The 72,089-nt window shown below is 44.7% G+C and overlaps 1 protein-coding gene and 1 long non-coding RNA gene across 3 annotated transcripts in view; both read right to left on the bottom strand.

The window, feature by feature from the left end:
- The window catches only part of LOC119400981 (uncharacterized), a 21,531-nt gene extending 17,982 nt beyond the window's left edge, over positions 1 to 3,549 (bottom strand). The window contains exon 1 of one of the 2 annotated variants that reach the window (XR_005185337.2): positions 3,215 to 3,544. Coding sequence is in view for 1 of the 2 variants with exons in the window: in XM_049418057.1 (XP_049274014.1) it covers positions 3,215 to 3,470 (256 nt within the window). In the remaining variant the exon portion in view is untranslated. Of the gene's footprint in view, positions 1 to 3,214 lie in introns of both variants that reach the window. The other variant, XM_049418057.1, reaches the window with a different exon arrangement.
- A 32,288-nt stretch (positions 3,550 to 35,837) lies between these two features.
- Positions 35,838 to 42,827, bottom strand: LOC119400980 (uncharacterized). Its single transcript, XR_005185336.1, has 2 exons — positions 42,262 to 42,827; positions 35,838 to 36,236 (listed from the first exon to the last, which is right to left on the bottom strand). It is a non-coding gene; the product is annotated as an uncharacterized LOC119400980 (long non-coding RNA).
- Positions 42,828 to 72,089: the final 29,262 nt, after the last annotated feature.

The following is a 72,089-nucleotide window of genomic DNA, read 5'->3' as shown; positions in this document are numbered from 1 at the left end:
TATTGTGGAAAGACCTATGTTTTTACAGAACTCCGTGTTTGTTTAACTCAGGCGTAGTTTTTGGAGCAATCCGTAATGTTACATCCTGAAAATATGACTAGAAGAGCAACTCTTCCTTAAGTTTGAAAAATGATTAAGGATTGGGGATTGGTGCTATCTTAACGCTCGTGAATTTCTTCAAATTGTGAGTTTTGATAGATGCATAGCATCGATGTGCAAAAGTTCCTTAAGTAATGAAGGCAAAGAAGCGTTTCGAATTCGACCTCAGCTGTACGTCAACTGAAACTGCCTTCAAATCGTCATTCTTCCTTAGACGGCACAAATAATCGAGCGCAATAGCAATCCAATCATTTTCATTGTATTCAATATAGTATTGTGTAGACGCGGAGACTGGCGTTCTGATTTACATAAATCGAAGTAAGCTATAATGGTACTTGCGCTTTTCATTGTACTTCAAAGCACAATTGAGAACAAGTACAGATATGGTGAGTTCTACAGGTGCTTTCAGAGAAGGTTGCTTAATCTTGAAATGTGCGAGAAATAACGCACTTGTGCTGGTGAATCGTAGTGCTGTGCTTTCGCTGCAGTGCTTCCAGCGCTTCTCAGTGTGGTTAGGCTACCTGCGCACTCTAAGGTGACAATGGTGCAGCTGTTTATTAAATTTGTGGAGACAATGACGACTGTTACGTTGGCATTTCTGTTTTGCTACTTTTATGCGTTGCATTAACTACATATGTATGGAAGTAGAACAAGGCCAAGCAGCTGCCCTTCTGCGTGGCCACTCTCTCACCACATTTTTAAAGCGACAGGTGTTTAGGAGTCACCTTCAGATATCCTATCACACACTTGCGAAGTGCCCAATGTGTACATTGTGTGCAAAGTGCTTGAAAAAAGCTATAGTTGAAGGCGCAGTGCTTCAGAACAAGGCACTGCAGCCGTAATGTCAAAATCGTGCTAAGAGTTCCTGTTACCTACACCGCCATGAGGATTCACGGGAAGACAAAGACGATGAAACACCGTTACAATACTGCTTTGCATAGGTGACAGTATGGGCAAGGTCCGCTGCGGCGGTACAGTGGTTAAGGAGCTCAGCTGCAGACCCGAAGGTCATGGGTTCAATCAGTCCGCAGCAGTCCGACCGCAGCAATCGCATTTCAATGAAGACTAAATGCTAGAAGCCATTGTAATGTGCGATGTCATTGCACGTTAAATAAAACCAGGTGGTCGACAATTCCAGCACTCTCCACTAGGGCGTGTCTCAATCATACTGTGGGACTACGCGTAAAATACAACAAATTTTAGCATGCTGAAGGCACGAGTTCATGACGCTTCCTTATTCAACATTGTCACTTCCACATAATGACATGTTTTTCTTTTTTTTCAGTATCCACGCCCTTCATATTCATCGCCTTTCGGCTGCTTTCAAGATCAACGCATTTTATGTTTATAAATGTTAATGATATATCAAAGTTGAATGATTAATGAATATTTCTTTCAGATGGTCAAACAATACATGCAAGCAAGGCAATGGCATAAGAAGGTGGTTAAGTTGCTGTTACTGAGGCTGTATTGGCAACAGCTTAGACGCCTTTGACAGTCGTGTTCTAGATGATGTCTTGTTGGTTAGTACTGCGCTATTTCCAAACGTTCTACATTTGTAAATACCATAGTATTAACTAACAATATATTGTGGTTTTACGCTATTTACGAACCCCACAGAAATCTCTGTGGTATACTTTCAGGTGTGTGCTCGTGCACTGGCTGTTTCCAAGACGGCTTCCAAAAAAACTGATGCAGGAACTACCATGATAATTACCAATGCACCCAGCTTATAGCCGTAGGATTCATGAAAAATGTTTGCTAAATTAATTTATTCGTGCTCATTACTGTTTATGCCTGTTGGAGTGAATGTATTTATTTAAATGGAATTTTGCTGCTTAGTAGCGTAATATCTTCCAGAAAACAGATTCGTTAGCAGCACATTCGTAACAGCACCAAAGGCGGACGGAATGAGGGTTATAGAAAGCGATAACACGTCAGTGCGTTCGTTCGCATCGTATCAAGAGGTGTTGTCGAGAGGAGCAAGACAAATTCGCACAAAAATGTTCCAAAGTGTTCATTCAGGCCAACAGACCACAACGTAGACGAGCCAGACAACCATGAAAGATGCAGACGCTAACATGTACTGTAGCAACACACAACTAACTCTAAGGGTCGGAATATAGAATTTCTGAGGGCAGATTTTTTTTGCGCTTTCTAAAGAAGGTGAATATACAAGACCAGAATTCAGGTGGAAAGTTGGGTTCTCTGTTATGGTTTCGAAACAAAAGAACAGCGCTTCAAAAACCGATAAAGGAAGAAGAAAATACAGGCTGAGCGGAGACTGCCACATTAAATGTTAACGCTGAAAACCTTAATATAGGTGACACCCCACACACACGACGTGCTCAACGATGGGCGATGCGTTGATCACTTCTTCTGTTCTCCACTTTTATTTCTCCATTTAGACACATGTAGGTGTGTGTGTTTATTTGTTTGTTTAATATTTACCGATTTTACGGCGGCGTTTCTGGAGTACGTCATGCGCGTCGCACAATTTTGGGAGTTGGCAGTCAAAACTCGTCCTGTGTTTTCTGGTTCTCCGTGTGCAGCCTTGTGTTTTTTCGCGCCGTCCTTTAATAAGACCAGAAGTAAAGTGGTTAACTGGTCTAACCTAAACAAATTCATATGGTCAGGTGGTCGTGACAGGGAAGAACGCAGATTTCGAACCACAAAATATTGGAATATCCAATGGCCGACCTTCTGCTCAATAAAACGACACACTTCACGTAAATAATAGCGTAAGAAGAGTCGTTTGTCGTCAACACGTTTGTCCTTCGCGAAAACGCATGTGCTTGTACACGCGGTGCTACTAGTAGTGGTCACGTGAGTTCTAAAGCGTTCTAAGCTATTTGCATCGTGCGTGCAATCTAATTATAGTATTGAAAACCACTTGCGAAAATTGCTGTACGGAAAAGCGCACCCTGTACCATGTGATAACACGTGTAACTATTTTATAACCGGTGAAAGATGATAACAATGACGAAGGATAATCAAGCGCGAACATGAATAATGAATTGCAGCAGAAAGAATACGGCACATAGAGAAGTAGACACAGTACAAGCTCTGACTTAATACTAAGGCGGCAGATTATAACAGAAAAGAGATTACACACCTACGTGAGTAACATTGGTTGAAAATCCACTGTCCCGGCGGGACCGCTGATGACGTGTGTCATTGTTTTTATGAAAGTGAGGACGATATCGTGGCACACCTTCCAGCGGACCACTACGTCTGGAACGAGGCCTACTTGCAGAAGACCCTGGAAGAGGCACAGCGAGCACAGTCTGTGGGCCTTGATTTTCTGTAGTCAAAAGAATAACGCCTACAACCACCATGACAGCCAGAACATTCGAGATGTAAAACTTCATTATTCTGAAGCATCGTACAAGTCTAAAATCAACGGTTCTCGCCTGCCGCTGCTTATATACTTGTTCAAACAATGCCCATATAACTCGTACCTCTTCTGTTATGTCCCTTTTTTGCTCTTGGCGTATAGGCTATTCGAGGCGTTCTACGAACACATGTAATTTGTTCTTATGTTTGTGAAGGACTCGTTTTGTTGTTATAGAGCGGCAACAGGGTGGCCGATTATTTTTACCCTGGAACTATAGCTGCAGTAAATTAATTGCAGATATAATATGATTCAAAGCACATAAATCATTAGATAATTAGTAGCTCCTTATGCTTGCATTTCTGCGACATAAATGCTACTCCATATTTTCACGGTTCTTACATTGTGATTCTTGTGATTTTGTAAAGGATTCATATGTTGATTCTCGTCAACGTACTCCATATCTTGTTTGAATCCAGTCAAGTTCATTTACGTTGAGTAATCAGAAATATGTAGCCTACGTCTCTCACTAAAGCGCCGCGTAAACGTTGGCTTGGTACAAAGGGAGTTCAACTGAATGTTTTTCTTCTTTTTTCATGTGAGCTAAAACTAGCCGAGTCTCCTGACTAGGCTTCCAAAGGAATGCAACGATCGTACATTGAAAAGAAAAGGTGCCCATAGCAGATGATATCTTCATTAGTTATCACTGCATGTGCAGTATTCGCAATGCCCACGGATTATAGAAGGCGCGCTGTGCGATTCAAGATGGACCCGAAGGAGGGTCAACCCATCTGCTAGCTTAGGGAAAGATAGGACGTGCGGACGCACGCCCTGTGCCAGTTTCACCTGATTAAGTCATGAGCTGTACTGAAATTAATACCAGGCCAAAAAACTTGCCCAAATCATGGAAAGCGCTAAATGCTCGCTACCTCATTATTTACCGTGGTGTGAGAGGTTATATTTCAGCTCCGCTACCAACGCAAATCAACGGCGCTTACGAAATCTTGTGCCTGCTACAGAACACGTATGAACTGAACGACACTATATATACGTAACGCGCCTGCATTACGGATATGCCGTAATAAAACACGTCAGTCTCTGAAGTTTCCAAGACGCGTGGCTCCACCTGTCGGAGAAGTATTGGGTAGTACAAAGACCGACTCCCTCGCACTGTCTGCTGTGGGACGAGGTGCAACTAGCGAGTTCGAAACAACGATTGAGCCTAATATCGCGTGTGTTTGCGCATTTAACACTCAGAATGAGAGCTGTGAACTTTGCACCGCTAGTCGGACGCGCCAATGAACCGTCATGAAGTGCTTGCTGGATCACTCGCCAGCGAAAACAACAGCAAAAACAACAGCAGACGAGACCGCTCCGCACGCTACGAAGAATCCGCAATCGACGCTACTGCTGCGTTGTGAGTTGCCACGGACGTAAAAGACTGAATAACAACCTTCAGTTTTACCAATTTCCATAGTTGTCGTACGAAGAAGGGTGAGTGTGCTGGATAACGGGCCGTTGCGAGCGTGTTGGGTAAGCAAAGTACCCGCGATCTCCACAGCCGGTCGCATGAGAAAGTGTGATAATGTGGCTCTGCTGTTGTTCTGCGTAGCCCTGACAGAGAACCGTGGTAACCTTGACTATGAAGCTCACCAGAGGCTCTGACCGCGGTGCGTGCCGTGTAACACGAAGTGAGCAGCTAGAGGCAGACTGAAGATATGCACATTGCGACAACCTATAATCGCAGTTGATCGTCACCACACAGCAACGCGGACGTACGTTCTGAAGGCTCAGCGTTCTGGTTCTAACTAGCTACCACATCATAGAAGTAAATCGCAAAATGCTGGTCGTGACCACCTTCAGGCTTGTTTTGCCCGTGGCCTCCGCGGTTGCCGCAGCTATCTCGGAGGCCATGGTTTTGTCTTTGGTTGTACCCCGCGAAAGTGGACTCGCACGTATCCCCATTTGCAGTATATACAAACGGAAGACGACCATCAAGAGAGCACTTGAGGATACGTAATAAAACAGCCCAATGCACAGGAATCGAGAGATGAATTAAGGGAGAATACAACTGAAAAGAGGAAAATCGCCGGTGCCATTCGTCCTTGATAAAGCGAGTTTTGTACCACTGATCGTAAGACATATAGCTAAGAAAATTGATCATGTATGTACTTCATCGCTTTGGCATTACGTATATACCCGACTTTAACGCATTTAGACGCTACAGAACGGATGTCGGAGGGCTTGCGTCGAACTCGATGTCGTGCGATGCTCGCTTTTACTTGCAAGTTGCAGCACGCCGGAATAACTAAAACTTCTTTTGCATTGTACTCGTAATTCGCTTTGATCAGCTTCCTTTGTTTCTGAAGCGTGGATTGGCTGAAAAGGCTTTCCAGGTCCTTGATTTTCAGGAAACTGCGCCTCGACACTAACAAAAGAGGGGGGTTATATTGTTGCCTATGCACATTGGCTTGCAGACTGCTCTCTTTGTACTACCCAGTAAGCATCAGGGCTGCTGCGATGAGGGCGCTGGTGGCGGTGTTTGTCGCAGCGCCGCCTGGGCAGAGTCTGACGTCTATAGGCCGTTAGCGAGTGAAGCCATCGTTGCTGCAAGGGTCCGCTTGTTTAGCGTGACGATGGTTTGTAAACATGCTGCGTCGTCATCATTACTTGCGTGGTAAGGTTTCATAAGCACCTCGAAACGATTGCACATGCGTGTTTTATTCAGTGTCGAAGAATTTCTCAATAACGACGCCGTTCGGTCGGATGAGGTTGAGTTAATTTGGCAACTCAGCGGCAAGGCTTGTGGCAGCTATCGTAGGTTCCGCTTGGATCGTGCAGCCTTGGTGGCGTGAGGCCACAAAAGTTGCACAACACGCGCCGCATCCGAAAAAGCTATTCTTTTATTTTGATCTCAACAATACTTTATATATCAAGTATACTCCAAGTTACTTACGAGTGTGAAAAGAACTCCGTACAGGTGGTCAAACAGCGAAGCAAGCGAAACAGACTCGCTCCTCATGATTTAGCAGAAGCATCTTCATCATCGCTGTCACTATCAGTGCTTTCACAGCCCTAAATATCCCGTGAAAAATCCTCGTCGTCAAGGTGGTCTCTATCCATCACTGTCAAAGCAATATAAGAAATTTTCTCACCTGAGAGCCGCCTCGCCTTCTCCTCATTCTGGGCTCAGAATTCTGGGCTCTCTCTCTCTCTCTCTCTGGGCTCATAGACCTTGACGCTGGCAGTGTGCTGCCAGCTATCCGCAATGTGCAAAAAAGTGGCGCAGCGCTGGCTATGTAAGCAAAACACGGGTGAAGGATGACGTTGAGAGCGGGACTTCCAATCATATTTGGCCAGCAGGGGTCCATTACCGTGAATATACAAAAGTTCTATCAATACGTCACGTTCAATCTCCTTCGAAATTCATTTGTTGAGTACACGATTGAGCCCGCAACGCGGTCTGTACTTGGTCGTGGTTCATGATAGCCACGGAGCAACCGCAGCCCCGAATGAATGGTCGCTCGCACGACTATTACACCACTTTTTTCACCAGGGTGTCCGAACGGAACGAAAACCAAAAATGAAAAACGACAAAAAAAAACATTTTTGACCGGAACGAAAACGCAACTGAAACTTCATCTATTATTTTGTTCCGGAGGGAAATCGAATTTTTTAAAATCGTTTTTCTGTTCACGAGAAAACTTGGTAATCCGGAACAACTGAGGTCATGCAACGTGAGCAATGACTCATACCTCAGGTATTAACGCGTACCTCAGGCAGAAATTTCGAAGCAAAGATATGTTGAAATTGTGCGAAAAACAAAAACAGGGGAACCAAACATGTTTGTATTAGAGTCTTTTAGCAAGTTACGCAAATGAGGTTCACAAATACGGTAAGGCCGTACGGTAGCGCTCATCCTTTCCCGCTCGTTGTGCTTTTGCCGGTGAAGGCACCCCAACACCACAAAAGCTTTTTCAAAAATTACTGTGGGATTGTCACGCCTGATCGTTGCCTGCCAGCCTACGCATTAACGAGGAGCCTGTCGTTCGGGGGGCGCACAGTAACTGAAACTGGGAGTGGGCTGAACACAACGAGCGGGGAAGGAAGAGCGTTACCGTACTGCATTACCGTATTTGCGTACCCTATTCCCATAACTTGCTAAAAGACTCTATTAAAGGGACACTAAAGAGAAACAATGCATCAGCTTAAATTAATAAATTGTACTCTGAGAACTCTGATGTCGTTAATGTCAATATCATAGCTTTATATATAAAGGAGAAAATCAAGGTCAAAGTTTCATTTTTAAATTTCCTGCCGAAATCTCCACGCGTGACGTCACGGATTTCAAAGAGCATTTATCGTATATTGGCGCCATTCGATCAATGAAATTTCCTCAAACTTGGTATGTTAAGTCTATGGCCCCCTCAGAGGACCATGTACTACATTTTTACCAATTAAGAACTACGTAGACCCTAGTAGGCGCCGTCAAAGTATGTGACGTCACGGCGAACGGTGCGGAAACTTCAAGGTGGCGTAGCCAAGCGTCTTCTTTTTATTTTTTATGATGCGGGGATCTTGCATATGTCATTGCACTACAAGTTTCCTCAAAGCAAGATAATATGCAACAGCTACGGTAGCATATTAGATGCCAGAACACCGAAGGCAACTTGAACCGATGCAAGGCAAATCTGCCGTCATTATACATTCACGGACTAACCACAGCAAGAAAACCAACAGAAACAAAGTCCCGAGTGAACTAAACCATCCCGGCCGCCCCCAGCCCATGAATCTCACGCAACCGCAGACACCGCGGCCACCAGAACCCCCTCAACACTCTCACCACTAAAGAAGACGCGCCTTCCATCCTTCTCCCCAGCTGGTTCGAGAGAGAAGTTAAAAGTTGCACCTCGACCCCTCCGCTGTCACTGCCCCTGAAGAAAGCATCGACTTGATTCCGAAACGTCGGGAAATAAGCCCATTTTTCGGTTGGAGCTTTTCGAGAGTCTAAATTAATTTACCCAACCAGACAGGCCCATCTGTCAAAATGCTCAGCTTTAAGTCCGTACATATTAACTTTGATATTTGAGCTCTCTTTTAAAATAATTTCTCGTGGTTTTGCAGTGCTCAATTTTACTTCAAAATTGGGCTGAAACGCAAAACGCCGAATTTTGAGGGTAGTTTTCTCCATAAGGCCATTTTACTCTTTTTTTTTTTTCTAAATCCCTCCGAAAGAAGTTAAGGACGTCATCATACGTTCTGTGTAAAAAAAAAGAAAAACAAAAAACGTATTATTTTGCTTGCCAACAAGTTGTAACGCGTCGCATGTGACCAAGTAAGCCTAGTGGCCGTGCCGTTTCTTATGTGCTGAAGATCGGCCGGATAGAAGTTGCTCCAAATAATTGTACGTGAGATACAAACAAAGCAGCAGCTCCACAACAACAAATTCACAGCCAGGTTGCATGATGCAGCAAGCTTTGTCGTTCGACCGGCCGCTTTCTTTTCGCAGCACGAAAACTAGAGCCAGCATTTAGAAAGTGATCCAGAACGTGAAAAATGTAATTTAAAGAAAACGCCAACATGTCTCCAGCCATACGCACGGTCTCATATTTCTCATTACACTGTGAATAAACAAAAGAAGGGTGCATTTCTCTCGCTATTTTAGTGGCCCTTACGTGCAGTTTTGCCAGTGATTTCTATACAAGAATGTGTTTTTTCTTTCTTTCAAAGGTACTATAGAAAGCTTCCAAATGGTAACTTATTTAATAATGAGCGCAATATAAAAAAGTGTAGGAAGAACCTTTGTTTCCTTTGGAATAATTATCTTGCCAACGCTGGCTGGAATATGGGACGCGCTATTGTGGACCCGAGTATTTTGCGTGGACAAACATATTGCATATATTGGAAACATATTGCAAACATTTGCACATGTAAGTAAAAAACAGTGACGCATGGAAAAATAAAGAGAATGCATTTTTGAATCACAATCTATACCTTATGTGATCACAGGTGGTCTTAGGTGATCCAGGTAAAGCTTTCGTCCATGAATAAAAAATTTGGGTATACCATCTATTCCATGTTGCCATCTATGAAAGGGGTGTTCTGGAGCCCTCTAGAAGAATGCACGCACGCACTGGAGGAGCTCTTCTGGTAATTGTTCTGCGCGTTGCGTGTAAACGCTGCAAAGACTCCGAAACACAATATGAAATTAAAAAGCAGAACGTTATTTAAACGCCAATATATAAGGAGGTGCACATGAACCAATGAATTTTGATAAGCCACAGTTTCGCCGCAAGGGCGAAGCAATTAACGCGATAGCAAGAAATTGCAATGTCACACGAAGAGCGAGAAGCAGCTCGATACTTGCAGGGCGCCGCTGAAGCACAAAGAAGGACGCCCGGAATGAACGCACAGGCATGCACAGGACAAGCGTGAACTGTCGCAGTTGTTACATCTTTGTGCTTGAGTAATGCGCTGCAAGCACGGTGTAAGAAAAATAATTTAGGTGTGGACACTCCGCCCGACGGCGCGTCCACATAATGTTCGCCTCTTTCCTCCTCTCGGCCCCCATGTCGCAGCGCCTCCCACGCAACCGCGGCCGGCGCATGTACTCTAGAAGACGAGCTGCGTGCGTAGCGTCCGTAACGGCGTTGCGCACGTGAGAAGTGAGCGAGCAGAAAGACTGCTCACCCGCTCTAAGCAAGACGCCGCGCTTTTACGTACGCAACGCTGTTAGGGACGCTATGTGCGTCGGGTGCGCCGTTTACACCGTGGCTGTATGAAAACTCGCCGTGAAAAAATGCAATGAGGTGAAAAAAAAATGAAGAAAAACGCGCGTTCGCCTCGTCGCAATAGGTTTCTTAAGCCCCCATGTCGCAGCGCCCCCCACGAAACTGCGGCCGGCGCATGTATTAAAGGCGAACATTATCTGGACGCGCTCTCCTTCGCGGCGGGCGGAGAGTGTCCACACCTAAATTATTTTTCTTACACCGTGGCTGCAAGTGTCGACAATGGATAATCAGATGCTCTTAGGTATTTCTTTTTCTTTTTAACTGCTGCGCGTGGAGTGACCCCCTGCGTTTCCTCCCACCGGGGGCGTCTGATGCAAGGTGCGTCCGGTGTTCTTTGTTTTCTTTTCCTTCCACATCACGAGTGGGTACAGAAAAGGGCCACTTTGTTGTGCGCGTCCCAATGGCAGTTTTCGAATTGAAAGAAAATTCGGAGCGTTGCGTGATAGAAAACACGCTCAAGCTCCTCCGAGGTTTGCTTACCACCAGCGGTAAATGGTGTATATAAATAGCTCGCCGTTATTTCGCCGGCGCATGCATGGGGAAAGGAGTCTAATAAGGACACTCTAAACCTCCTCCATTTGTAAAAGAACGTCTACACGGTCTAACCAATCGGGAACATCTTCAAGAACTTTTTGATCTGCAACAAAACGGGTTATGCTAAGTATTGACGCGCCGGAACGGCGCCCACATCAGCGTGCCGTATGGCCATCCTGCACTTCCATGTGCTGTGGAGTGTAATCAACATTATTAGATGAAACGCTGTCCCGTCATCGCTTTCAACATAGAGTTATCGAATACCAGGGGGTCTAAGGGGAAATCTTTTTTATGGTACGCTGCAGTACGTCCCATAAAAACACGGCGTCCCAGCAGTCGAGGAACATATGGTCTATCGTTTCCACTTTTCTGTATGGCCCGTCCCTTTTTTTTCCTGTCGATCTCTCTCCCTTTTACGCAACCAGTGCTTGTATTGTATATAGCGTTTCCTCTTGTGCTTGTTTTTTACATGTCAAAAGCAGGCAATAAAGAAAAAAAAATGGGGCATGGTTGAGTTGTGTAATGCAGCGGGCTGGTGAGCTAGGAGTCGATGGTTCGAGTCCCTGGTTGGGTGCCTCGGAATTTTTTTCTTCTGCTTTATTTTTCTCTGTGCCTTTTTTATATATATGCATTCATATACATATCCGGGACATGACGGCGACGGCAAAAATCAGGCGAGAGTGTCGATGTAATTGCTATCGCAATAAAATGACGAGAAAAATTACATGATGACGCAAGTGATGAAAAATTCTTCAGTAGGGAGTGTCGCTGGAGCCATTTCGACAAGTGGCCTTAGCATTTGTGTGACTATAATTTTTACACTCTCCCCCCCACAACAATGGTGAAGGAGGAGAAGGCAAGTGCGGAAAATGGCTGGGGGGCAGAATGAAAAAAAAATCACAGCATATCCACGGAGTGAATGATGATGAGTGGGCGAAGCTGCGGAGGTTCATCGGTAAACCGTGAATCTTCCGTGAATTCTGCCCAGTACATCATCACCGACGTGAGATAGGGCGCGTTTATATTAAAGGTTCGATGAGTTATCACGACTTGCAGCTCACTTTAATTTTACATGCACGCTGTGAATTTTCATTGTTTAGAAAACCATTGCTTTAGAAAACATCTGGCGTCTTTCGTTAAGCAGCTGGCGTCTTTTCCTCTTGCTTTAGAAACATCTGGCGTTCTTCCGTTTTGCTTTTACAAAACATCTGGCGTCTTTCGTTGGTTTATTTCATCAATCAACAGCGTTTTGAACAAAATTGTTATTGATTAATCACGCACAGGAGAAATCTCACCAGGCACTACCTTGGAGGTAAAGAATGGCTGCTAATGGGAATGAGAGACAGAAGAAGTGGGCTTTCAGCTACCGCTGCGAATTTTTTATTGTTCAACAACGCACAGGAAAAATCTCCCACCGGCACCACCTTGGAGGTAAAGACGTAAGACTGGTTACGGACTACGACTACGACTACGAGGGACGAACGGGTGCCGCCTTAAGGAGCTTCGCCCCTAAAAAACCAGGGGAATATTTTGATACGCTGTGTGCCGAATAGGGTCAGTAAATCGGAGATACATGAATAGAAGAAAGGAAACAGAGGGGGGAGGTTAGGGCACACGCTTTGTGTCTTTATTTTTCTGCGTCCGATGGTAGGTGGCGGGAGATCATGATTAATCAGCGTCCTTTTTTTGTTAACAGTCCCAGGCGATGTGTGATCACACAAGTTGTAGTCCATGTCTATATTGAAAACTGTGCCAAAAACATTTGCTTCTCCTCACTAATCGCGTACTTATCAGTCCGGGTAGCTTATAAATGACATTATAAAATTGTTCCCTTTCTCAAATAAAGCATGGTCTCAGTGCCGTATGGGTGTAAAAAATAAAGCAAGGAGGAGGAGGAGGAGGAAGGAAATGAATGAAATACAGGGAGGTCAACCAGACGCGCGTCCGGTTTGCTACCCTACACTGCAGGGAGGAAGGAAGGGATTAAAACAAGGTAACAAGAGGGACGAAAGCACTGTCAAGGTACATTTGCGCCTGTCCATTGCATGCCTACAAGCGGCCGCTTAAACTGGTCGATGTTAAAATCAGTAGCAATGCTCGCGTCGCTTTGTTGGACTGCGACGCGTAAGGCCAAGATCCGATGGTCTTCTCTTCGGAAAACGGTCTGTCGTCTAGCTTGTTGAGCGCATTGCACAGAACGTTTCCTTCGTTCACAAAACGTTCGCAGAAACACAGTAGATGTTCTATCGTTTCGTTGCTATTGCACGAGTCGCATCTTGAGGTGTCTGCCATTCCTATGCGAAAAGAGTACGCCTTCGTGAAAGCTACTCCTAACCACAGGCGGCACAGTAAAGTTGCATCACGGCGGGAGAAGTGCGATGGAACTTGGAGCTTCCTCGATGGGTCTAGTTTATGTAGGCGACGGTTCCAGACACTGGGGTCGCTCAACCAAGCTTGCGACATTGTGTCAGCGAACGAGCGAAGGCCCCTTTCAGCGTCTGTCCTCGACAAGGATGTTTGGGCTGTCTGGGCATCCTCGAAGCAAAAATTAATTACTTATAATTGCAAAAATCTGTTGAAAATTTCCATATGTATGTGTAAACCGAATTACACGGGAGTACAGTGCAAGAAAATAGCAAGTTGGGCGAGTTGGTGCGTACTCAAATTCTTAAAAAAAAAGCGCAGAAAAAAAGCCAGGACAATGAAGATTGTGTCTTCCCTCTTTTTCTAGTGTTAGTTTCTTTGTGCGCAGTTTTTCCTCAAAAAAATGAACACAGATATACGCACACAAGAAAAATAAAATAGAGGCGTCAAGTTAGACAGTGCTGGAAAAGTCACTCGAAGCTCAGCTTTTAAATGCTTACTGAACGAATTCAGCTTGGTGAAGCCATTCATGTTGGTGAACTCAGAACGAAAAAATTAAGAACATGATCAAAAGTGAGCACTAAACTTTATTAAATATGATCAGTTTGTCAGAGAAAGAGGTATATTTATTGCATGTTTCCATCCCACATTGAATTCTACTGGTACACGTCGTGAAACTGTTAACGTAGCTTTGACAGCCGTCTCTAACTTCCCTCAACTTGGCGTGTGGTAAATTTGGGTTAACGCCTGCAAAAAGTAGAAAAAGCAAGGGTTGTTTCTAGAAGCTTCTTTAGAAAAGAGTAGAATATTTGCGGATAGACTGGTAGAAAGATCGGGACCGACGGGTGATACACTAAGCCTCTATTAGGTACAGCGGTGAGCACTCTTAGGGTGAACACGCGAGCGCGTGGCCGACGGCTCTGTCGGCGCCGCGTAACGGTCATCGGTGGAAACATTGCGCATGCGCATCATGCGTTCTACGAAATACTCTTTCCACCGCGCGCACACAAGCGTATCCCCAACAAGCATATCTATGACGCAGTGCGCGTGGTGGAAAGTGTCTATCGCAAAGCACATGCTGCGCATGTGCAATGTTTCCAACGATGGCTGTTACGCTGCGCTGATAGTGCCGTCGGCCACGCGCTCGCGTGTTCACCCTAACAGTTCTCACCGCTGTACATCCACCAGGGTTAGCATGCCAGCTGGTTCTTCAAATTCCCGACGCCGTGAAATTATTGATGTCTCTTCATATGGATAATTGTTTATCTAATTGTATCATTGCATGTGCTATGTTAAGCAACACGGTTTCCTCATAATAACAATGGTAAGTGATTATCAGTTGTAACTTTTATCAGCCGCTCAAATATCGCATGTCATGAACTGATACAAAGGCACTTGGTGACTATTCCTTAAGAATTTTATGAAACTAGGTAATCTAAAGTTAGAGGGTGCTGTGAACTGCAAAAGAACATGAACAATGTATATTAAAAGGAAAAGGCTCTCAAGTGAATATGGATTTCGTCATATTAGACTCGTATACAGTGAAACGGCTCGCTTTCATCGGTTATAAAGCTTTCTCGATGTTCAGGGCAGTCATCTCCTTAGAATGCGCATTGCATCGCTGAGGCTTGTCAGCGTCGCATCACCTTTGTGCCGGTGTGTCCTGCTATGCTACGCCGATACAACCTAATCTACACGTGGAATGCTACCGCGGTGCGAGTGAAGTGCAAAAGATAGACCAACGGGTAACACTCATCTTTGAAAGCGAGACGAGAAGATATAATGAAATTCTACGGTGCGCGAAATTTGTAGAAAAAATGATCGCAGTGCCATATATTTATACACGGATAGCTCAATGCTATAGAACGATTACGAGGTAAGAGCGGCGGCATAAGGCACTAAGGGCTCTTGTGTATGCGGCCGTAACGACTCTATACGCTCTTGCTTTAAAAAATGGTGTAAATGAAAATCATAAACACTCGCGCCACATTATCAAAAAGAGGCCGCTTAAATCTAAATGCAGTCGAACCCGCATATATCGAACTCGCAAAAAAAAAAACGAAAAGAATAACGGGAGTTCTTTTCATATATCGTATAATTCGGTATACAACTTTTCATGAAATTATTGTATGTACGGTGCGAATTTTGGTGTGCAACTTGGCTTCGCGGCACTGCCTCACGATAACGTAAGGAAGACGCTCTGACGGTGATACGCGCTTTTGTTATATTTTGTATTTTCCGCAGTTTGTAGTTGCGGATGCGCGGTTACATGCAGGGGCTTGTTGAGTCACTTGAGCTCGTTGCAATTCTACCTAGAACGCACAGTAAGCATGCATGGTCAAGAAATGCCCGTTGTATATTCAGAAATGTATGCACACATTTGAAAATTTGATATGGTTGCTTTAGGCGATGCTTATTGGTTTGTGAGATAAAGTCGTAGCACAAACAGCTTAACTACCTTTCTTGATGAAAAGTGCACACGTTTTGGCCTATTGCATCTATGCGAGATTAAAAAATAGAAATAGAAACAAATTAAATACCCGTAGTAGAGTTGTCTTGTTAATAGACGAGGGCGTTCTGGCCGTTGCCCCGATCAAATAATTGTTACCGAAGACGAGTGGTTTCTATAATTTTCCCATTCGTCGAGTGTCTTCGTACGTGGCCATGGCCTGCTGAGGGAAGACATACAAAAATTAGAAGAAAGTAGTAGTAGTAGTAGTAGTAATAGTAGTAGTAGTAGTAGTAGTAGTAGTAGTAGTAGTAGTAGTAGTAGTAGTAGCACAGTAGTGGTAGTGATAGTAGTGGTAGTGGTAGTAGTAGTAGTAGTAGTAGTAGTGGTAGTAGTAGTAGTAGTAGTAGTAGTAGTAGTAGCAGCAGCAGTATTAGTAGAGAAACATTATTGTGTACAGAAATGAAAAGAGCGACATACGTGTTTGGTGTTCCCTCTCTACAGATGAGCGTCGCCGTCTCACGTGTGACCGCTCTCCTCGATGAAAATGAATAGTTGTAGGTGGTGGGTGCGCTTTGTAGACTGGCATTTCTCGTGGCCGAGCATCACGCTTGTTGCGACTTTTAAAAAGTGGAGAAGCAAGAGCAAGTGACGAACCTTCGTTTCCTATAGTCGTAAGAAGAACGTTCACCACGAAGAACGCAACCAAAATCTGCGGACTGTAGAATTTCCACATATTAGAGAATCGTCCACATTTGAAACCCACGCTTATTCACAGAGGAGCTTATATTCGACTATGAACAATGGTTGTACCATTTCTCTCCCCTATCAGCTTGTTCCCTGTTTCAGCTGGCCGCTCCTTTTCTTGTCGTTGAAATAATATTTTCCAGCATAACTGCTATTTTTTTTGTTTAGTTTAGTTCCTGTTCCGGAGGTGTCGCGCTCGCATAGAATAGCTTATGAGGGGCTTCTGAGCTCTAGCGAGCGGGTATAATTACCAATTATAGAACTGAAGGTGATACCGAAAAATAAATAAATAAATCTTGCTGTACCATGTTTAAAAGCACGTTAGCTATAGTGAGTGAGAATTTTCATATAGGACAGCCTGCTCATGCTATATGTATGCGTTCGTATTACAGTACAAAGAGGCAGAAAATATCGTTGGAAATGACGCATATGTTTTCATCCTAAAATAATGTTACGAAATGACACTTTTGCTTCCGTAAAGCACATGCTGCGAGGACTAGTGCACAATAAAACATTGTTGTCAGCTGTGGCGGTTCTACCGGCTGCCGACAGCATGTTGATGCCAAGTGGTGATTCCAGGCGCACCTGCGGGAAACCACTTCACTAGCAAGAGCACGCACATAAGATCATCCAGTTGATAATGTGACAAATGCAGATAGTTTTTATGCGCTATATTATGCTGGAATGGGAAGCCGTTCCGCGTCGTCGTGGGCGCTCTTACTTAAAAAGACCCATACTATTCGAAACAATTAAGGCCTATTTTAGGCCTGGCTGACCGCATTTATTGGAGGTGAAATACTGAATCCTGCCACTATTTATAACATAAGTGTGTCGTTTAAAATCAGGAAATTTATTTTATATGCAAAAGCAATTCTACGCCGACTCAACCAAAAAACTGTCCCTCCCGATTTCACATAGGAGGATCATCACAGCAAGGAAATAGGTTCATAAGCAAAAAAAAAAAAAACTTTTTTGGCAGTCCTGGCTTGGAAACCCAGGCCCCCACGCTCCGAAGCCACGTGTCTTTGAAAAAATACGTTTTGAAATGCCATAAAATGCCGCCGATCGGTAGTCGAGGCTCTTGCCAACACGTGAGCCAAATATTTCGTTGTGCTTACTGAAAATGAAAAAGCAAATCTCGGGCTTGTACCACGGGGAGTTTCTGCGAATTATCGCGGCATTCTCCTCACAGCTGTTGTGTTTGTATGATTGATATATGTATATGAGAAGCTATCTGAAAAGAAATAAAACGTTAAAAGTCAGTGCTCTCTTCTTACTTCTGTCCCTTATGTTATCCTTGGGTAGTTACTGATTCCTAAGGCGTTTGTATCAACATTTCCTCTCCTACCGTATTTTACATTTGATTCTGTGTATTCTTTGAATACAGTGGTTTCTTTCTTTTGCAGGAGTTGACCTAGCTCACAATTCAAGTTTTCTTCTGCATGAGCAAAGAAACCCCTTATGATTCTTATAATGCAACGGCAAAGTTTACCCGTAAGAAGACGGACGACATACCCAAGGATAAGATGCAAAAAAAAGCTTCCCTCTGCTGAAGAAGACGGCAAACTCTAGTATTGAAATAACAACTATGTGAAAACGCAAAGCCAATTTCCGACATTATGGTTGCCATCAACCTCGACTTCAGTGTCGACCTAAAGGTGAAGTTCAATTTAAAGTCCAAGAGGAAAATCTGAAGTTTCCATAATTGCCACTTTTCCACAGGCGTTTAAGCGAGAGGCGAGACGAAGCGTCTCCGGCCTGCTGCCTTCGCCCTGCGTCGCACTAGCGTTAGGATGGCCAGTACGTACTTTAGTGTAATGACGTTTGTTCTCGTTTGCTTGTGTATTCGTACGACCAAGTTTGTGTATCTAAAAACAAGCTAAATGTCTACCGCTGCTTACGGTGCCAAAACAATCCGAATTTTGTTTGTCTCCTTCTCTAAAGCTTCTCTGATCGGTACCAACGTTAATGACAGCATTTGTACGTATTGTATATTCATCGTTGAGGATCATGAGCTCGAGTTTTTTGGAGAAGAAAACAAAATCACGAAAGTTGAACTTACAAAGCATTCAAGGACTTGTTTCAGCAACGATAGTTATTCTAAAATTAGTCACCCGTTTTCTCTCTTCATTCTTTTCTAACAAATATGATGTTAAGTTCATGACTTGGTTGTTTAAGAATTGGCACTACACCTCATGAACTGCCTTTCTGTTTAAAATATTACAGCGAGATAGTCATAGAAAAGATAATAGGCCCACGTGCCACACGACATAAGATCCCATAGGTAAATACTTTCGTTTTATGAATGACGAGCCAGTATGTTGTACAGATCAGTGCATTATAAGCCATGAGCTGCGCAAAAACCAATGGCGGCCAGTTTGCACTACGTTTCGCAAAGCGTGCCACCGCGAAGCGCGGAGCCATCGCCGCTCGTACTCCCCGTCGACCGACACGCCTAGCTTCGAGATGCGCGGCTTCCTTCTCGGGAGTACGCAGCCATGGGCTATGCACTATAGAGCGGAGGTTGCTCGCTATCACTCCGTCGGTGGGCGTGGCTTAGCTACTGCGCATGCGCGGCTTGGAAAGGTGGGGCTGTATCTGGTCGCTAGATGGCGCTATGTTGCTTCCTCTTTATTTCTTTTTTTTCTCTCTCTCTCTCTACTTCTTTCTTTCTCTTTAGTTGTTGTTCTCTATGTCTCTTCCTGCATGTATTTCTAAATTGTCTCTCTTTCTCTTCTTTCTGTGCTACGCTTTACTCCCTCACCTCCTCCTTTTCCTCCTACTCATGATCACATCTCCTCCTCACGCTCACTTATCATTCGGACACCCTTGCTACACGTGCTATACAAGGCTATGTTGTGCTGAGCAAACGTGCCTGAATAGCCGAGTGGATAACAAACATTATATGTGTGCCTACATGTTTGTGGTGTCTTGTGACATAAATCTGTTGTCCCCATTTATGTGATGTACAATCGGAAATAAAGAAAAAAAATGAATAGCCGAGTGTTTAGGACGCTCGTATTCGGATCGAAGGTACCCGGGTTCGAGTCCCGCCTGATGCAATTTTTTTGTCGGCAAGAATTTTTCTTTCTTTTTCTCTATATATTTTTTCCGTCTCTCTGTTTGTTTGTTTCTTTCTTTGTTTATTTATTTATTTATTTATTTATTTATTTATTTATTTATTTATTTATTTATTTATTTATTTATTTATTTCTCTCTGTACTCTATCTCAGGCAGCCGCACAGTGGCACTTACCCGTTGAGATGATGATAGTTTTTTGCGATCGACTCACAAGGAATAATTTGGTAAACAGCTTCGCTGTTAAAAAGAAAGGTACCTGCAAGACTTTTTTCTTAAAGCCAGCGAAACAAATGATCGCTCTGTTTCATAACAGGTATCAATACAATATATCTCCGAACTTTATCCGAGTAGCCGCAAGCAGGTGTTAGGGTTGCGAAATATTGAGCACAACGGGGACGCCCGCGTCAGAAAAAAAGAGAAGAAAACGCTTGCCATGTTCCGACGCCACAGACATGCGCAGCTGCAACGAAGGCTCTGCTGCTTCCGGGTCTTGAAATAATTATGGGAATCAATTTCATTTTCACTTCTCCGACAGTGAAACCTTCTCGGTGCAACCAACCCTCATGCAGAGGATACATTTCTGGACTGATCCGCGGAATAACTCTCCTGCATCCCTATCAATACTCCTTTATTTTGAACCACATTCTTTCGCCCTGAATTCCTCTCTTTTCCAGGGAGCCTGGGTGATTCTAGCGTAAGGACTAGATCGCTAGATATGTCACCATGCGTAGATTACTGCATCTCCGCCTCATGAGATTGCCTGCCGAGATTGTGAATGCGCGCCCCAATTTAACGCGAGAGTATTACGCAGGTCTGGCGATAAAACGACCCGAGAAATCATGGAGGCCCAAAGTATCGTGAACTTACAGGACAGCTGCGTAAGCGCCCCATCAATGGCCCTTTTAGATAAAGAGCTAGCCTTCCTATCGGGGGCTACATAATCACGGTCCCACTGGCTAACTGCTTTAAGTGTCCTATCAAGCCTTGCCTCTTTTGCTGTGCCTCTCTCCTTACTGGTTTTGTGTTGATACGTGCTATTTATATTCGTGGCGTATGAGCAATGAAACTTCAGTTGTTAGTCAGCGCCTGTGTCTGCCTTTTCTTGTGTCTGTTCGTTGTCGTCTCTACGCGCTGTTTCGCCTCGGTTGTCTCCTGTTTTTATGCGTCCGTCAGCATGCCACTTTCTTTACTTGCCCGACACCTCGCGAAACATGTCCGCCAAGGCTCCTCTCCGAATGCAATCCTTCTGAGCATACTGCTTATCTCAGAGACCATGTTTACATCACAGCTGCTACGTCCGTTATTTCTCAAGAGTCAACAAAACCAGACCATTAGCACTCATTTTCACATGGTTCACTAAGTAACACCATAAATTGAATGTTTCATAGATTATACGTCAATACATAAAATAGCGGTTTTCCTTGAAGAAAACAAAAAGAATGGTTATTTGGTAGCGTTTTCGTGCGCAGACTATCCAGCGAGCGCCCTTTGCCGCGGTAATTCTTCTAGCTCTGAGAATTGAACGTAACGTTTTGGTATAGGAATGGCTGCTGCGGGTATTATTTGTGACGCTCTGGCTTTTGTGTAAAAGGGAAATTATTCGCACGCTGGAGAAGACAGCCTTGGTGGCATTATACTGGTTTTGAAGTGAGCTCGCATAGCGCTGGCACAATATATGGTTATTAGATATTCGTTTTTCAGTCATACTACGTCTTCTGAAGTCAATAATAATGTTGTACAAACATTTCTAGATTGAATAGAAAAGTCATTAAAATATAAGCAAGCAGACTGGCTTAGGTTAGTCTTGAAGCACTGTATACATTCACAGTGTTCTACAATTTATTTAAACCACCTAAGCTACTGCTGCAGTGCACATTCAGATAATATACCTAGTGCTATATTGTAACTCGGTAAATCTGTTCTTCTTCTTTATTAGTTCGAAAACACAGCCAAGGAGCAAACACACGCTAAATTAGCCCGTATGTTTAAACACTTCCGGTTAAATTAAAATCTGCTAACATTTACACTGCCACCAATCACCGAGATCGAGAAAAAATACAAAAGAAAACTACGCAAGCAAGGTCACCTATGGTTGTTGATCGAAATAGCACGCTATATATCGTGGGTGGGCCTTCGATGCTCCACTGTCTTTTTTTAAAAAAACTTAGCGAGGACAATGAAAAGAAATGGGAACCAGCTTCGTGTTCAATTTAAAAGCAGCTCGTGGTTATTTTCTGCCATGCATCAGATATTATGCTCGACGTATGTTTCGAATGTTTCTATGTATACAAGCCATAAATCTAAGACCGGAAAAGAGGTCAGGTGTTGCAACGAACATTTGTAAGAAAAAATAAACAGAAATCACATTTTCGAGAGCTGTGCTGAAAGCCTGCAATTAAGTCAAGTCGAGCACCTAAATGCGCTCAAGTATAGAATGCAGCTATTGAGACGGCAGAAGGCAATTTTTTCACTGCATATAGGAGCGGTAATCTATTCTGGCGAGCTCATTAGCAGGATTTGGGGACGTTAGAGTTGCTGTATATGCTACCTTTAGGTAGCAGAGTTGCGCATAGATCTGGCTAGCAACTACAGGTATGCGGTGATGTCGTACTCAATTTTTGCAGGCGACATGCCTACCGCGTCGCCGATTAACATGTCCAGTGTATCGAATACCGGCAATAAACATTGACTATCGATGACTAGTGTTATTTCGGTTCGCTGAGTGGCGGCGTCAAAAATACAGAAATTGGCCCGAGCGTCAGCTTCTCCGCAATGCATGTTTGCTAGCGGCGTTTGGAAAACCGATGCGCAACTCTGCTACCTAGATGTAGCATATACAGTAACACTAGGGGGTGTGTGCTCGTAGCGCCATCTCTTGCCGGTGGGAGCGGCGGCCGGCCGTGGCTGAATGGGAAATGGGCGGAAAAATGATCATATCTGACCGAAAAAGCTAGTTACCAAGAAGGGCTCCCGTTTATACACAGCAGAGCCCCACTCGAACATTCCGGTAAAATTGCAGTGTTGCACTACAAATCGTGCGGCATCCCAGAGTGTTTAATATCCCTACTGAAAATTCCTATATATACAGGACCCATACACATGATGTTATTGGATACAGGTCGTATAGGGGATACGGCTTTATAGGTGATACAGGTTTATAGGTGATACAGGTTTATAGGTGATATAGGTTGTTATAGGTGATATAGGTCGTATAGGTGATATAGGTCGTATAGGTGATACAGGTAGGTTGATTATAGGGTGTTACAGGTGATATGGGTAACATGGGCCGAATCAGCGATTTGGGTCACAAATGACGTGCAGCAAAGGAACATATTGATAAAGACATGCCAGTTTATGAAGCGTGTAATAAAAACAAAAATGTACAGCAATTCAAGCTGTAATGATATCTCGCAGCAGTCTAATTATAAGAATGTAAGAATTCACTGTTGCACTTACATATATACTTGAAGAAAAACGATAAGGCAAGAATATTTGGTAACTGATTATTTATTTAAATCTTTAAGCATCTCCGCAATAAAACGGCACCATACACGCACATGCACAGTGATGCAGATGCTGTGATTTCTTCATTGTGTAAGCTGCAGCAGACGTTCGGTGTTCTGTAAAGTGTTCAAGTCAAAATGGAAAACACAGATCTGTTAACATCTATATTTATTTTGACGAAAACTCCAGTAGGGACGAATGCCATCATTTAGTTGGCGTAGCGCCTGTTTCCGAATAACCAGGGCAAGGCCTGCCTGTAAGAAATACAAAAAAAAAGAGAGAAAATCTTGTCATAAAAAATAAAATAGCTAGAAGAGGACGGTTTAATAATGTAAACCACAATAGTTACGTAGTTGCATACTGATACAACATCCAACGCACGATACTTTTTTTCAGTTTTCATGACTTTCGAGTAGAACGTACGAAGGCAGTGAAAATGATAAACTTACCTTCAAAAGTAATCAACAGAGGCGCGTTGTTTGGAGATCCAGCAAATACAGAAAATGTTGATGGCACATCGTGGTGACGGTATCTGTCTCTGCAGCTTTGCAGAAGGGAAGCTGCGATGGAGTCTTGCATGTAGGCTGAGGTGTCCATTTTTCCGCAGGAAAGTTGCGATGCTGGGTCTGGTGAACAACCGTTCCGCCGAAACAAACTTCACATGAGCGAAGTATGTTCTTCACTCTTTCGCTGATAGCCTGTGCACATCGCGGTACTCGATGTCCACGAAATCAGAGCAAGAGAGATCGCAAGTGACGAACACGATTCGCACTCGTGACGCTCGTGAGCAATTCTGAAGAAGAAAGTGCGGCGCGGAGGGATACACAACAAGAACTAAAGTGACCGTCAGAAATTTACACTGGCGTAACTGCCAATAAATTCTGCGAAGCTTATTTGTGAACTATCAAGTTTTCATGGCGCAATATTAGCACCCTATAAAATACAAATTGATCTTTTCTCGCGTTATTTTCTTGATCGCAACAGTAGACGGGCCGCCTTGCACCTGTGCAGTGAAAGTTTGCGATATGCGTTCTCAGAACTCTTTCCCCCTCATGGTGTCGCCACGTGCAAAGACTACCGCCCGCGACTTACCAGACAGGCGAGTTTCGGAACAATAGGGCGCGCCTTTTCCCCCCACGGTCGGGAGAGCAGCTTAAAAATGCACGACCGTTGAAAGACGCGTTCGTCGAATCCGCATTTTTTTCGCGTAAGCCGGCTACCACGACGCGTTTTATCCCCATTTTTATCGTACTTCTCATGAATAAATAGTAATAAAATAATAATAATAAAGACACTGCCTGTCAAAGCATTGAATACACATTCCGATAAATATTGAATCAAGGGTATTTTTGCTAATTTTGGAAGGCAGCATTTTCGCGCATCATTGAAGCAAATGCATGTGTCGCACTGACCGCGACACGATCCGTCTACACAGTTCAGAAACACGTGCGCCGCACAGTCAGTGCCTGAAAGCATATGCTTGCATGCAGTTTTATGTAATACAATGCTGCTCCACTGAGTGCTGTAACTGTATTCTCAAGTTTGGTTTATGCCTAATTCAGGACCCTTATTAACGAACGTGTCTTACATAAAAATGGAAAAATATACGTAATAGAAAACTGCAGCCAATAGTGGTGCTGGCCATATGACACACAAACACACACACACACACACACACACACACACACACACACACACACACACACACACACACACACACACACACACACACACACACACACACACACACACACACACACACACACACACACACACACACACACACACACACACACACACACACACACAATAAGTTTTGTGAATTCTACCCCAGAAGCTAATCTAGGTGTCAACATCCCTCATTGAGAGCGCTCAATACTAGGTCAATTAAATGTGTAGTGACCGTGGGTCAATTAAAACTTTCTTAATGTATGTCAATTAAAAATAAAATGAGCGAGAGTCAACTGAATATTTCCAACCTAATGTCAATTCAATGTTTATTGAGGGCACTCATTAGGAGCTGCCGTTTAATTGACCAGCTATTGAGTCAAAAAGGCCTCGGTTCGGGGTCAATTGACACGCAAAGTGCATTTTTGTAAGGGGTGCGCGTGCAAAAAGATGTTGTAAGAGGTGTAGATGAAAGCGGATGATTATGTGCTGCACTGCCACTTGTCAAGATAAAAAAAAAAGCCAGCTGGTTCGAGAGCTAGATTGAGATGAAAGGGAATTTGAAATATAACATTGAGAATTAAGTGCTGTCCTGCCACTTATAAAGATAAAAAGGCGAACTATTGCTCAGGAAGAGATTGTGAGAGGTTTGAATGAGAGCGGATGAAAGAAAACAACTCCTGTGTTGATCCTATATGCCGCCATATAGGTCCTGGGCGGCATTATTTGTATCCTATAACCGCCATATGGGTCCTCTGGAGGTCCTATTTGAGTCCTATATACCGCCATATGGGTCCTCTGTAGGTCCTACTTGCGTCCTATATACCGCCATATGGGTCCTGTTTAGGTCCCATTTGGATCCTATATACCGCCACACGGTCCTATACAATTCCTATATCTAGTCCTGTAAGTCCTGTATAAAACCATACGGATCCTGTATGAAACCATATAGGTTTTTTCAGTAGGGATATTACAGTGCAGTCCCATGTGTTTCTAATGGGTGGTGTTCACTTGCCACAAGAAACCACAGGCTTTGTAGTGCGACATTGCAATTTTACTAAAATGATCCGGTGGGTCTCTGCTGCACAGGACCGGGAGTCCTTTTTGATAACTATCATTCACGTCGGATATGACTTTTTTTTTCCTATATCCCATCCAGTTATGGCAGGGCGCCGTTGCTGCCGCCTAGATATGGTGTCACGTACAGATGTCTCCAATGCTGGGAATTGAGTTGGTGAAAATGGTGTGTTTAGGTATTTGGGCATGCGGTATGTCTTTTTTTTCTCCTGTCGAGGGTGTCTTGCCGCTATCCAAATGATTACGCCACATTACAGCCAGCAGCATAAGTTGCCGAAACTAAGGCTGCAATACGCATCAATCATCATTATAGTATGTCGAAGAAAGAACGCACGAACGTACAGCTGTGAGCGTATGTATTCATAGAAAATCGCAAATGCACCTTTAATGCTGAATAATTCGGTAACGTATATATCGCTTGGCGTTCTTTCAGTAAACTGTAATATGCATTTTTTTATTATCACAGCGAGAAAATAAAGCATTTTTAATCAAGGGCGGCGGTCAGGTTCACAGATTACGGTGATGCTGAAACCGCTTGTGCATAAATTTAGGTGTAAATTATCTGCTTTTACATAGCTAAAGCTTATTTATAGCGACCGCGTTAACTGTATCTCGTCATACGTGCGTTACATTATTACAACAACCTCCCATCAATGAATCGTTCAGCCAAGTTGTAGAATATGAACTAACGGATGGATGCGAAACTTTATTAGACTGAGCTTTTCTTTTTATATATGATGCCACATTTGAATACAGATATCGGCGTTCTGCACACTGCGAGCTTTCCCATCCACCTGCTGTTGGCGCTATGAAAGCAACCATGGCAATTAGGCAGCATTGTTTTCGAGTGCTGAAGTCGCTAGCCCTAAATGAAAGGACCCTTAAACCCAGGTGCAATAATTTCTGCAAAACGTATCTTATTCCCTCCTTCTTGTCTTTTGTAGACAACTGGCTAGACATAAGTCCCGTGATCAATATATCGCCGGCTGTATGGACGTGGTGTCCAGTTATCTGCAATATAAGCAAAAGGTTTAAGCGGTTATGTCTCATGAAATGTTATCAATGGAAAATATGACTTGCGAAACAATTGTAACCTCTTCAGTATTATGAAAACTCGAGTAATATCTGCTTCATGTAACATGGAGGGACCGTGAAGACTTTCCTGAGATATCAAAGAAGTGGCCTCATTCGGTTTAGCCGCTATTATTAGCTGGCCTTATTTAGTGGAGGCGTACAAATTCTAACGAAACAGAAAGGCAGAAAAAAGCTTCTTTGATAGCCCTCACTTGCCACGCACGCCTCATTTCGGAGTGGTGGTCGGAACATGCACGCATGAATGGCAGTGGTAAGCATGGCTAAAAATTATATTACGTGTATGCATTTCAACGTTGCTGAAGTCGTCTTGAGTGTTGATAGGGATATTGCTGATTCCTATGGTACTGGTGGTGGCCCTGCTGCTGTTGTTGGTGCTGTTGATACTGCTTTTGGTGTTGTTGATGGTTCTGTGAACGGTGAGGTCCGGGTGTAACATGGTGCGATCCAGTATTTTTTCGACTCTGAGAGAAATGCCTCCGAATATGTCAAGGCAGCAGAGAAGCATGCATGCATGGCCAATATAGATTTGATATCGCCAATGTGATTATAAATACTGTGAAAAAGGGACCAGAAAGTGCGAACCGAAATATTTTAGCATGAATAAAATGTGTTCCATTTCCGAAAGCGAAAAGAGGCACCTGTAGTAGCTCATGGGAATACTTAAGGAATATATTCAGAACACACTGTTCATTTTTTGCTTCTTCCTGACTTGCTTTTTGTTGTGTCCCTTTTTGTGTAGATGTATATAATTTCTGGATACGCCAAATGCTTATTCTAGCAAATCGGTATTCTATGAATTGCTCCTTCTTAGCGTTGTGTTACTACAAATAGCATGAAAACCTGCGCAGCACTGTGTGTATTATATGGAGCATACAGTGGCTCACGAAGTTCCGTTTTGTTTTCGAAGTTACGTCATTTGCTACCGCTTACGGCATCGCACTGAAATGTAAAGGGCCTGAATTTCCCTTCGGCATGTCGCCCTCCTATACAAAAAAGGATATACATCTTCTAGAAGACACCTCTCATGGGCTGTTTCAGGTGTTGTTGTTGAATTGTATGCGGAGTCATTGTTGCGCTTCCGCGAATACTGCGGCTAGTGACATAGCGGCACCGCCATTTTCTGACGACCGTTGCTTCGTTAGCGAACTTAGTCGTTCTTGCTGTAAAAAAAGGAAGAGGAAAACGAACACGTGTAGGAGTACGCACTACGCTTCTGCGCTAACCTATTGGCTTTTTTTCAAACACACTAGCATCGCAATACGAGTTTTCCTCAAAGCCGAACAGCAGTATTGAGTTCCCGACCATCGCTGTTTTTCCCGCTTGTAGAGATTATTGTAGTTCCGGCAACATTCACAGTCGCTAGAGTGCAAAAATAGCATAAACATCGAGTGATATCAACATGGCTGCAGTATATGCGGAGAATCAGAAAAAAAAAATTCTTCATAATATTGCGGATTGGAAAAATGCGATGTGTGACCTACTCCTGCGCAGAATTATAACAACTTGAGTTCTCATGTTAAGACCTTGACTATTAAATGCGAAGCATTTCTTAGCAAACCTTTGGCACTTTGAGCATTTCTATCTATCTATCTATCTATCTATCTATCTATCTATCTATCTATCTATCTATCTATCTATCTATCTATCTATCTATCTATCTATCTATCTATCTATCTATCTATCTATCTGTCTGTCTGTCTGTCTGTCTGTCTGTCTGTCTGTCTGTCTGTCTGTCTGTCTGTCTGTCTGTCTATCTATCTATCTATCTATCTATCTATCTATCTATCTATCTATCTATCTATCTATCTATCTATCTATCTATCTATCTATCTATCTATCTATCTATCTATCTATCTATCTATCTATCTATCTATCTATCTATCTATCTATCTATCTATCTATCTATCTATCTATCTATCTGTCTGTCTGTCTGTCTGTCTGTCTGTCTGTCTGTCTGTCTGTCTGTCTGTCTGTCTGTCTGTCTGTCTGTCTGTCTATCTATCTATCTATCTATCTATCTATCTATCTATCTATCTATCTATCTATCTATCTATCTATCTATCTATCTATCTATCTATCTATCTATCTATCTATCTATCTATCTATCTATCTATCTATCTATCTATCTATCTATCTATCTATCTATCTATCTATCTATCTATCTGTCTGTCTGTCTGTCTGTCTGTCTGTCTGTCTGTCTGTCTGTCTGTCTGTCTGTCTGTCTGTCTGTCTGTCTGTCTGTCTGTCTGTCTGTCTGTCTGTCTGTCTGTCTGTCTGTCTGTCTGTCTGTCTGTCTGTCTGTCTGTCTGTCTGTCTGTCTATCTATCTATCTATCTATCTATCTATCTATCTATCTATCTATCTATCTATCTCATGATCGCATCCTTAAGTTGGTGTAGACCAAAATCGGCATGGGAGGGTAAGAGAGTTTGACGAATATGACTGTCGCGTCATGACATGAATAACGCGAAATCCTGTCGCGTACGTCGTGAAACCCTTTACTCGAGACTCGTGTGGCAAATACCCGTTTACCTCGGGCCAAGGTGTACGGGTATGCGCCATAGGTGATTGATAGTTTATATCTACCCAGGAGCGGCGAGAATGCCAAAGCGTTAAGCAAAACCAACATCAGCAGCATTGACCCGACGAATGGAAAGAGCAAAAATCGGGACACCAGCAGGAATCGCACCCAAGCATTCTGCGTGGCAATGGGGTATTCTACCACAGAGCCACACCAGGTCTATAAACAGGCTTGGGAAAACAGCCTATGCAGGCGTAACGTCGGTTCAACGTCACTTGTTATTCTGGTGCTGGCTATGTAATTTTACAAGGAAACGATGAACATTACAAATATACTCATAAGATGCAGGCGTCAGATCAGATTAACATCTGTGGTTCCGGTGTTGGCTCCGCTTTGATAGCAGTCTCACAAACATTGTAATTGTATTCATTTTATTCAGCAAGCTATATTGAAGCATTTATCGACCCCGTAGGAATACATTAACGAAAGTTACATATGATATCCACATGATTGCACCATAAAGTGCACTTAGTTTGTAGAATACTGACATATGAATTCTAACGTGACGGCTCAATTTACGTCGCACCATAAGTTACCCTTTAAACGCGTGTTGTCGACGTGCCTGGTAAGCCCCCGATGTGTCCACAGCTACTACATTTACAAAAACACGTCGATCTATCTCACTTGGCTCACATCCATAAATTACAGTACAGAAGTACTCGCTGACTTCTTCGCGTGAAACCGATTCCCACAAAGCATGGGATCTGGCGAATTTTTTTAGATGAAAGTGTTTTATGCCCAGGCCCACCACGGCTCCTGTGACGTGTTTCCGTCACGAATATTACGTTGTAAAATATACAATAACAGATGACAAAGCAAAAAACTAGAAGAAAAAGTTCCGTTGCCGGGAGTCGAACCTACGACCCATCGCTCCACAGCGCGCGTTGAAAAAACACTCAGCCACAGGGCGTACGTTCTTCAGCTTATTAACGGCGAGGTATGTACATTCACCGTTTACCGTTGGCGGTACACAGAGCTCGGCGGCTCCAGCGTGTTCTTGTTATCACTAGTCAGATGGCGCAACGGGCGCGAAGAATGTAAGGAGAGCCCGCTTTAAAAGTCGTCGCTCCACGCGTTGCGATGCGAGCGCGCCTCTACAGGGGGTGTCTCTCGTGCGCGCGTGCTTATCTCGTGAGGGGGGGGGGGGTGTATGTGTTGTGCTTTCACCACAAGTTTCCGTTGACGTTACGGACATCACGAAGGTCACTGCGCTCGCTGCAGCGGCCGTATTTCAGAAAGGAGTGCACTGCTCACACACAAAGAAGTAACAATTGTGACTGTTTCTAGTGCGCGCTCGTCCTGTGTATGTCCTTTTCGCGCGTCCCTTCTGCTTTTGAACGCGTCGTTAGTTTCGATCTGCTTGCCGTTCTTCGCGTGACATTACAATTTGTTGCTATAGCATTCACTCCTTTGCCCTTGTGGCGAAACAGTGCACAAAAAACACTCAACTACACGTTTCCGTTTCGTGTTATACCGATTCCTATGAGGGGGGGATGAGCCATGTTTCTTTCCTATGCTGCTTCACGCTTCGTGGTTGTCTTCATTGATTGGGTTGATTGCGAAGTACTTTTAAGAAGGTGCTGTTGCCACAAATGCCGCTGCAGAAAAAGGCTGTGATTTGAAATGTATGACATTTTGTGCAATTTTTCCTTATAGCAAGACTAATCCTTATGGTATATGCAGTGGAAAAGAAATGGTACAAATGTAAAGCAAAAGCACTGCGTTACGAACACAAAATGGCTGAATAAATATTTCAGCGTATTAATATTATATCATGTGAGATTACACAGCCGTGTCTATTTCCAAGTTTACGAAGGATCATGACTGCAATACAGACAAAAAAAACTTAACCCTTACATGCCCAGTGTCCTACATATAGGACGCTTCTTTGATGCACTCTAAGATCGCTATTTCTTTAGCTGATGACTAGCACCGCCTACAGCACATCAAGCAGGCCTCAATGAGGCCTTCTTGATGTACTACGCATTGCAATTCATGTGCTACGCATTGCAATGCGTGCCACGCATTCCAAATAGCTCGAGCTAGTTACGCTAAATCAAAGATCGTTGGGAGGGACGTTCGTCCTTCCCGTGGATATACATTATGGTGCTGATGCTGGTGTTGATACTGATTTTTATGATGATGAAGACCGCGTTAGGTGTGATTATGGATAATATTAGCAACCAGCTTTCACCTTTCTTTACGGGACGCGCGAAAAGAGAAGGGGCCGCACTTAGTGCGCAATGTCGTGTCAGGCATAGTAGTAAGGTGCTGAACCGATGATTTGTGCACGCTGATGAGGAGTCATTACGGTTATAGAAGGAACGAAATTCTATGGACGAAAATACTTCTGGGCTCGTAAAGTGGATAGATACTATAAATATCCCAATAGAAATATTTATATCGCGATATCATTTATATGGACACTCCCGTCGGGTTTTCGCTATATAAGGGCGTTACGGTGCCGTTCTGTATATGTATAGGTACGTACAAATAAAAAAAGGCAGAGGTTGAGGGGAAGATGGAAGCTGTAAGATTGCGGTTTCGGCGACACGGTGGGCTCGAACGACACCCCGTGTTGGCGAATTTTTCTTCGCTCGAGGCACATATTGACATAAAATCTAGAAAGAAAGATAGTTTTGAAGAAAATTTTTCCGAAGCGCGCGACCGCGTCTCCGAACCTACATCGCACCGCTGCACAACGCGACGCGTTAAAGAGCTCCGCCACGCAGCCATAGGCGTGTCTACCGAGAGGGGGGGTCAAGTGGGGCGCTAGCCGTTTTAATGAGAAAAGTAAGAAAGCTAGCAACAAGGCTATAAACAAGGCAGTTGGCTTGGACAGAGTCGGAAGCCTAGTTTTCAAGCTTGCCCCGTCACTCGATCGACCGGACAAGATAGATGGTCAGGGTCCACGCTTTAGTGGACTATGTAGACTACCTACCTGAGAAGAATTTTGCCGGCCCACAGCAATGTTCGTTTCTCTCTCTCTCTCTCTCTCAAAGAATAGTTCACAGATAGTTGTATACACATCGTTTACGACTTACTACGTTTATTCTATGCATACGAATCGACCTCGCAAACTGCTATAAGTAGCCTCTGCCAAAGTGATAGGCGGGCAAGCTTCTTGAATACGTACGTTCAGTGTGAGGAGCCGACGACAAATGGATTCTTTCACAAAATGTTTGTACCCTTGCCTCATCGTCGGGAGCGTCCAGGAAACGTGTAAACGCGTCAAGTGACACGGACAGCGACGCAACCGCATTGTACCCAGAGAGCTTCGACTAATCGGACGACGACATCAAAGTTGTCATGAGTCGAACTGCAATAAGAATCTTCAAAATTGGCTAGCGCGAAAATCGACACGGACTAAGAAGGAACACTGATGTACAGGACAGGCGCTACTCGCAACTAAGCTTTATTCAGAAACGTCTTCCTACATATATACACAGCCGAGTGGCGCGCGCAGGCGCAATGCACATGACGGTCGACATGGTAATCAGGACCGGGATACCAAAACATATTCGCATTACATCAGTGTTCCTTCTTAGTCCGTGTCGATTTTCGCGCTAGCCAGTTTTGAAGATTATGAACCAACTAGCCCAACAACGTATACTCTTAAGCTGCAATAAGAAGACTGCTGCGGACGACATCGTCGGCAGCTGTCTCCACAGCGCTGGCCAGACACCGTGATCTTCATGTTCTTCATGCCCGAACACCCTATGTCTAATCTAGGACTCCTCCACAGGCAAATTCTATCGGTGTTTCTCAAGAAAATGCAGCCACTTTGCATTCTCGAGAATGCAGCCAGTTCGCACTAAGTCGTGCTAAGCTTGGCGCAGTGAAGTACGGGCCCATCGCCTCTCGCACAGCCCATCGACCAACACGTCTTGCTTCGAGATGCACGGCTTCCTCCTCGGGAGTACGTCTTTTAGGACGCCCCACGTCTCTGGACTGGATCGGGCGTAGCCAGACTATGCACTATAGATCGTTAGTTGCGCATGACGTATCCGTCGGTGGGAGTGGCTTAGCTACTGCGCATGCGCGGCTTGGCCAGGTGGTGCGGTATCTGGTCGCTAGACGACGCCATGCTTGCTTCCTCTTTCTAGCTTTTTTCTCTCTCTTTACGTCTTTCTCTCTGTTTCATCGATTTTCTTTCTGCTTTTCTTTCTCTATATTTACCTCTTTCTCATTCTTTCTGTACTACGCTTTAATCTCCCTTCCTCCTCCACCTCACCGTCACATCTGTCTTCCTCCTGATCATTTTCCTTTTCCACCCCCTCACTACACAATACTATACAAGGCTATGCTGTGCTCTATTACAGTGTCTGGATATCCGAGTGGTTAGGACGCTTGCCTTTGGATCGAGGGTACGCGGTTTCGAATCGCTCCTCGTGGCGCATTTGTTTTCAGCAAGAATTTTTCTCTTCCTCTTCCTTTACATCTTTCTTTAGCTCTCTCTTCGCGTTACACTCTTTCTTTCTACCTCTCTCTGTACCCGTTCTCTCACCCATCAGCGTTTTTACAGGCCACGCCGTAGAGGTGAGGAGTGGCATTTGCCCAAGTTCTGCGACACATACCAGTTTATGATGATGATAGTAGCAGGGTCGACACTTTACGCCGAGCTAGAACAGCTTCGCTCTTAAAAGGGGTAGTAAAAAGGCTGGATTTTGCTAATGAAGTTAGACGAGGAGAATGTAGGAAATGGCCCAACTTACTAGAAAGAGCAGTACTTAAACCAGCTTGCTGGGCTAGTTGGAATAAAGAATATTGATCCATGTTCAGCGCTTAGGCGAAATAGGAAAATAAAAGCATGCAGACACGCAATAATCATGGGGCAGTAAGAGCGCTGAGACTTCTTGCTGTCGCATTTTTAGTGTCCCTCTATCTTTCCGGGCCTCCATGCGTTTTTCCTATTTCGCCTAAGCGCTGGAAATGCATAAGTGTTCAGTGTCGTCTCGTTCCGTCCTGGCCCTTCGCGTTGCCGTCAGTCATAAATGACTTCCAATTACACATCCTTATTAGAGGCAGTCCATTGGAAAACGCCCATCTTCATGGATAATAGACGCAGCAGGAGTGACTTGCTCGTTTCGGTTGTTTCTGGCATTCCTTTTGCCTAGCATGATGGCGAGTGGCATGTGTTGGTACGTCTTCGCTATAAACGGCAGCACGAAAAAGCGCACACGGACGAAACATACATCTACAAGGTTTTTAAAAATATTGTTTAAAGTGTAGCGCTCGTCTTTGTTGTATTGCTTCATAGATATTCTAACTTCGCAAAACAGACCGTGCAAGTGTGCGAAGTACGTCAAGCTATCGTTGCAGTGTAGGAATGTTGGTATGATATCCTTAAATAATATTGTAGCGTATATGTGCATTCGCATGTTTATACGCGCGAAAATATTATTCTATGTAACAAAATTATGTGTACTGCTCTAAGAGGAACTGCGTGGATACTCTTTTTTTTTTCAGCCGAGTCATTTGTCATGGTTTCGCATTCACAGAAGAAAAGTAACACGAATATAGTTATCTTGATTGCCAAACGACCAGCTACCGTAAACTGCTAATCAGTTCTGTTGAAACCGGGAATTTTATTGTAGATGTATAAGAATACGTGCCACTTCGTACCACAGTTGAAATTATTATTAACCTGAGAATGGCACCACTATGTTTTGCATGAGCATCACAGTATTTCGGTTAGCAAGCTCGGGGTATAGGCAAATATTATTTATTCAACCATGCTAATATTTTCCCTAAATCTGCCGCTTATTTGCTCCATATTTGTGAATCATTGCTTTGAAATTAGCTGAAGTCGCCCGATACAAGTTGACAAGATTCCACATGCTTTGAAAACAACTTCAGTATTTTTTGTATCTCTAATTAGTTTGATTAAAAAGAGTGAAGAAGCTACGTCAGTTATATTGCAACCTTCTAAAGATGGCCACAACTCCTTAAAACATTTATTTCGTGAATTGGTAAAAGGAATCGACACTTCCCTTGATGATCCTGAGCACACCTTTTAGTATGGCAAATCAGTTTGAAGTACCAACAGAGTACTGCCAGTATCCAAGCGATCTCATGGTATAACCGCCAGCGGCATATTTTCCCTAACCTAAGGCTACATTAGATATCGATCATCATTCTAAAGTGTTGAAAAGGGAAAAAGTAAACGTACGACTGAAGACGGGTGTATTATTAGAAATTCGCAAACACTGGCCTAATGCTGAGTAGTTTTGTAACGTAGAGCTTGACGTTCATGCATATAGCTTCCTCTAATGTGCTTGTTTCTTTTTCATTATGACAACAACAACAACAAAAAACGGACTACTTATGTACGATGGCAGTCACATGAATGAAAAAATAAAACAAAAATATAGAAACAGCTTGTGCACGAAGTTTAGGTGTGTGTCAGCCAACTCTAAATCTCTTAAAGCTATCTAAAACTATTTGGTTAAATGTAATTGTGCACCACTATGCCACTTTGCTACATTAAATTGACAACAAACAACACTGAGAGGAAGGAACAAAATATTATTTATTCAACCAACCAATCGATTAATCGTTCAGCCAAGGTATAGAATATGATGTAATTATTTTATTTCTCATGCTGCACTTTACCGCAGTAGTAAGCCCACTGTACTATAGTTTCTGTTAACTGGCGGCCTTCACATCCTTATGCAGTGTACATTATGAAAGCAACCATGGGAAATTGGTCACGTGGCTTCCACTTGGTCAAGTATTTAGCCCTAAAACCAAATGCTATTTAAATCGGGTGCAATAGGGAACGCGGATAAATATACTCCCTTGTTCCCAGCAGCTTGCATTCTGTAAATATGAGTTACTAAAGTAACGCTGCTTAGACATGCGCGCCGTTAGGAACATTTCGTTGCCTTTGGCGAATTGGCTTCCAGATATCTGTAACAGAAGCAAAATATGTTGGATGTTAGTTCTCGTTAAACATGTTCCTGTATTTCGCTGGACATAAACATTCATTCGTTCATTCATTCATTCCTTCATTACCAGTGGAAAGGTATGATATTCACAATAACCAGAATCCCTTCGACGTAATTAAAGATCAGGTGAGGTATGCTTACTACTGCATGTAAAACACGTCGTCCGCGTTAACTCTTCGGCGAGGTATTGAAAAACATGCCTCAACAATTGGTTAAGGTAACATAATTTTTTAGTAGAAAAGTTTTACAGAAGTACGACACAGTTACAGAAGAAGTATTCTGCCAACGAAACACTTCATACTCCTGGCATTTGCGTTAAGAAGAATGAAACGGTGCAACACAGGACGAGTGAGGGAACACATCCAGGCCCTCTGTTCCGTTACTCGGCGCCTGTCGCACTATATCATCGTCTTTTTATGATGCACCAACTTGACCCTATGAACACACTGTGAACGTGCAACAGGATTGCCTTCGTGATTGTAAAGAGCGATTTCCGCACTTTACATAAGCGCTGCGCAAGGGTGCTTGCACGGGCTTTAGAGAGTATTGATTGTGTTGGCTTGTCAGTGCATAGCTTTACGAGACATTTGGCTCACGGTTAAAATGAAAGAAAAAGAATAGACAGAACGAGCGCAATACTCTCAACTAATTTTATTTCTGGACGCACGCGTTATACATAGCCACCAGAATATACATGTACAAAAAAAAGTACACTTGCCCGTCGTCTAGGGATACTATCAAATTTAGAAATGACAACGCCGGCCACGAAAATGTAGGAGATAGTAAAATATAGAATTTCCTGCACGTATTTCGGCACGTGCGGCAAGAGTACTGGTTGTCAGGATGTATGCCGTAGTGCTTATATGTACTGAGTCCTTTGTGAAATAAATCAGTTCCGGTTTGGGCGCTCTTTCGGCCCATTACTTTTCTTTCTGCGACTTTAACCTGTTGGCATTTCCGTTACGAAGCTTACACGGGCTATTACGTTAAAATCAAATATACTGACTCCTGAGGGATCAGCGTAGACAGCAATACCGCGGGTATATGCATCTGCTGTACATAAATTGGTGTTTTATTCGGGAAAGAAGAATATGCGTAAAAAACTGGGCCAACAAAAACAAATCAGCAACATCCACTTGCACGTCACTTGTGGCATTGAATAGCCAGGTGCCCAACAGTGCCTTTTTCTACTCTATTCGCAGGCTTTTGCCATGCAAGCAATTCGCTCTACAATAATAAAAATGTAGACACATAATTCGATGACATATTACAAGTTTAGATCATATTTCAACATCGCGTTGCATGTATTTCTCTGGGAAAACAAATATATTGCGCCATATTACGACACGGCGATCTTCCATACGCCCTGAGAGTTTTTATAGCGTTCGATACGTCTTTTTGATATATTTTGGGCCAGAAAGGCACTGTAGTACGCAAACAGAGCGTCGTAGCTTTTAACAGCGGAGCGTTTCTAGGGCTTGGTCCGACTACAGATGAGTAGAGGTGTGCGAATATTACACGAATGAATGAATGAAATAAACTTTTAATTTGCCAAAACAGTGCCCCCGAGCTCTTGAGCTTGGGGTCACCCTAGGTGGGAGAGTCCCTTAGTCCAGGAATCCTCTGGCCGCGATCGCCTCCCGGGCCCTGGCGACGAGTCCTCGTTGGTCTTCTAGGTCCCGTGCGGAGATCTTGGCCTCCCACGTCTCGGCGAGGAGGTTGTTGCGTGCGGTCGTTGCGGGCTTGTTATCGACATCTTGGTGGCGCCACGGGCACTCAGTATGAGGTGTGCCAGTGTGTCGGGAACGTCGCAGAACGGGCAGTGGTATGCATGAAGCGTCGGGTAGATGCGATGTAGCAGGATACCGTGCGTGTACGTGTTGCTTTGTAGTCTTCGGAATGCTGTTGTTTCTTCTTTAGTCAGCTTGGGGTGAGGTGGCGGGTACACCCTGCGAGCTAGGCGATGGTGTTGCAGTATGGCGTTATACGTCGGGGGTATGGTCTCCACTTCTGTGCAGCGCTGGCTATCCGCGGTTAGGGCGAGGCGGTGAGGGAGGCCCGGTTGACGTGACCGTGGGCCGCGGTGTGAGCCGCTTCGTTTCCCTCGAGCCCCTCGTGCCCCGGCACCCATACTACGCAGGTGTAAGGAAGCGGAGTGCTGCTCTTACTCAGAATTTTGAGTGCCTCAATTGAGATTCGGCCTCGCGTGTAATTGCGGACAGCAGATTGGGAGTCTGTGAAGACTACGAGCGCGTCCGTGCTTGTCGTTGTGGCGAGGGCGATCGTCGCTTCTTCCGCCGCCTCGGAGCTCCGCACCCTGACGGTGGCAGATGCCAGCTCCTTTCCTCCTGCGTTGACTACGCTTAAAGCCTAGGCGTTTTTGCCCGGGTATTTAGCCGCGTCGACGTAACGAGCGTCTGAATCGTGCTGGTGTCGTCTTCGGATCATGTCGACTCGAGCGCTTCGTCGTTTCCGATGATACTCGGGATGCATATTACGCGGCACTTGGACGATGCTCAGTGAGTCTTGGAGGTATGGCGCGCAAGGACCGATCTGCCAGTCGACGTGAGCCTCAGTCTCTCGAGTTGACTGGTCCGTTGTGCTTCTACCACCTCTTGCCAGGTGTTGTGCACCCCCATTCTGAGGAGTCTGGTGGTCGACACCATCGGAGGTAGCCCCATGGCGAGCTTCGTAGCTTTGCGGATGAGCACATTCAGCTTATCGACTTCAGATGTCTTGAGAGCGAGGTACGGAGTTCCGTAAGTAATTCTGCTGGTTAGAAGAGCTTGCACGATTCTTAGGGTACCTTGTTTCTTCAAACCACTGCGTCGATTGGCGACTCTCCTTACGAGGTGTGTGAGTTGGAAAATCGTGTGTTGAAGTCGAGGAAGCCTGGTGGCCCCTGATCCGTCGCGGTGTAGGTGCAAGCCGAATACTCGAAGCGAGGCGACCTTCTTTATTTGCACCCCGTGGAGGGTGACGCAAGAGAAAAATAATCGAATAACGAATCGAATAGCGTTTTATTCGACTCGGTACTCGAATAGAATAGTGCATATTCTAAATACGGAATACTTTTCGAATAGCCAGCAACAACGAAAAGTGCTCCAAGGAATAAAACGTCAAAACAGCGAGGGGTAACTAACTTTTCTTGTTTGTGTCGGCGTGCATCGTCGTCTGCTGTCGTGACGGTCCATTTGCTTGAGCGCAAGAGAGGGCGCCACCGCCTTAGCGCTCGCCGTGTGGCGAGAGAGAGCGAATAACGCGAGTTGATTATGGAAACGCTCTTTCTGCGATGAACGCTGAACTACCAGCTCGCAAGGAACGAGAACGTGCCCTCGCCCGCGAGAGACAACGCGGACGCAGGCAGCATCTGTTAGCGAGTTTCTTGATTGAAAAAACCGACTGCTCACGCTGCACAACCGTTCACCGCCCACCCCGTATATATAGGCAGTGCGGGGCAGTTTCGAAGATACATGTATCTTAGATACTATCTTAGATACTCCTTGGGTGTCTTGTATCTGTCTCGCGATACGTCTCTGCAAACGAGTATCTGTACCTGTATTTGCGATATATTCAATAATGTATCGTGTATGTTAAAATACAAGATACTACTATAGAAACACCACCGTGCGAAACAACAAGCGTCCATTTGAATTTTGGTTCTCTAGCTGATATTGCTGCCACTAAGTCACCTGAATAAAACTAACGACAGTGAACATCTTTTATACTTCTGCCAGAGTGCTCCAGTGAGCACAGGCGATGAGGTGTACGCGTCCCTATTGGTGGAGCAGAGTTGCGGGATGGCACTCGAGCCATTCTCGACAAAAACAAGCGCGCGAACGTCTACGCCCTGTCCAGCTTTTGTTTTCCCGATGTTTTCTTTCTTTTTAGTTGCGTGGATGCCATGACACTTGGTAGCCGCTGTGCCGTGGTGCGTACTACAATGCATGCGGTGTCTTTCCCACAAATTCTCACGCAGCTATACTGTCGTTATCGGAGTTTGCCTTCGTGGTGCATCGTTGCAAAGTCTCAAGAATACAAGAATGGGGCTGCTTTGCGTCTCGCGGCTTTCACACATCAACGTTTTGAAAGATCTTTTGGATGTAAGCTTGACTTACACACGATGAGATTGACTTACATGCAAATAAGATTCGAACAACCATAGCATTATCGGTGCCGATGCTAGATGCAACAGAACAAGAAAATACGTAACACATTACATATTGATGTAATGAAGGAAAGAAGATGGCTTTTAAGGGCTCGTTTTTCTTTGTTAGACACAATAGTAGCGCGAACTAACAGACAATAATGCCAAGGAAAGTATAGGAGATGTTATTTGTAATAAGTGGAATATAATTGTGAAGAAAGTAAAGTGGACGAAAAGATAACTTGCCGCCGGCGGGGACCGAACCTGCGACCTTCGAATAACGCGTCCGATGCTCTACCACTGAGCTACGGCGGCGGCCATCCTCTCGTCCACTTTATAGGGTATATGTGTGCATTTAAACCTAGGAGTGTTAGTCAGCGCCGATTGCCGCCATGGTTGCGATCGGCGCTGATCAAGCCATAACGCCTAAACATGAGTGGGTGTCCGTCTCGCGTATTACGCTCCGCTTTCTAGACACACCCATAGATGGCGTAACTGCCTCCGTCGCTAAAGAAGAGGTAGCCGCTCAGTGAAGCGGAGAAGGGCGGCTCGAGCGTGTATAGAGCCTAACGTCACTGTAGCAGAGGCGGGTGTGACAAAGGATTCCACACGTCGTTTTCGGTGCATATCCACTCTACAAATAACATGACTACATACACGCACACAAAATCTCAAAATATCACAGAAAATCACATGAAATCACAAGGGAAACACAGGAGAACCACAGTTCTACTGTTTCTGAAGGTTTCACACTGGGTGAAACTGGGGTAAGCTTTTTCCGGACCATATGATCTATGAGCTGTTATCAAAAGTATAAATTTTGCTTTCGCCATTCAAAGAGCCTGAAGCATTATGAGCTGAAAAGTTAAAAATGTTTTGTAAGGCGCAGTATGTGTGATTTGTTTAACACACTGCATAGAAGAGTACGTCTGAAAATTAATATGCATAAAACTAAAGTAATGTGGAACAATCTTGGCAGAGAACAGCGCCTTGCGATAGGGGGCGAGACACTGGAAGTTGTAAAGCAGTACGTCTACTTAGGACAGGTAGTAACCGCGGAGCCGAACCATGAGAGTGAAATAACTAGAAGAATAAGGATGGGATGGGGCTCATTCGGCAAACATTATCAAATCATGAATGGTTGTCTACCACTATCCATCAAGAGGAAGGTATATAACAGCTGCATCTTACCGGTACTTACCTACGGAGCAGAAACCTGGAGACTTACAAAGAGGGTTCAATTTAAATTGAGGACGACGCAGCGAGCGATGGAAAGGAAAATGATAGGTGTAACCTTAAGAGACAGGAAGAGAGCAGAGTGGGTCATGGAACAAACAGGGGTTAAGGATATCATAGTTGAAATCAAGAAGAAGAAAAGAAATGGATATGGGCCGGGCACGTAGCACATCGGCAGGATAACCGGTGGTCATTAAGGGTAACTGACTGGATTCCAAGAGATGGCAAACGCGTGAGGGGGAGACAGAAAATTAGGTGGGTAGATGAGATGAAGAAGTTTGTAGGTATAACGTGGCAGCAGAAAGCACAGGACCGGGTTGATTGGCGGAACATGGGAGAGGCCTTTGCCCTGCAGTGGGCGTAGACAGGCTGGTGGTGATGATGATGATGATGTGTAGTGGGCTATTTATCGATAAACAGACGCAAATCCACGTTCCCTGTCCTACGAATCGCAATGTAGGGGAACTAACAAACCAGAAAGGCAGAAAGCTTTCTGTGATAGTCGTCACGTAACAAGCACGCCTAAGCTCGGAATGATAGTCTGAAAATATGTGCTTTTAAGGCAGTGTTATGAATAATTAAAAAAAAAAGATGTATTGCATACCTGGTTCTGCATTTCGGCGCTGACGAAGTCGTCCGTATTGTGGGTGGTTGTTTTGGGAATGATGAACATGGTTGTGCGGTGGCTGGTGGAGCTGCTGTTGGTGTTGATGGCGTTGTTGGGGAGAGTGCGAATGATGAGATCCTGGTGTAACTTGTCTTCCGGTATTTGATAGGCCTGAAGAGCTCGACGTCAATGTATGACGGGGAAGCGGAGAAGCGTGTGTGCGTAGAGAGCATAGATCATTTATCGCCGACGTTAATATGATTATCGTGGTCAAACCAACCAGAAAGTGGGAACCCAGATATTTCCTCATAGCTAGAATATGCCAGAGATTCCGAAGCACAAATTCGCTATGGTGGCTGCTATAGCAATATCGAAAGAATATATACAGAATACTGTTTTCATTCTTCCATCTTGCTGACTTTCTATTTGCGGTAGCCCTCTCTGCGTGCACCTTAACCCTCTTTGCATAAATGAAAATGGAAATGGTTCTAGTCTTAGCCAATCCGTCTTCTATGAACAACTCCGCGTAAGCGCTGTGATGCTCAGAATATCATGAGAGCATGCTCGGCACTGCGGGTGTTCGGCGGAGCATACAATCGCCTAGGACGCTCCATCTTGATCTTGATATTGTGTCATTTGCTACCGCCAACGGCAACACAATAAACAGTAAAAAGGCTAAAGATCCTTCGTCCGTTTTTCGCGCTCCTATACAATGAGGTGATATGTATTCCAGAAAAAAGATATCAGTGGGTGTTTCAGGTGGTATTTTCGAATTGTCTTCAGTGATTGTCGTGATTCCGTGAATTTCTAGGCCCAGTAGTGGTACAGCGGTTTTCTTCACACGCACACACTTATTCGTGTTTGCGGCCACAAAATTAAATACGTGTATGGCTATGCATTATTTTTCGACAGTAGCCAATTCGCGGTCCACAATGTAGAATTTCCTCGAACCCGAAAAGCAGCAGGGAGTTTCCGACTAGTGCTGTTTCGCTCACATCTAGAGACCAGATTGTATTCGCAACAAAATACGCGGCCTTCGAGGCTACAAAGTCACACTAACATCCGCAGAACTGAGCCTGAGTAATTTTTTCAGGTTGAGAAACAAGAGCAAATTGGTTGCCAAATTGCGGATTGGCGAAAAGTGATGTTTGGTGTACTTGTGCGCAGCATTAAACCAAGAATACCTTTCTTGTGGACGCTTGGTTTCTTTTTTGAATGGTCACGCTTCGTCGTTCTCTTGAATATTTTCTTTGTTAATCTTGAGAGTCTGCTAAAATCAGCGTGTGAGAGTGGTAAGATTTCTGTACGGCAGGGAAGCAGTGGATAACAAGGCGGTGTCAGGGCTCGCCGGAGCTTGCATTCAGTGTCCACCGACTAGGAACACTCTTCAGATGGCGCGGGGCTGCCCAGAAAACTGGCGAATCGAGTGACCGTGTCGATGCGCATGTCTTCACGGTGATAGCTCAAGGGATCTCTTTCTCTGTGTGCGGTGTCCAACGCAGAGTGCTGGGTATTCCATACATAGAACTCGAAAATTAGACACCAACCATATACTAATCATGGAAGTCGCAAGCTCGCCCTTACGTCAAGTCTAAAAAAAAACAGACAATCGGTGCATTTCAGTACGATGAGAATATCAGGCTTTACATTATCTGGTTTAATCTACATGAAATACGTAGATCGTCGCTCCCTACAAATTAACTTGCTTGTCTGTTTGAAGTGTGAAGTGGCGTAGTAGTAGTATTACTAGATAGAGCAAACCAAGGATTCGCTCTGGAAATAAGAGCGCCGCAAGATGAATTATATATACTGCACGCTGTGCTATTAATTTTATGATTGACAATTTCTAAAAAAAATAATATTTTGAGAGAAGGTACTTTTGTTACTCAGAAAATTCCTCATTTAAGTTTGTCTGAAGAAGTTATCTACGCACTTATCTGCCGGTTGCTATTGGAACGCCATCAATCTTGAAGCGACACTTATTGTTACTAAAATTTCAACTATTATTTTTGCTATTTCGATTTAACTTTTGAAATTTTTGTGTTGCTTAACGCGACGCTGTCGCTGCGGAGAAAGCTGGATCATTCAATTCTGGCGAAACAGCTGCAGCTCAAGACAATACTCGCATTGCGTTTTGAGCAGATCTCCTTGCCGTTCCAGAAGCATCTCGAGAAAATACATTGCGGGCCTATTGTGCCATCTGTGGAGACGACATAAAATCATCCCAGCCTGTGAGGCAAAACTTTCAACAATACCTGAAGCGAAGAGCTCACCGTTGCTACTTTAACCGCTGCTAGGGCGCATCGATGTCAGCGTTCGTTTGTTTGGAGGAATGCTGGCATCAAGGCACCCTAACTGCTGCTGGAGTTATTGGACGCCGACCTAGCCACATTGGCTTAACCTCAGCTCCCCCTCCCGTTTCTAAGAAAGCTTAGTTTCTTCTCCCCCTAGTTAATAAAGAGAGCGTGCACATTAATTGTAAGTGCGTTGTCTTTGCGTCGGTAGGAGAGGGTCGGCTAAGTGTGACAACGGCGCTCTATCTTCGCGGTTTAGATTTAAGAGCGTTAATTCTGAATGGGAAAGCGATGAAGGAAAACCAGCATCTACACCAGAACGAACTTTCTCTGAGCCAGCACATGAAAATAGCACGGATCTCATCTATTGTAGGAGTTCAGGACTGGGTTTAGCCAAAGTATTATTAAGAAAAAAAGTTTCATATTTTTTCTCCTGCCCTGGTGCTCGATGCACGCTGACAGGTATTAACATTAACGCCGTCATCATTATATTACTTTCATCATAATTTCATTGCTTTCATGTTAGAGTTCCAAAAGTCATCTAGTGCCCGGTTCAGGGAAATAATCAATCAAATAGAAGTGTATTTTCCTCTTTTTCGCCATGTTCTGGTCCATTGATGCAGGCTGAGAGGCATGATTCACCTGTGCGGGACATTGCGCAACAAGCAGCCAATATTTTGCGTAGACGTATGATGTGGAACATCCGAAATTAACAATAACGCCGTCAACTTTATTCTTTCCATCATAATTTATTTTCTTTATGCGAGATTTAGCATTATATTGTTCGGATGTCATCAATAAACTTTCAAGAAAAATTGTTAACTTACCAGTCTTGAGCTGCTTTGAAAATGGTTGCCTTATTATTCAAAAACAATTCGAACAATATTCGATTTGTATTCGAATTCATTCGGTGTTATCGCTATTTATATTCGCATACAATTCGGTTCTAAATTCACTATTCGCACTCGCCTAAAGATGAGTGAGTGTACGTAATGGGCAAAAAACAGCGCGCAGACGGACGGGACGAAGAAAGGGAAACACAGAACAAGCGCTGACTCTCAACTGTGGTTTATTAGGCATATGCAAATTATTTATACACAAATGATAAGCATCAAGAACATGCGCAGAGGAGCTGGCAAGGTACCTTAACAAGGAAAAAACGAAAAGAAAACTACTTTTTAACATCGTGATGAGACTGCGCAGGAGCGACCAAAGATCAAACGAACATTCAACTGATTAAGTTTACTTCTTTTTCGTGTAAAGAAACCGATGTTTGGCTGACGCAGAACTCTCCTTTTTTAATGTAGAAAGCTTCCACAAGTTCCCGTGTCGTTTGATCACCGTGCCTAAAGAGCACAGTCGTGTCACTGAACAATGGCTTGCACCCACACTTGTTGCAGTGCGAAGGCAGGTTGGCATACGTGCATGTCTTGAAGGTTGCGGAATGTTCTTTTAGCCGTACATAGAGGCAGCGCCCCGTTTGCCCGATGTACACTTTTAGGGGCGAAGCTCCTTAAGGCGGCACCCGTTCGTCCCTCGTAGTCGTCGTGGTCGTAGTAGTGAGTAACAAGTCTTACGCTTTGACCTCCAAGGTGGTGTCGGTGGGAGATTTCTCCTGTGCGTTGTTGAACAATAAAAAATTCGCAGCGTGCGCGTTAACTAAAAGCCGAATTCTTCTGTCTCTCATTCCCCATTAGCAGCCATTGGCATGTTCCAGTAGGAAACGTTAGTAGAAGTAGAAGTGTAAGTGTTAGCTAAAAGCCGACTTCTTCTGTCTCTCATTGCCATTAGCAGCCATTGTTTACCTCCAAGGTATTGCCTGGTGAGATTTCTCCTGTGCGTGATTAAACAATAAAAATTTTGTTCAAAACGCCGTTGATTGATGAAATAAACCAACGAAAGACGCCAGATGTTTTGTAAAAGCAGAACGAAAGAACGCCAGATGTTTTTCTTAAAGTGTAGTAGTAGTAGTTGCATGTAGCCACCTCGCCCGATCGTCAACGGGCGAGGTGGACCGGCAACGGCGCGAGGACCCTGCCGTACGAGAGTTAAATCACACTAAAAGGCATACTTTGCGGGCGATACACTCTAGTGAGCTTTCAACTTTTCGTCTTAATGTACATGATAAAGAAATTATTTCTACGAAAAACGCAAGGCACACCTTGAGCAATATGTTTGGTTTTGGGACGCTAAATGGAACCATGAGGCGATGCGAAGCCGGAGCACTTGCACGATCGCGTTCCGTTGGCTTTCGTTGGGCATGCTACCGACCTCGCGTCGTGGAACGCGCGTCCTGTCTTCCCTCTAGCCTTGCCTTTAATTCGCACAGGGCGTGCGGGGAATGCGGTCGCTCTTGGCGCTCTTTCGCTCGGGAGCGGACTTCTTCCTTGCCTTTCACCGATCACAAGTGATAATGAAGGGACCACGTAAACCAACAGTACAATAAAAGTTTGATGTTTAATATATACACGATGTTTCACACTCTTTATATTATGTACTGGGCGCATTTCACGGAAGAGTTTCACGGTTTACAGATGATTCCCTCCGTAGCTTCGCCCCACTCATCATCATTCACCCCGTGGATATGCTGTGATTTTTTTTACAGGTTAAGGGTATTTTGTACACTACCCCTTGTGCACAAGGCATTGCTGCGTCCCTGTGCTTCACACCGCATTTAATTTCGCTAGACCTTCTTTTATCACGCTTTTTGTTCACCATCGGGCACAATTTTCCTAACTTATTTTTGGCTGAAAATAGTACTTGAACATCGTAACGCGACGCCACATTTTTTAACCCATGTGCCATTTTGTGCTTGTAGGGCATAGTGGCACATTTTATGGCCGCTCTTTTTCTACATTTTTTTTGTCCCTTCTTAATCTGACGCACTAGTCCTTCGCAGACGGAAGTGATTACAGGAGTCGGGAACCCGGCTGCCTGAAGGCGACCCACCTGATCAGAAAAGCTTTTTTCCCCCTGGTGACTACACGACTTCCTAATCGCGGCGCCGAGGCTTGACGTAGCGATGCCCTTCTTTACTATTTTAGAGTGCCCCGACTTATAATTAAGGAGTGGTTTGACAGACCTGGGGTTATACGCCCAACAAGGGTGGTTGTTAGAAAAGGTCTGCGCGCTGTTTTTTGCCCATTATGTATCACCAACTAGCCCAACTTTCAGTCCTGCTGCTGAGTGTACGTCTCGCATGTTACGCTCCGGTTCCCACATACACCCATATATGGCGTAACTGGCTCGGTTACGCCAAGTGCCCTTTTTCCTTTCTACTCTTTTAGTTGTCCCTACCTTTTATTTTACTGTATATGGTAGGCAGCAGGGCGTCCTGTTAGCTAGGGCGTGGTTTACACGCCCAGCCGATTTAAAGGGTTGCCCACATCACCATCATTATCATCATCGGAAGAAGAGATTGCCACACAGTGAAGCTGGTAAGGATGGCTCGAGCGTGTATAGGGCCTAACGTCACTGTAGCAAGGGCAGGTATGACATAGGCTGCCACAGGTCGTTTCCCGTGCATCTCTACTGTAAAAATAACAAAATTATAGACACGCACACAAACTCGCGAAACATCACAGAAAATCATGGAAAATCACAAGGGAAACACATGAGAACCGCCGTTCTACTGTTTTTGCAGATTTTGCACCAGGTGGAATTGGCGCAAGTTTTTGTCGCAATGAAGGAGCCCCATGAGCTGCTGTCGAAAATATCAATTTCGCGTTTGCCATTCAGACAACCTGAAGCACTATGGGCTGCAAATCTAAACGTGCTTCGCAAGGCGTAGTGTGTTCGATTTCTTTAACACACTAAAGGCGTTGCGGCATATTGGTTGATAAATAAAGGCAAATTCAGGTTCCCTGCTATAGGAATTGCACTGTACGTAAACTAAGAAAGCAGAAAAGCAGAAAAGATTTTGTGATAGTCGTCACCGACAAGCACGCATAATTGCGGAACGATAGTTTGAACAAACGTGCTTGTAAGACAGTGGTATGAGTAATTAAAAAATCACACCATCTCCCGCTAAAGGGGATCATGAGGCGATGCGAAGTAGCGTTTCGGCATGTCGAGCCCGCGTTTCAGAGGGGGAGTGGAGAAAGGAAGGGAAGTGGAAAGGGGATGGGAGATGAGAGAGGGGAAGTGGAGAAGGCAGGGGAGAGGGGAGTGGAGAAGTGGAGAGGGGAGTGGAGAGGGGGAGTGGGGAAGAGGTGTGTGGAGAGGGCTTGCGCATGCGCAGTAAGGGTCACGTCAACAGGGACACGCCAATAGCAATGAGAGGACCGCGTCCTCTCATTGGTATTGCTGTAGCAAAACAGCCATTTGGGCTAGTTGGTAACGGTTCATATCTTAAAGCAAAAAGGCTTCTGAGAGGACAGCACCCATAGCAAAAAATTGGCCGCGTATCTGCGTGCTTCGCTGCAAATGTCGTCTAAAGACGATAGAAGAGGCGCTGTGTGAGATATGGACGCCATATGGCAATACGTCGGGAAACATGAGTGCTGTGTTGCGGGCTGGTAGTCCCGGCGCAGCGGCAGGCGAAGACCGGCGGTGACCAACGCGACCGGTGGGGACGCCGGCCAGCCCGAACACGCTGTTTGGCGTGATGCGCCGAAGGAGAAGAAACGTCTGCACTCAACGAGTACTCTCCACAAACTCTCTTACTTACACGTCGCCTGGGTAAAACAGGAATGCCAGAGCGGCGCCCCCTGTCATTCGTACAATGCAATACTTAACCGAAACCGAAACACAACATGAGCTTGTGCAGAGGGCACGGAGGAAGAGAAGTTTCAGTGCAGTCGCATTTTCAGCGCACCTTAAGAAACTAGGGTTGTAAGATTGTAGGGCGAGTAGGGCCAGAAGGACCGTCACGACGAAAGCCTCCCTCCTCAGTCGTATTCGCCTGGAACGTTGGTGTGGCTTCGCGTTCCCTCCTCCGCTCCTGGCCTTTCCACAAAGCTACTGCCTAAGTACGAAGGCCCCTACCGCGTCCTACGTCAAGCATCTCCAGTTACCTATATGATTGAGCCTGTTCTATCATCTACGGACCGCAGTCGTCGCGGCCGCGAGACTGTTCACGTCGATCGACTGAAGCCGCATTATGACCCACCAGTTGTACCTGTTCCTTAGGTCGCCAGGATGGCTCCGTTTCCGCGGGGGAGTGATTTGTAACATGGTAGGGCGCAGACAAGAACGCCTGCGAAAGAAGAAGACGAAGACGGTTGTTGTTGGCGCTCGCGCTTGCTCGGCTTGGACCGCTGATCGCTTCAGCTGTGGTAATCTTTTAATAAACGCGTTACTGTCTCAACGTTAAACGCATACCATCAAGGTCTTTAAAATTGTGTATCTATGTATTTTCTATTAAAGGAACACACCGCCTAATACTTACCTAATGATGTTACGCCTCCTATATGCGTAATATTTACTTTTTGTCCGACAACGTTCGCAAGTATGAACAGCCGTACCAGTTCAAGATGGGTGGGCGGTAAGCAAGTGGTTCAACTTTGGCCGGTTGGTTGAATCGGGTGACGTGCCGACAAACAGAAAACAGAAAGACAGGCCAAAATTTCTGCGTTTAAGTTCCCCAAGAAAGACTATCGTCTTTAAAACAGTGCTTTAAATGCCCTGGCTGCGGTGCGGTACCGACGTTATTTCACGTAACGCTGGAATGTCAGCGTCCACCAGCCAGGCGCTCTCCCATCTCCTCTCCTATTCCAACCTTGCAAGACTGGGAGGCCATGCTGCGTGACGGAAGCCCGAGTGGCCAGCGGGCGTTGGTCCGTCGGGCACGAGACGCGGCAGCGGCTGTTGGAGCTCTGGACTGAGGGCCCCACCCGACAGTTCTCAATACTTCTAATAAAAGTTTTTCTTTCTCTCTCTCTCCTGAGCCAACGCGGCGTCTTATTTGTCACTCGGAGAAGTCGCCGTGGCGTTGTCTTTCGCGGGCGAGCGTGCGTTCTCGCGAGCTTTTCCTGAGTGAACGCGCCGTCTTATTTGCCAATTGCTTTACCGTGACAGCAGACGACAGGAGACACCGTTACGCGATACAATGACAGGAAACGCCGACAGCACGAGCACATAAGGCGCATCGCACCTAAAGGAGACGTATTGCATACCTGGTTCTGCATTTCGACGTTGACGAATTTGTCCGAGTTGTGGATGGTTGTCTTGGTGTTGGCCATGGTTGGGGTGCGTATGGGGATGCGAATGGTGGTGCTGCTGTTGCTGTTGATTGGGTTGTTGAGGAATGTGCGAATTATGAGATCCTGATGTGACTTGTCCGGTATTTGTTCGACCTGAAGAGTTCGACCTCAATGTATGACGGGGAAGCGGAGAAGCGTGTGTGCATGAAGAACATAGATCTTTTATCGCCGACGTGATTATGATTATCGCGGTCAAACCAACCAGAAAGTGGGAACCCAGATATTTCCCCATAGCTAGAATATTCCAGGGATCCTAAAGCACAAATTCGCTGTTGTGTTCGCTATAACGATATAGAATGAATATATACAGAATACTCTTTCCATTCTTCCTTCTTGCTGGCTTTATATTTGATATAGCCCTCTTTGCGTGCATATTAACCCTCATTGTATAAATGGAAATGTGAAGTGGTCCTATTCTTAGTCGGTCGGTCTCCTATGAACAACTCCGCGTAAATTGTGATGCTCCGCATATCAGGAGAGCATGCGTGGCACAGTGGGTATTATGCAGAGCGTATACAGTCGCCTACGGAGCTCCATTGTGTTTTCGATCTTGCGTCATTTACTACCGCCAACGTGAACACAATAAACGGTAAAGGGGCTAAAAATCCTTCGTCGGTTTTTCGTGCTCCTATATACAACGAGGGGTTATGTATTCCAGAATAAAGCTCTCTGTGCGTGTTTCAGCTGGTGTTTTTGAGTTCTGTCTCGAGTGATTGTCGTGCTTCCGTGAATGTTTAGGCCTAGTAGTGGTAGATCAGTTTTCTTGAAGCCCTTGTTCGTGTTTTGTGCAAAAAAATTAAGTACGTGTATCTCTACGCACTATTTTTCGACGGTAACCTATTCGCGTTTTAGAGCGAAACGCCTTAGTGTCTCGGCATGTCGGCGTGCATCGTCGTGTGCTGTCGTTACGGTCCATTTGGTTGAGTACAAGAGAGGGCGCCACCGCCTCAGCGCTCGCCGTGTGGCGAACGGCGCGCGTTGACTATATAAACGCTCTTTCTGCGATGAAAGCTGAATTACCAGCTCACAAAGAACGCGCCCTCACCCGTCTGTTAGCGAGTTTGTGTACTGAAAAAAAAAAAAAAAACTACTGCTCGCGCTGCACAACCGTTCACCGGCCACCGCGTATATATAGGCACTGGATCTTGACCTGCATTGTAGGGCCGGTGGCAGATACTCTTGTGCGCAGTTGAACAATAAAGATTCGCAGCATTCACGTTACCTGAAAGAGGACTGCGGGTCTCTGTGTCTAATCTTTCTTCTGTCTCTCATTGCCCATTGGTAGTGATTTTGCTGTGGGAAACAGCGGCGCACACTGCATGCTTAGACCATCCGCAGGTTTCACGCTAGTAGAGCTGAAACACCCTGCCCTACATGCTTCGCCACTCCCCATTTTTTTTTTCAAGTGCACTGGCTCCACAATGCGGAATTTCTTCGAAGCCGGAAAGCAGCAGTGAGCTTCTGACTAGTGCTGTTACCCTCGCGTTTGTAGACCTCATTGTAATTACAACAAAATACGTGTCCTTCGAGCGTACAAAAGTCACACTAATATCGGCTGAACTGAGCCTGCGTCATATTTTTGACGTTGAAAAACGAAAACAAATCCTCGCAAAGCTGTGGATTGGCGAAAAGCGATGGGTCATTTGCTCGTGCGCAGCATGAAACCAAGAATACCTCGCGTGTGGACGCTTGGTTTCTTTTTTGAATGGTGGCGCCACACTTCGTCGTTCTCTTGAATATTTACGTTGCTAACCTTGCGATACTGCTCAAATGAGCGCATGAGGTTGGTAAGATTTTTGAACGGCAGGAAAGCACTGTATAACAAGGCGGTGTCAGGGCTCGTGGGAGCTTGCATTGGTTTGCCACAGATTAGGAGCACTTTTAAGATGGTACAGTGCTGCCCAGAAAACTCGTGAATCAAATGATTGTGTAGATGTGCATGTCCTCGCGGAATCACTCCGAGGGTCTCTTTCTCAATGTGGTGTCCAACACGGAGTGGTCGGTATTTCATACAAAGCGCTCGAAGATAACACACTCGACCATGTACTAATACTTGAAGCCGCAAGTTCACCCTAATGTCAAATCTGAAACAGACAACTGCTGTAGTTGAATAAGATGACAATATCAGGCTTTATTTTATCTGGTTTCATCTACATGTACTACGTAGGTCGTCGCTTCGTTCAAATTAACTTGCATGTCTGTTTGAAACGTCAAGTGGAGTAGTAGTAGATTTACTAGATAGAGCAAACCAAGGATTCGCTCTTAAAATAAAAATACCGCAAGATGAAATATACTACACAGTGAGGCATTAATTGTCGGATTGACAATTTCTAAAAAAAAGATAGTATTTTTAAGAGAATGGAGTTTTGTTGCTCAGAAAATTCTTCAGTTAAGTTAATCTGAAGAAGAAGTGTAGCCTTAATGTACTGTTTCAACGAAGTTATCTACCGGTGACATTGCTATTGGGACGCCATCAATTCTAGAGTGATACCTAATGTCAGTAAAAATTTTAACTATTACTTTCCCTATTTTGCTTTAAGCTTTGAAAATTCTATGTGTTGCTTAACTCGACACTGCCGCTGCGGACAAGCTCGAGCATTCAATTCTGGCGAAGCAGCTGCAGCTCAAGACAATACTCGCATTGTGTTTTGAGCGTATCTCCTTGCCGTTCCGGGAGCAACTCGAGAAAATATATTGCAGGCCTATTGTGCCATCTATGGAGACGACATGAAATCATCCCAGCCTGTGAAGTAACACTCTCATCAAAAATTGGGGGACGCTTAAGCTTCGCCTTTAAGAGTTGAACGCGATAGCGAAATCTGGGCCCTAGCGTGCACTTTAACCACTAAGCGCATACTCATTAACGCTTGTTGTTGCACACACACACACACACACATACACACGCTCACAGACACACACACACACACGCGTGCAATGTATCTGTAGTAACGGTACAGGTTTTCTATCTAAAGCACTTCCCTGTGCCTGACTCGAGGCATGTTTCTCACAATGCCTCACAGATGGCCTCACACAATGCCTCACAGATATGTTTTATGCTAGATGGACATAGTTTTCCATTTTTGGAGCTGTCTTCAAGTTTGTGTGTGTTCTTAGTGGTGATGGGTGCACTATCCTGTCTTTTTCCGAAGCATGGCGTCGCGCAAAAAACGTAGTTTGATGGCCTCGCTAATGCGCCTACAAATCGCATAATGGGCTCATTGTCGTCGTAACACCTTCCGAACAGAATGCGTTAAGACGACTCCTTCCACTACATGACATTTATGTAGTGTTTTTTCCGAAGCGGTTGCTAGTAGTCAGCTAACAGCTGATGGTGTATCACTGTACTTTTCCCTGGTTTACGATTAGTGTATGAAAATTCTTTGTGAGGCAATAAAGGAAAAAAAAAAAAACATCGTGGCTTTGTGGTAGGACACCTGCTTGCCACGCAAACGGCCCGGGTTCGATCCTCAATGGGATCGAAGATTTTTATTTTGTTTGCATCTTTCTCAATTTTTCGGTCACAGACGATTTTTCACTCACAAACGACGCCGTCACCGACGCTGACGACGGAATTTCTGCGAAACGAGCTTTTAACGCTATCGCGTTAATAGGTGAAGCGAAAAGCTCACCGCTGCTAGGGCGCCTCGATGTCAGCGTTCGTTCGTTCCTTCGTTCGTTTGCTCAAAGGAACGCTGGTATCAATGCGCCCAGGTACTGCTGAAGTTACCGGACGCCGAACTAGACCCATTGGCTTAACCCTAGCTCCCACATCCCCCTCCCCTTTCTTAGAAAGCTTATTAGATGCGAAGCAGCTTCTGCGCTGGGCTGGGTCCGTAGTTCCATTGGCGACCGTCCCACCTAGTATAGCCATCTGAGCGTGCGCTCGCGCCAAGGAGTAGTCTGTTTCCCCTTGTTCTTGGACCGCCTTGATGATGATACGTGCAGAGCCCTTTAGGGGTCCGGGCTGCCGTATGCTGTCCTAGCTTGGCGTAACGCAGACAAAACCGTGTGTGCTGGCACGCTCTAGCGTGTTCGGGCCTGTGTAAGGCGCTGGGTAAGACGCTGTGGCCTCTCTCCCTTACACTCTATCGGCGATCATATGATGGCGGCGAGGAACAAGATTGTGCAGACGCTAGATGAACCCGCGTGGCGTGCTCCAACAGCAGTTCGGGACGAGTAACAGCAACAGCAACTACAGTGAATTCATGGTGTGCTGCACTTGCGAGGATGCGTTAAGATTGGGCAAGGTTCCCGTGTTGAACGGAAATTTAAGTCGACCTACGTGCTGCTTCGCATCCCCACATGGTTCCCTTTAGTGAAAGACGGTGTAATTTTTTTCTCTTCTCACCCCATGACCGGGATCTGGGGACAGGTACACGCAGCGCCATCTCTCGTCGGCGACAGCGGTGGCCTGTCGTAACTGAATAGGAAGTAAATAAAAAAAAACCATAACTGACAAAAAAATTGTTGCCATAAACGACTCCCGGTTATATAAAGCAGATTCTCCTTTGAACATTCTGCTAAGATTACAGTGCGGCGCTACAAACCTCGTGGCTTCCCAGATTGTTTATTATTTTACAATGGGGCCCCATGTGTTTACAGTAGGCGGTGTTCAGTTGTCTCGTGAAGCAACGCGGTTTGTAGTGCGATACTCAAATTTTGCAAAAATGTTTCAGTGTGTCTCTGCTGCATATAGCCGGGAGTCGTTTTTGGTAACTAGGTTTTTTCGGCAGATATATGATTTTCTTTTGCCTATTTCCCATTCGGTTATGGCTGGACGCCGTTGCTGCCGCCGAGAGATGGCCTTGCGTACAAATGCCCACAATCCTGGCAACGTGGGAATGTGTGGGCAATCCTGGCAACGTGGGCAACTATTGGGAATGTGTAATGTGTAAGGGAGCGTGTACAGTAACTGTAAGTGCTTTGATTCTGCACCCGTAGGAAGTATGACAACGGCGCTCTCTCTTCGCGGTGTGGATTTGAGAGCGTTAATCCTGAATCGGAACGCAACGATGACAAACCAGCATCTACGTAGCAGTTCAGAATTGGGTTTAGCCAAAATATTATTAAAATAAACACTTTCCTATTTTTCCTACTGCCCTGGTGCTCGATGCACGCTGACATGCATTAGCAATAACGCCGTCATCATTATTTCTTTCATCAAATTGTTATTGCCTTCATGTCAGAGTTAGCATCATAGTGTTCCCGGTTCAGGCAAACAATCAATCAAATTGATGTGCATTTTCGTCCTTTTCGCCATTTTCTGGTGCTCGATGCAGGCTGACGGGCATATTTCGCCGGTGCAGGACATAGCGCAACAAGGAGCGAATATATTGTGCAGACATATGATGTGGCACATCCCACATTAACATTAACGCCGTCATCTTTATTCTTTTCAACATAACTTTTGTTTCACAGATTTAGCATTATATTGTTCGGATGTCATCATTATATCACCACTAGATTTGCTTTGACGCTTCCTCATGCCATTGTAGTTTGGTCGTTATGATGGTGCTGCCCCCATGATTCCATTGTAATTATCAATATTTCTTCTTTTCATTGTCGTCTTGCTTTTGTTATCATATCACTACATTCTTATCATTGTTAGCACACGGCAGTCGCCATACCAGCGTTGTCATTATCATTTCCGGCTGTTCCGTAATCAAACGCAATTGTTTTCGTAGGCTGAACATTTTACCGTCCTCGCCACGCCGACGTGTTCAATCAAATATTGTCAATTTATCTCACTTTTTCGTTAGTCATCACGGAATAGCTATTATTGTTTCATAGCTATGGTAGCGCTAAGAAACAAATAGAGTATTGTAGGTTGCGATTATATCAATAAAAACGAAGTACGTCGGCGAACACAGCGAAAAACGATAATAAACGGCACATAACCAATATAATTTAAATAGGAAATAAAGAAATAGGGCCATTTTAACACATATCTTTTTGTAACACACGTATTGTGGGAGATGTCATTGACATCAATAAGCGGCAAAAAAAGAGCAAAAAATTCTTCGTCGGTTTTTCACGATCCTATACAATGAGGCGACATGTAATCCAGAAAATTGCACCATCTCCCGCTAAAGGGAACCATGTGTGGATGCGATGCAGCGTTGAGATGGTTCGCTTGAGCGGGAGATGGTGTAATTTTTACAGCGAAAGCTGTTATGAGATCATTTCAACGGCCGTTTTTGGCGCCGTAGTTGTCCGCCGCCGCCGCCGCCGCCGGTGTCCGTAAACACTATCGCACGAAATAAGAAAAAGAAGGAAATAAGAAAAAATTTCCAGGATGGAACGAGGTTCGAACCTAGGCCCTCCGCGGGGGAGCCCAGTGTTCTACCTCGGGGCCATGCCGGTGCTTGAAACTGCGTTGCAAAAATACCCTATACAGGCTTCATGTCGGGAAGGAACCACATTAACATGTGTAATGTAGTGTGGTAGAAGAGTAAAATAACAACCAGGCGTCACACAAACGCGAATTCTGTAACCGGGCGTCACACAATTCAAATTGCGCAACGAGTGGTTTGTTGAGTGCTTCCAACCTATTACGAAGGTGTCTGCGAGAATTCTTCATCGTCAGAAGCCACAGCATCAACAAAGTGCACATAATGCCTTACAGGTGTTTAGCGAGTACCTGGGTTCTCCGCAGAATGACGAAAAATTGCATAGTGGCTCGTTCCCTACTTCACAAAAATTATGATGATTTATAGCGTAGTGGGTTCCTGGCTAGTGCACTTTTATTGGTTGCCAAGGAACCCCATAAGGCTCCCATGATCCATTTCCTCAGGCTTTCAATAAAGTTAATTGCTTCTCTCGCTCGCTCTCCGTTTCTCCGGTTAACGTATGTTATAAAGCGTGGTGGGACAGTTAAATAACTACCGGGCGTCACACAGTATGAATTACGTAACTAGTGGGTCGTTTAAAGCTTCCAGCCCATTACAAAGGGCTCAGCCATAATTCTTCATCGTCATCAAACACCGCAATAACAACGTGCAGATAATGCCTCACAGATGGTACCTCGCTTCTCCGCAGAATAACAAATAATGTCGCGGTGGGTGCTTCCCAACTTCCCAAAAATTATGATTTGTGGCGTAGTGGGTACGTTGCTAATGTACTTGTATTAGTAGCCACAAGAGAGTTTATAACGGGCTCTAGAAATGCCGCTCTTCCAGCTTTCGCTGTGTCTGTGCTGCGCTTTCTGCGCAGGCCTGGCGTTTTTTTTTTAGGAGCTGGCTCGCCAGGTTCCGCGCCGTAAGCTGCATCCGTCCATTCAAAGCGTCGTGGAACGCGAAGAGGAACGCTACGTGCGTCCTATCTTCCCTCTAGCCTGGCCATTAATCCTCACAGGGCGAGCGGGGAACGCGGTCGACAGGCGTGCGAGAAGGGGGGAGCGTAGGAGAGGAGGAGAGAGGGGGAGGGGACGCGCACGCGCTGGCAATCATTGCGGCGTTGCACCATCTTCCGCTAAAGGGAACCATGATTGGGGTGTGGGAGGAGAGAGGGGGAGTGGAGCGGGGGAGAGAGGGAGAGGAGGATTGTAGAGGGGATAGGAGAGGAGACGTGTGGAGAGGGTTTGCGCATGCGCAGTAAGGGTGGTTCGGACGCACACCATCGGATTGAACCCCGCCATAAGATGCTTCGCATCTAAAATCCGGCAGATCCCACGCACTGTGGGAATCGATGTAATGCGAAGCACCAAGCAAAGAGCTGCATACATTGCCTTGTTTGCCTTTGAGGCAAATGAAGTCATTCATTTCATGACATCTAGGTCATTGTGTATCGCATGCTTGTCATGCGTTCATGCATGTAAAATCTTTAATATTATGAAGCGTATAGTCTGGTATACGCAATATATGACCTGTCGTTTACGTTCGTCGCGCACTCATGTCATGCCTCCCAGTTTTGGTGTATATCCAGTTACCGAAACGACCGGAAGCGCACCAAGACAGTGTCATGGACGTCAGGCCGTACATGACATGCATGTGATGCTCTGCGTTTTAGGACCTGTCATTTACTTTCGTCGTGCAGTCACGTCACGCAGTGATAGTTTTGGTGTATATCATAGAAAAATAGAGAAAGGAGAGAAAGGGATAGAACGAGATGAAAAGAGAAAAATATCACACCATCTCCTGCTTAAGGGGACCATGAGGCGATGCGAAGCCGGAGCACTTGCACGATCGCGTTCCGTTGGCGTTCGCTGGGCATGCTATCGACCTCGCGTCGAGGAACGCGAAGAGGAACACTACGCGCGTCGTGTCTTCCCTCTAACCTGGCCGTTAATTCTCACAGGGCGTGCGGGGAACGCTGTCGACAGGCGCGCGAGAAAGAGGCAGCGTAGGAGAGGAGATAGAGGGGGAGGGGACGCGCATGCGCTGGCCCTCATTGCGGCGCGGCGCAGGAGAAAATTTCGGCATGTCGAGCCCGCATTTCAGAGGAGACAACCGAGGCAAGCGCTGGACTGAACGCGCGCAGCGCTCTACCACTTGAAGGAGAGGAGACTAAAGGAGGAGAGAAGCGTATGCGCCGTGAGAGCAGAAACGAGAACGCAGGAGAAGCGCAAGCAGGTGCTGGTAGAGAAGTGGAGAGAGTAACGCGCAGCTGTTGGAAAGAGGGAAGGAGGAGAGTTGCGCATGCGTAGTGTGAGTGCGGACTACTACGCCGCGTGCGGATTACCACGCCGCGTTACATACCCCCGAGCAAGAGATACTTCGCATCTAATAAAGAGAAACAAATGAGGCAACCCAGCACCCCACTTCCTTCAGGCTTGGCACCACTAGTACGAAGCTGGCTTAATTTTTCGCTGCTGTTTTGCCAATGTATTTTCTATTTTTTTGCATTGTTCTTGCTATTGTTTATTATTGTTGTTGCTACTTGTTCTGTCACTACTTGTGAGCTTATGTTTGGACTGATGTACCTTAGTCAGGCAGAGGCGAACTGCCTTTAGTTCTTTCAACCCAGACGTTCTATGTCTAAATAATTATCACATAATACAGATATAAAATGTTAGAAAAATGATCAACTGCCAGCTGCTGCATTTTATAGAGTCAGACAAACTGCTTGAACGATAGCAGTGTAGGTTTCAAGAGATTCGATCCACCACCGACCATTTGATACGTATGGAGGCACAAATACCTGAACGTGTTGACCACAAGCAGTTCTTTCTTCCTGTATTCCTTCACATACAGGAGGCCTATGGTACTGCCTGGTGGTTTAGAATACTGAGGCCTCTTACATGTGGGTGTACGTGGTAATATGTTAAATTCGATGGAAAGTAATTTGTCGAATCGCGCATTCCGTGTTCAAGTGAGTCATCTTGTAAAAATCACGACCATTTGTTTAGGAAACGGGAGTCCTTCAGGGAGGGTCGCTCAGTTTGTACGCTCTTTATATTGAAAATAATTTCCTTGCGTCTGTGCATCCCACGCAGTATGTCCTAATCAGCATATGTCGATGACGCACAAATGGGATTTAAATCCTATATTCTTGCGATTTTCTAACGAGAGGTTCAGCTTCATGTAAATAAGGTGAGTAAATGGGCATGCGGCGGGAACGAGTTCTGTCAAACCCCATAAGAGCACCTGAGTACATTTTTCTAGAAAGAGGCCTACATCACGGTCTTCACGCTGATCTGCAGGTTCAGCGTGTAGTTTTTAAAAGAGAACAAAAAAATTTAGGCATAATTTTAGACAACAAATTAACCATCGTATCACACCTTAAATATCATAAAAACAAGTTCGTGAAAACAAGCAACATTCTAAAGATTATACCACGCAAAACATGGCATGGGGTTGCGAGAAGAATTTCTAGGGAACTTGAACAAAAAATGCGTAGACTATGGGGCCATGATTATTAGCTGATAAGATTTAGCCATGGTAGGATTATGACTGAAGCTGAGGTAGGCGAAAAGATGGTGGATGGCTTATGTGGCTATTAGGCCAAGAATTCGATGTCCGACATCCGTTGTCACAGCACGCTCGGCCCGTGACAGCGCAAACGCGAACGGCCGTCTGGTCACGTGACGGCAGCGCGGTACGCGTCATTCAATATTTTCCCGCAGGCAGCAACGTCGGCGTCTGTGTAAAAAGAATGTGGTTCAGTGAGTTAGCTTGACAGACGAGTTGGTTCATTATAATATAAAGAGGAAACCAGAGATTGGAAGGCGAATTCAATAAAGAAAAACAACCAGACTGGACAACCGCTGCACTTAAATCTTTTTTATGTAAGCTGTGAGTCTAGCGTTTGTCCTGTCTGGTTGTACGTCTTCACTGTCTTCGTTTTCTATTTGCTGCTTTACTATTTGGATTATAATGAACATAAAGGGGCTACGCGTATCCATACGGTAATTTTCTCTCTCGTTCTTTCTTCTTCGGTTTGACGTCGCACATGTGGTGAGTGACAAATGGCGATGGCGGCGCGTGCAGCGTATACTGCTTCAGTTCAGTGAGGCAACAATGCTTTTGCAATCGTAACCAGTAAGTTATTACGTGTCCTCAGTTTGTCCTGCAAGTTCTATAGTAAAATAACAATGCGTAATAATTTCTTGTGCTTTATTCTCAAACAAGGTAACTATAGGAAAATATAAAAAATTACAGCGTCTCCGCTAAAAGGGACCATGAGGCGATGCGAAGCAGCGTTTCGTCATGTCGAGCCCGCGTTTCAGAGGAGGAGTGGAGAGGGGAAGGGGAGAGGGAAAGTGAGAGAGGGGAAATGGAGAGGGAGAAAGTGGGAGAGGGGACGGGGAGAGGGGAAGGTGGGAGAGGAGGTGTGTGGAGAGGGTTCGCGCATGCGCAGTAAGGGTGGTCACGCCGCACACCACCATCACCACCACCACCAGTTTGAACTCCGCCATAAGATGCTTCGCATCTAAAATATACTTGAGAGCGAGGAAGTACTCGTGTTCATTCACTTCAGGACTGTTTATTGTGCACAGCGATGCTTGCGTCTTTTTTCCTGCTTACGTGATACAGCCATACTGAGAAAAACAGTGTTTTATTTATTCATGGATGTTCTCGTTCGTTCATACTGCTTCACTTTCTGCTGGGAAAACGTTGGAAAACGTGGTGGTCTTATCCATAGTTTTTAGGACCTCGGTAGGCTGAAAATGAATCATTTCATATATAAAGGCATATTCTTTCACCCATAAAAATTTGCTTCATAAAACCTGTAAAAGGCAAAAGTGGTCATTCTTGCATACAGTGCGATGTCATTATCCATCGCGACATAGTTTGTCCTAAAATTATTTGTCAAACATGCTTTGCATTGGAAATTATGTTCTAAAATGAATAACTCATATAGATCAAAATTCGAGTGCGTCGACGCATGTGTTAATGCATATGAAGAGTATTCAAGGGCATTTATAATGACTGATGCACCTGAGTACCTTTGAGCTCTTGCGGATCATCAAAACTGGGTTAAATTGAGCTTACTCTTTTGTTTTTCTGCGCGCGAAACGGCTGTTATTCTATTGTTTGAGCAGTAATATTTTTTAGTGGTATATATTTTGGAAGTATCCTTGCAAGGAGTTCACTTCGTCTTTGCGAAAGCATGAAGGCGATCCGGTAAAGAAGAAGCGTCAGGAGGTCTTCAAGAAAAACTGTTTAGAGTAGGGATTCATCTGTGAACTTGCGCATGTGCTTTGATGAGTTTTTTTTTTTTTTTTTTTTTTTTTTTTTTTTATTGATATGATATATATATATGATATGATATATTTTTCGAAATTGAGTTCCATGACTTACCACATTTGGTATAACGCCTTATAGTAGCATGAATAAGAAGCAATGACGACATCACACAACTTTGAAAACAACGTAAACGAATGCAATTTAAGGGATGACTAATAGCTTTCGCTTAAAGTCGTCCTAGCGATAGTTAAGAAACCCGACAGATATTTTTTATTTTGCATATCTGCATTATCATTATTATAATATACCGTAGGCCATGTATACGTTAGTATCGACAATGGTGGAAAATAGTGTAGTAACAAAAACAAACTACATACGTGTTGTAGTTCGCTTGGTCGTTCGTGTGATGTAACCATGTTGAAGTCTTTGCCATCCACTTGCCAGAGCGCACATGGGACCTCCTAACTGTAACATGGGCAGAAAACAAAGCAGAATCATAGCTGCGAATATGTATCGGAAGTAGACCATATTTCTTAAATGGAATAACAGCGTCAAGTGAAGTTAGATTAGCATCACATGAATTTATAGCATCGTTTGAACAATGCGCTGTGCGAAAAACAACAAAAGAAGGTTTTTTCCTGACACGTCTATGCGGTTTCCTGCTGGGTGCGCTGGTTTGCATAGGCTTTCTTTGTCAATATAATCGTTTTCGCAATGAGTGTCCTGTACGGCTCTGTACACATGGCATACAATGCTGTGAATTCAAAAGAAATAAATAGAATAATATGAACGAATCCGGCCATTGCATTGCTTTTTTGTGTAATAAAACGAGTCATATTTTGGTGTCCAATACGAGGCAACTTGCGCATTGGAACAAAACTATCTTAACTAAAGAATAGCGTTCAAAGGGGAACATTGGCTTGTTGGTAACTCATTATGAAATGTAACCTGGCATAACGAATTCATCATGACCACAGGGCGTGATGCAACCTTACATGCATCGCTGTGAAACAATTTGTATATTTCTTTCGCCTCAGAAGGAAAGAGAACACGACATTGGCGCTAACTTCCAACTGTCGTGTATAGACCAAAATACAAACTTGATAGCAATCGCAATAAAAGCATCGGGTATAACCTTCGCGATAATCTACACAGAAAACAAGTATTCACAGGCACTCCCAAAACCTCCACCTCACAACCACATTTGGTTAACTGCCGCCACCGCACATATGCGTAGGGCTTCAGAATGGAGTGTGGTTGTGCGGTGACTGCTTTGTTGGTCCCGGTAAGCTTGTTTTCTGTCGAAATTAATGGGAAAACGACGCTCGGTGATGCTCTTGTGATGTGTAGAAATTTGGTATTTTCCTCAAGAAATGATGATTGGAAGTTAGCGCCAGCCCTGCGTTTTCTTGTCACTTTTGCTCCTTTGCACTACGTTTTTTTTTCTTTCTAAAATCATGAACCAACTCTGTAAAAAAGATTTAGTAAACCACATAACTTCACGAATCGATCTTTGTTTAATGGAAGAAGAATAGGGGATATTCATAATGCTTGGTGCTCCGGCAACACTGGGCGCTTCCGCCATTTTATGCTGGGCGCAGTCGCGTAATCGTCTGCTAGCGGCTCCATAAGGAAAGGCCACGGAGAGCTTGAGCAGCAGTCGTTGGCGGAGCTCTCGGGACAAGAAAATGGAGCTGTTTTCTTCGACACCTAGAGCCTAATGGTCCGAGGATCTCACTGTGCTGCCACAAACCCACGAGAACACAATATCAGAGGTCTGCGCGCTTAAAAACTCATCTAAACGGCAGCTACAAAGGGCGTCGCAAACAGTCGCAAAGCCAAACTTGTTATTTAGTGGCGTGTGCTTCCGATCTGACGTAGGCGTTCAAGATAAGGGTTCGTTGCAGATGACGTGTGACTGTCAAACTTTTAAGGTAACCTTGCACTGTAATACGTCTTCATTGTATTTCCCGATGCGATTTTATACATGCTTTATAAACACTCGTCAGATATCGACACCACTTCGTTTCTGCGCGACCTGTGCAACACTGTGCAGCTTTCTGATGGGCTCACCTCTTCAGCCACAAGTATGCCTACACTTTCCGCAGTAGCGTGTGTCGTAGCCTTTTCGAAATAAACAAGGAATGTACTACATGTGCATGAGCAGTGTGCCGCAAACCAAACCAGAATACTTATCGCGCATTTCAACTGCGTGCAAAGAGAGCGATCCGAGTAATGCTTTTTTACTGAACACTAGTTGCTTATAATGTCTTGAGATCGTAATCTGTTGGGCGGGTTAAATATGGTCATTCTGGCTTTTTGCCGCTATACATCTGCATTCATTGACTTATCTTTCCTAATATATTACGCTTTTCGAATTCGCATTCCACGGCGGCGTCGCATAACCATGCGCTGTTGCGAACAACATATACGAGGGCCCACGATCAGCGGTAAGATGAGTGCGAGAGAGAGAATAAAACGTTTCTTTGGTGTTCTGTGAGAAGATCGGTAATTGGGATTCTTATTTTGGGATTCCATTGGCGCTGCCGCGTTCCTCGCACGCTTCACGAGGGCCTCTTGGGTCGTCGGATTCGAGCTGGACAGAGCTGCCTCCCACCCTTTTAGGTTAGGTTGTGTCGTGGTTTGCATGGGTGGATTGTGTGGACATTTCCATATTACGTAGTACACGTAGTACAGGGTGGCTGTTTTATTCTAGTTTTATTAGAAAAATTGGCAAAAGAAAAGTATGCCGGAGTGGTATACAGCATGCCTTGCGCAGGATGTGATCATGTTTACGTAGGCGAGACGGGAAATTTCGAGCAGAGAGTGAAACAACAACGCTACGACGTCAAAAAAAAGAAAGAAAAGAACGCTGCATCAAATGCATTGGGGGAACACGTAGAATCGAATGTCCACGTAGTCGATTGGGACAAAATCATTGAAAAAGAAAAAAAATATGTATTCGTGACTTTGTCTGGGATCATTGGCAATACTGACGACAGAGCGCACACTCAACCGCAACGGCAGAAACTTTCCTGGCGTGTATGCGCGATGCTTGCGGCACCTATTGAAACGTACCTGACTTTTACACTTCATTGAGAACAAGGCTCCCGTGCGGGAGCCGAAACGTCTTGTTTGTTCTTTTTTAAGGGTTCTTACTGTGGTCGGCGTTTATTCCTTTTCGGCAATGCCGCTATATTTTACAGGGCACTAAGTGCACGTTGTCATGGTTTCTCGCATGCCTCGTAATCATATCGGGGTTTTTGCACGTAAAACCCTAGAAATTATCATTTTATTAATTTCGTTTTTTTTTTTTCGTTCTATCGATCTTATTTGACTGCGCCAGTGGTTAATTCCTTAAAAATTCACAGACTTTCACGATACTGCCTCTGAGCGCAGCTTCGTGTTGGAGGAACGCCAACTGTGTTCGAAGTTTAGGCTATCCGCAGTTTTAGTAGTGCAACATTTGTTACATATTGCCGCAGAAACTGCCAGCGCTCGAGTGCTGCGCCCCCACTCTGTGTAATGCAGGCGTCACGAATCAAACGAAACATCGGCAGCCCCGTTACGACAAGCGAAGCCAACCGCAGTGCACCTACCGGCCCTGCATGCGCACACGCTCTAATCGAGGGGCCAGCGCGCGCAACGGGGGAAGATTGGTAGGTTGGAGGTCAGTGCCTCGTGATATCTACCGCCTCCTGGTTCGCTCTCCTTCGTGCTCGTTCGCTATATCGGTTACGCCGCCTACGCCAATGGTGACGCCGCTCAACGCAGGAACGGGAACATAAGAGCTACGTTGTAAAATGGACTTTTCTTACTCATGAGGCTATTTGTACATCCATTGCATGTATCGACAGCCATCGAAGACATAATAGCCCAATTATCGTCTTAGTGGATTCTCAGTCGTGACATCCCTTTTGAAAATCAGCATCGGCCGCATAACAGAACAAATAAAGGAAGAATATTACACTGCCTTTGTCACTGTAAATTAAACCCTATGCAACTTCATCAGTGCAATTGGTATCTTGGTGCGTGCTGACCACTACATTAAGCAAAACCGTAGCACCACACCTTCAGGGCAAGGTATTTTCGGGTGTAGCCTACGCAGTAACGTTGTAGTTAAGTGTTTGGCGATCTAGTGGAGAATGACCTTGTGCAGAGCACCAAGGCGGGGTGAAGAATCACAGCAACCAGCATCAAATATAACGTGGTTTATTCTCTTTGTCTATAGAGGGCGATGGCCAGAACAACGGCACCGTAGTGTTAGTCCTCTACACGAACTTACTCGAAAATACAGCTCAGGCATTTATGGCCCCCTCAACCTCGGATGGAAACTCGTGGGCGCGTCTGCTTCACTATACACACCACACGGTATTGCCTATAAAGAGTCACACTATACTGTACGTAATTGCTCTGTCCACTGTTACGAGAACGAGCAAAAGCATAGTGAACAAGAATATTGTTACCAGCGTCGCATAGACGTTGCATATTCTTGACGTAGTCGTGGTGTGTCGGCGCCCGATTTTTCAACGAAAATGAGTTGAAACCTTTTTTTAAATAAACTCTTTGGTATTTTTTTTTGCGACAGCATAATAGATGTATTTTCAAATAGATTACAGTGAACTTAGCACAATCTTGAACTTGCTTTTCACCCTTTTGCATATCACAATATAATGGTGCTTCCATATTTTAAACTTCCCGTGTATTTCCTTTTACTAGCAATATTCCCCAGTATTAAGCTCCTTATATGTGACTTAAGAGAACTTTTCTTTGGATTAGTTGGTATGATGTTCATGTTAAAACTGCTTTAGGCGCAAAACACACACACACACACACACACACACACACACACACACACACACACACACACACACACACACACACACACACACACACACACACACACACACACACACACACACACACACACACACCGCAAGAGAAGACGACAGGACAGATTGCCACTCACAGGGGCTGCATGAGGGCGCGTCGACAACATACAGCGCTGTTGATGACTACCTTATGGAAATAAGCTGCTCTTCGATCAAAAGCAACCACATCCCTGAGGCTGAGGAAGCGTAAATAGCACTTGCTATCATCCCACCAGGGCGAAGAACCCAATACAGTAATAATTACGGGCTCGCAAGAAGAGTGCAGATGGCACAGCCGTCAACGCATAGGCACTGCAGCCACCCGTATGCTCAATTCGAGTAGAGTCACCTTCAAGAGCGGCTTCTCTATATCGACACCAGCCCATCAAGCTGCGACCAGGAAGGGGCGTGCCGACGTCAACGCCCGAGTTTAGGCGAACCGGAGGGATACACAACGACGGGGAATGTGACGCTGTCACTAGACTCGAGGAGCAATTTTAAAACGTCAACGAGACCTAAAGAGAACCTACCTCCTTCCTCTCCTCATAAAGGCCTCAATAGAGAGCAAGCGTTTGCCTGGAGACAACTTCGGACTAACACATCTGCAAATCCCACTCTCCTTAGGAATATCCATCCTGCAACATATGAAAATAAACGCCTGCTATGCGAGGAACATCCAGCGGTTTCCCATGTTACATAAGCTTGCCAAAATCACAGGTAGTGTCAATAAAACGACGCACCAACACCGAAACAGTGGAAGCTGCGCTGTCCTGCTCGAATCCTGAAGAACAGCTCAAGCTGATCGACAGAACTCGTAAGATGGCAAAGTCCACAGGGACCTTGGAGCGAGGGCTCCACCTTCGCCGCGAGAATTTCCTTGCCACTATAAAATTTATTTTTATTTTTTCATTCACAACTGCTTTATTCCCAGAAACCGCGTACATATGCATAATCAATCCGCGCCAAACACGCATCGATGTCGATACAATAAGACGCAATACATAAATTTGTTCTCGGCTTTATACGGGTGTTCCAAATTAAGCTTTAACGATTTCTTAAAGGGGTACTGACACAAAAATTTAGGCCTCGCGTCTTGCTTTTCCGGCAATGTGTTGCTGAGGGTCTGCTAGTAAAAACACGGCACACCGTTTGCTGCAGCGCGCGTTAGATAATTATTTACAGGCCCATCATTACCGACCAGTGTCAGTTTCGGTTTCAAAAACGACAAGCCAACGGGTGCAACTATCACCACCTAGCGGGTGCAGTGCTCGATCACGTCAGCACACAGAACTGTGACGCACGTCTGCACGGTTAGCGAGCACCCGCCGAGAAGTAGGCCGTCGGAGGAAACACGGCAAAAAAAAAAAAAAAAAAAAAAACGTTTGGAGGTTATGGCGTCATCATAACTTGTTGCAGCGTGGTCACGTGAGGGAAGTAGGGGGTCCCCAAGGGTCCCCTTTGAGGGTGTCAATAGCGCGAGTATGTCGATCGCTCACGCAAGCTTCAAAATTCATTAAAATAACTTCCAAGCTATATTGGCTGTTGGTATTTTGCAGGGGATATACGCACGTTCACCGGAATCGATCCCGCAGGCTATCTCGGCCGCGAAATATTGTGTCAGAACGCCTTTAAAATTGAGCCCTGGGAAAAACGTGAAAACCACGCTTGCAGACAAGTTATGTATCCAGGGAGACACAAAGTGAGGCAATAATAATTGCTGTTGTTGTGAGAAATCTCCTTTGCAGCCTTTATTAGCGCACTGCGCGATACCGTCCCAACATGGCGCACAAGAACTGCAGCCTCAGACCCACTTCTCCTCTTCTTCGTCTTTCAGTCCGTCCAGCACGCAATTTCTACAGCTGTCATTCACCCAATTAACTAAGATCGAACAATCAACCTTTTAGTGACTGCAGCAAGCGGGTATGTTTATACTGAAAAGTTGGAGCCTGTCGCGTTTTGATACAGCTCCACTTGGAAGAATTGTTCTAGCTTGTCTGTGCTCCGAGATATCCCGCTGCATAGTTTAATTGCGGCTCGCATGATTACGCGTGCAAGGCGGGGAGGATCGGCGCTATATTCCTCCCTTATGTCACGAGTAGTCATTGCTTGCTATCGCGAGCCGGTAGTAAAAGCGTAACGGGTGTCATCTTTGCCTATGCCTTCGACCCGTTGTCAGATTAAACGCCGCACGGCACTGCCGCGGCATATCGTGCAAGAGCTCTGCACCAGTGCTCACTGCCTTGCATCCGTAATCATGCAAACCGCAACTGAAATTAGCAGCGGTATATCCCTGAGCACATACATGCTTGAAGAATTCTTCCAAGTTTGACTACGTAGAAAGCCGACTGCCTCCAACGTGTCAATTCATACATGCCAAATTACAGCAATCACTAAAAAATTCATTATTCAATCTTATTTAATTGGGCAGCCGGCAGCGACAGTTACTGTCGCAATTTGTGTCCCCCTAGATTCATAACTTATCTGAAGAGGTGGTTTTCACGTGCTTTCCACTGCTGAATTTTAAGAAAGCCATAAACCTTAATTTTGAACACTCTGTATACTACGGCTGACGTATCTCTAACGCACAAGACGCCTTTATTCTACGTGCAAAAAACGTCCATTAATTTCCTTGCTTTAGCATGTTTGCTTCATGCGATAATACGAACTTCAGAAAAACGAGGCACATAAGAGATCAAGAGGCAGTTTCTAATGTATTTAGGCAACTTCGGGCCCTCTTGATTCTGCTCAACATTCATTTCGTGGTCCTTGATTCGCTCATTCATGCAACCTTTTTGATATCATATTTTCTTTCTATTTTTGTGTTCTTTATCTATTCTAAAGCAGAGCCCTTCGAGCTTCCGAGAGGCAGAAAAGACGATCCATCATATACATGGTGTGGATGTAATAGCTCATTGCCACAAGGACGGGTATTATATTAAACAGATAATGGCGGATAAAGGGTCAAAGCTGCGTTCAACAAGGTAGAAAAAAAAAGCTAGCCTTTATATTTTAAACTATTGTGTGACCATACCACACACAGTGTAAGCAGCATGCGATGTAGCAGACGTTAGTCCTATGGAGTTAGCCTTACTTTTGTTATAGTGCTAACTCGACATTATGTAAGACTTCGTTGCAACGCGTTTTGTACACAGATCTTAAAGTGCGCTCCAATGACAGGAGTTTAGGTGCTAACCTGTATGCACATTGTGTGCTGCTATTTCGGAGGTATTTTTGACTTCAAAAACAATCCACTGTCTTTTTCCTCTTTTTGTCACGTTAACCCCCAGGTTAAGCTCCTTCGTTTGCCATTGTACTTTTTCTGTACAGTTACTGCAAATTGCCAACGAATGTTATCAGGAAAAGGTTGAAGAGCTGCGCTTTTCAATGCATTTATTCTAAAAATGCATTACCACGCACAATATGCGATTATGTTGTAAAGTGGTCATGCGTCGTTATCACATGATGGCTACACTTTGTTATTCTGTAAACCGTACTAGCGGCATTGTTTGTTACTTCCATGTGTCGTTTTTGTTCTTCATTGCTTTTTGAACTAGAAGCGACAATCCTCCTTTTATAATGAGTGCACAAAAGTGGTTCGCACTTTTAAAACCGTTTTGAAATAGTTTCTTTCATTATTTCTGCGCTCTTCCTTTATAGTTCTGTCCACATGGTGCGTCCGAGACAGCACCTTGGCCCAAGGACAGATCAGTTTCTGTAATTGTGCAGCATGTTCTTTTGTCTTATTTTGGGCATTATGTCTATAGTGGTCATTGCTTGGTTCCGTAATTGATTGCATATTTAAATGCATATTTGTGATGTTTTGTGTAAGCATACTGCTCACTGTTTCCGGTGACTTATGTTTTGCCCGTATTCGAGGTGTACTCTACCATTCTTGTTTTTTCCTGGCCGCATTATTTGTGCAAAAAGATGAACGTTTTGCGTAAACAATCTACATTAAAATATTTGATCTCGTCCTGGTTATGTTGCGGACTTCAATTTTTTTTGTTATCAGGCGCTTCTTCAGCTTAAAACTGATGCAGTTCCAAAGTTTACGTGATATTTGCCGTATCTCTTACACAAAAAAATAGAAAATTTGAAAAGATTGAAGACAGCCATTCCTGGAAAGATTTTGCGGGCACATAGTATTTTTATAAAAAGCACATTTCTTACTCGTTCGTGACAGTACAAGGCATTCAAGAAGTGATTTGCAGCATCTAATACAATATAATAATATCTGGGGTTTAACGTCCCAAAACCACGATATGATTATGAGAGACGCCGTAGTGGAGGGCTCCGGAAATTTCGACCACCTGGGGTTCTTTAACGTGCACCTAAATCTAAGTACACGGGCCTCAAACATTTTCGCCTCCATCGAAAATGCAGCCGCCGCGGCCGGGATTCGATCCCGCAACCTTCGGGTCAGCAGTCGAGCGCCATAACCACTAGACCACCGTGGCGGGGCTGCAGCATCTAATACAAATTGTCACTGGTAATACATGTTATTCATATACTTAGTCTTTCGAAAAATTCAACGAGGAGGTCGCGCTGCAACGTGAGCCTCCCCGAACAAAATTTCTGGCTACGCCACTGGTACAGACATCATTAGTATGTGTGTTGTTGTCGAGTGTTACAAATCAAACAATATACATTTCATTCTTGGTTTCGTTATCTGTGACTCCCTCAACTAACTAAAGCATAATAAAAATGGCAGATTGATATCAGATGTCAGCTAAGCTTTTAATTAAGGTGTGTAACATGACGACTAGAAAAGTTTGGGACTTGGGATCCTCTGGCCGCGTAGCCCATATCACGCGCTAAAAAATTCGAAGC

The sequence above is a fragment of the Rhipicephalus sanguineus genome, chromosome 7 (genome assembly GCF_013339695.2).
Source record: "Rhipicephalus sanguineus isolate Rsan-2018 chromosome 7, BIME_Rsan_1.4, whole genome shotgun sequence".
Classification (NCBI taxonomy): Eukaryota; Metazoa; Arthropoda; class Arachnida; order Ixodida; family Ixodidae; genus Rhipicephalus; species Rhipicephalus sanguineus.
The sequence above is the reverse complement of the archived record's forward strand: the minus strand, read 5'-3'. Positions and strand labels throughout refer to the sequence as shown.